The sequence below is a fragment of the Sceloporus occidentalis genome, unplaced genomic scaffold (assembly GCF_023333645.1).
Source record: "Sceloporus occidentalis isolate IW3139 unplaced genomic scaffold, rSceOcc1.0.p SCAF_42, whole genome shotgun sequence".
Taxonomy (NCBI): Eukaryota; Metazoa; Chordata; class Lepidosauria; order Squamata; family Phrynosomatidae; genus Sceloporus; species Sceloporus occidentalis.
In genome coordinates, this window is record NW_028317022.1 from 193,328 (window position 1) to 265,416 (window position 72,089).

At 42.3% G+C, this 72,089-nt stretch overlaps 2 protein-coding genes and 1 pseudogene across 2 annotated transcripts in view; 2 read left to right on the top strand and 1 right to left on the bottom strand.

Moving 5' to 3' along the window:
• Positions 1 to 5,927: 5,927 nt before the first annotated feature.
• LOC149289845 (consortin-like) lies at positions 5,928 to 33,609 on the bottom strand. Its single transcript, XM_089490125.1, has 6 exons — positions 33,219 to 33,609; positions 31,296 to 31,495; positions 22,264 to 22,354; positions 14,969 to 15,810; positions 9,338 to 9,456; positions 5,928 to 6,105 (listed from the first exon to the last, which is right to left on the bottom strand). Exons 1-6 carry the CDS (start codon positions 33,607 to 33,609, stop codon positions 5,928 to 5,930), a joined length of 1,821 nt encoding a protein of 606 aa, XP_089346251.1.
• Positions 33,610 to 65,371: 31,762 nt separating this feature from the next.
• Positions 65,372 to 65,552, top strand: LOC149289846 (U2 spliceosomal RNA; annotated as a pseudogene).
• A 6,511-nt stretch (positions 65,553 to 72,063) lies between these two features.
• The window catches only part of LOC149289847 (dimethyladenosine transferase 2, mitochondrial-like), a 5,781-nt gene continuing 5,755 nt past the window's right edge, over positions 72,064 to 72,089 (top strand). Inside the window, exon 1 of the mRNA XM_089490126.1 lies at positions 72,064 to 72,089. This exon is cut by the window's right edge and continues 332 nt beyond it. Coding sequence (XP_089346252.1) covers positions 72,064 to 72,089 — 26 coding nt within the window.

Below are 72,089 nucleotides of genomic sequence, written 5' to 3' on the forward strand. Positions count from 1 at the left end.
CAGGATTCAGGATAATTAAAAATGAAATAGTACTATTTATTCTAGGGATGCCCCAAAATGAAAATTCTGGACCAAAACTGAAGGGTTCACTTAGGGTTCACTTAGCCTAAACTGAAAATGACCCCCCCATCCCACATTTTTTATAAAAGTAAGTAACACACCACAATTGGACAAAACAATTCAGAAATATGACTTGGCATGATAGCATGATTGGCTGTTAGCAATCACACTCCTATCATGCCAAGTCAGCCAGTACATGCTGGTACAGGGTGGCTGTAAGTGATGTGCAGACCCCATACTGCTGGCAGCATCAATACACAAGGGGGGCAGCTAGCTAGGTTTCAGCATGTACTGGCTGACTTGGCATGATAGGAGTGTGATTGCCAACAGCAATCGCAGTCCCATCATGCCTAGGTTCCAGCACTTACACATCTATGCTATCACACACACTCATTCATATACTCATTCATTCACAGATTCATTCCCTCAATCACGCATACTCATGCAACCCCCCACCCCCTTACCTGCACTGCAGCTCTCTCGATGCCGTTCACAGACTTCAGCAGGGGGCGCGGCCTCCCTCTGTGTTCTCTAGTACTGCACAGAGGAAACACGACTGGAGCAGAGTCATGTGATGTCACGTACATTCACGTGACTCTGCTGAGTTCCGCTTCCTCTGTGCAGTACAAAAGACCCTCCCACAGGTAAGTAGCAGGGCTCTTGTGATCCCGGTTGCCCTGGCTGCCGATCTCACGCGGGCCGCACCTCAAGGTCTCGCGGGCCGCATTTGGCCCGCGGGCTGCATGTTGGACGCCCCTGATCTAGTGTGACACTGTCTAATGAAACTCTATAGGGGAACAGACTTCATTGACACGCCATAAAGAATCAGCTCAGTGTGGTGATTGTGCATGGAAAGTCATTAAAAATATCACAACTAACAATGGCAGTCCCAGGTCTGCAGACACAGGAAGATTTTTGGAGCAAAGTGAAATACAACCAACATTACGGGTATGGCACTGTATTTTATGCTTGAGGAGATTATAAAATGGGACTTAATGGGGTTATACATACATTAACCCTAGCTGTGAGGGGCATAAGAACTTAAATGCAATATCTTTTGGATATAAACCTGACCAGTTGTATTAGGTTTGTTAATATATTAAGTAGACATACAATTCAACCCTGGTATGTCTGGTGAAAGTACCTTGGTCTAAAACATCATCTGCTTCCTGGAAGCGTACTTTCCTCTTCGTCTGTTTTGCTGATGGTTGGCCAACCTTTTCCCCCTCTCTTTCATTACGCTTCTTCAGTATTGACACCAAACCAGAAGGAGGGTGTACCTGAAAATACATATGAAATGCAATATTATAAAAGACATTCATTTACAGTCATTGAAAACACTGGATGCAATATTTGAGAAAATACATATTTTTTTCAATATGGGACAAATGTTGGTGGCCCACAAGGTCAATGGAGAAGATGTGACAGGAAACACTGTTGAGAATCGTACCTTATTTTTTATCGTTCCGTAAAGCAAAACATTTTATTTTAAATAAAATTAGAGAAGCAAGTTTTCCTACGGCAGACTCCTGGTTCGGTGAATTACTCCCTGGTTCACCTGTTAGAATGGCCTATCCGCCCTCATTAAATAGAAAGGTTTATTACAAAATAAACAAATACATTTTCATAACATGACTGTTCAAGCTTTTAAAATAACTTTGGCTTGTCTGATAGAAGCCAACATTATTTCTCATTCGCCGCTGATTTTTTCGGGAAATGAGTATCTACTGAGCTACTACTCATTTTCTTTGGCTGTGTAAGAAGCAGAAGACGGACTGCAGACACACTGATGCTATTAATGAGTGTCTTAACCACTAAGGTGAGTTTGTAATCTAGTTAAGATACCCTCTATCAATCTATGTCAAAATATCACTCAGTGCAGGAATTGTGAGTGACTGCTAGACACTAGTTATAAAGAATACAAAATAAATCTGAGATACATTATGTGACCTGCAAAACCCTGGGTGCCATGGCGACCTGGCCCACGGGGTATTCCGACCCCTGCTCTAGGCACAAGAGAGCAAGAAGGTCCACATCCAGACTCACCTTTAGACTTGTAGAATTTCTGTCCTGGTCCACTGTAAAAAATTGAATCATTTAGGAGTAGCAACAGCTCAGCCACATAACACTAGACCACGTACACTCACAGAGTGGGGCTGCCCAGTGCTGAAGCAGGTAACAAAATTGCCTGTCCTCTGTAGCAACGCTTACTACATAGTAATGTTAGGAGCTATGTAGAAGTCTGATGGACAAATCTTATCTCATATAAGTGTGATCAAGTGTGTATGCATGTGTGTATTTTAGTTTTTCACATTAAAATGTGCAACTTAATCTTTAAAATATAGAAGACCTAACCAAACCTTAATTATATTATGGACACCTCACTGGGCTGGATAGAAAAAGGAAAAGGCTTATATATAAGAAAATCTGTGTAGAAGACCTCAAGTAGTTTACCACATTACATTTATTTATAGAGCAGATGCAATGTAAATATTACAGCGGCGGTGGCACGGGCAGGCTGCTTCAGGGGCAGCGGCGGAACGGGCAGGCTGCTTCAGAGCAGCTGCAGCACGGGCAAGCTGCTTCAGGGGCAGTGGTGGCACAGGTAAGCTGCTTCAGGGGCCGCTGGGACAAGGGCAGGCTGTTTTAAGGGCAGAGGCCAACCACATGAAACTCTGGCTTACCGTATAGTGATAGGGGTTATGCTGCACTACCGTCAATGTCTGGCTCAATATAGAGTAATAAGAGTTATGCTCTACCATACCTGTTCAGTAAATGTTATTTATTTATAAGGTAATAATTCATTTTTTCCAGTTTACATAAAGTTTAAATTTTTTTAAATGAATATTCTTGCCAACATTAATGTTTTTTTTGGGGGGGGGCACATACAGGATCCGCCCTGGGTGCCAAATACACAATCTGTTAGCTGCTTCAGACACCTTATGTATCAAATGAGATGGTTAGTGTTGTATAGCCACCTCGTTGTCTTCTGTAAACCAAACCCCGCCCCACCTAGCCATTTGCCACACACCCTAAATGGCTGACCCAATTTGGACACCTGAGATATATTTGGAGGTATGATGTCATGAATAATAATAATAAACATTTGCAGCATCATACCCACTAAGCTGTTGGCTCCATGATTATGTAGCATTCGCCTCTCCTGTTGCAGACACCTAATTCTGCTTGTATGTGCTGCCCTGTAATATTTTGATGTTTAAACAACTCCCTTCTGTGAGGTTATATAGCCCACTTAATGTTGTCTTGCACTTTACATGTGCTGGTCTATAACAAGTAAAATTTAAGTGTCCTGGTAAACTTGGGTGACGTGATGACCCTGCGTGCAACACAGCCCTCGTCCCGGAGATTTGCAGATAAAAACTTCCTAGACATGCATAATTAAGCAAATTTAGGTGTGGTAGTTTGCTTCCTTTAACACTGTTGCTGTCCAAGAGTAGGTGAGACAAGATAGCAAGCAGGATAGTGCATATACAGTGGCTATAAAAAGTCTACACACCACTAAAATGCCAGGTTTTTGTGATGTTAAAGAATGAGACAAAGAAATCATGCCTGAACTTTTTTCACCTTTAATGTGACCTATAACATGAACAATTCAATTGCAAAACAAGCTGAAATCTTTGAGGGGAAAAAAATAAATTAAAAAAAACTCACAATAACCTGGTTGCATACGTGTGCACACCCTCTTATAACTGTGGCTATGTTCAGAATTAACCAATTACATTCAAACTCATGTTAAATAGAAGTCACTACACACCTGCCATCATTTAAAGTGACTCTGGGCAAGAAAACTTAATTTATTACCAAGGGTCACCAAAGATCAACATGTATGTGCAATAAATTGTAAAAGGTGTATATGTTTTAGGTATTCTTGCATATTAATTGTTTCATTAGATTTTACAGTGGGGCAAAAATTTGTTGGCAATGACAGAGGTCAAACGTGGGAGAACTTGCACAATTGGTGGCTGACTAAATACTTTTTTGCCCCACTGTATATACCGGATGCCAAATACAGCTGCATTTCTAAGGCATCTCCTGTAGAGCACAGATGGAGTGGTTCTACCTGGTCTGCTGCTCAAAACAAGAAAAAAGAAAGAAAAAAAACCCAAAGATCAATATCCCTACACAAACTTCTGAGCCATCGGGAAGTCAAGAGACCATAAATAGCAATTTAACTAATAAGCAAGACTTGAAACATCTGTAATTAGATTTTTTTATTTCATATCTATTAAAGGAACATTGTCACGGATGTTGTTTTTTTATTTTTTCTCCAAGCATGATTTCCATCATATACAAATCCCTCGGCAGATAAAGAAGAAACCATGCATGTGTAATTTTAACAGCTGTGCATACCTCACTGACAAAGGGTTCATCATCAGGGCCCTCCTACCATGCTTTTAATGGAACCACCAGGTCCCACAGATTAGAAAAGGGCCACTGGGCTCAAATCCATGGGAAGGGCTCATCTGTGTCCTAAATCCTGCATCGGCCCGAACACAGGTAGTGGGCAACCAGGAACAATAAGGAGGCCCATGACAAATCAGGGAGGTCAAGCCTCCTCTGCCTCCCCAGGCCCAATACATGGGCACCGGTTGTAACCTTTGATGGTGGCTCTGCTCACTTAAGTGAAAAAAGCAGCTGAGGGGCAAATAGACTAGAAGCAATTCAGGGTTAACACATTTTGCTTTCCTGACCCTTGTGGAGGAAAAAAAAAAAAAAAGGTATCTGAGCAAGCCAAAAAGCACTCCTGCTTCAAGACATTTTAGCTGCTAAGCAGTCTTCAAATATTTAAACACGAACGATAACATTTAATTATTAACTTTCATCTCTGCTTTTCATGTTTCTACTCCCAAGTGTTTTTTTTTCTCTCCAAACTAGGATCCAAGGCAGTTAAATGTTCAAAAAAACAAGGCCTCAATGCGACAAATTTCCAATGTACTACCAGGTATAAGGTAGAAAAGCAGGGGTGCATAGCTTCAGTCCTTGGGGGCTGCAAAAATTGTGTAACCTTTCCTGAAAACAGTTTAATTTTATTTGAGATGCCTGGGCACCATCATGGACATCCAGAAACTGTGGTCTATTTGCGCACCCTTAGTGGAGAGCTTTGAGATGAATTTAATCAAATTCCAAACGTGCCTTGACTCCTCAGCTCTTAGAAAGTATGTTTAATAGCTTGACAAATAATGTCCACCTTATCATTGCCGTTTGGTTACTGTTGTTCTCTCTAACCATAACATCACTAGATATTACAACATCGTGTCAGCTAGAGTAATCCGATTCCATTGTGATGAAAATATCTTCAATTTATAATCTGATTTAACAAAATGATTTCTAGAAGCCTGTTAGCTATTGTCACAGTAACCCTTTTAGGCTCAGAACTCATAGGGGTATGTTTGAGTTGGGGAGGGGCCACTGGTGGATTCCTGGGGAGACTCCTTACCTGCCTGCCCAGTACCCTCTTATGTCTAAGTAACCCTGTGCTCATTGGGGGGCACAGGGTGACTGCAAAACCCCTGGTCTGCTGGAACCAGACTCCCATGAACTAGCTGGCTATGGTGGGGGCTCTACAAGCCAGGAAACACTCAATGCGCCTGAACGGGACCTAGCTGCAAATTTATGGAAATGTGCGGCGGCTAGGAACTGTGGCGATGCCCGCTGACAATTAGAACAGCGTCACTACGGACGCCACCACCACGTCAATCTTTTGATACGTTAAGCTTGTGGTGGGCAACACTCTGTGGTGGTTACAGAGAGAGAGCTTGTTTGGGAACCCTGGTTTTATTACCAATCTTTAGGACCGGGGTTTACCCAGTCACGGCTATGGAACTCTGGCCCGACTACCACACGGACTATTCTCGGGGAACTTTCCGACGCTGTCGCTCAGGTACCTGACGTCGGATCACGTCACTTTTTGGATCATAACATCTTCGGACCTCGAGCTCTCCATAGCTACCCGGGATTGAAGCCGCTCCCTCGGGATCACACCGCAATAGTGACTTTGTCGGGTGGCCATTGCTTACCATAGAACTGTATGGAGGGATAGGGTAGTTGATGGAATTAAACCCCTAATCCCGTCATGTTTGTGTATAAATATCTGTGCTGTCCTCAATAGAGAGAGTTTTGTTTCACCCCTACACTAAGTCTCAGCTAGTGCTTGGAGGAATACGAAGGGTTAATCCCTTGAGCAACTAAGATTTCAGCGGCAAAAGAGATCTCTACGGCGGAGAAACTCAGTCCGAGTACGGGTCTCGGTCACAGTTGTGTTACACTGCACGCCCCTGTGAAGCAATCTGAAACAATGCGATTCAAGAGACCCAAACTACATAGCGTGGACTTCTAAGGCCCAACAAGACACTAGGAAATACAAAACAGAAATCATCTCAGACTATTTCTACATCATTGCCATATATATAGTTCATATTTTATCACTTTGGCTGATGAACGCAGCTTTACTCTTTGCTTATATTTCAAGCATGTCCATGCAAATGACACATCTGGTCATAGATATAAAGAGTAGGATGCTTTGTAGAGGAATACTGAAGAAGGGCCTCTATTTTCTAGTCATGTCATCCATACCATGTTATATATTACATGGCAAGTATAGACACCGAATCCCTTTCTAACTTACACAATAGTTTTTAAAAGGAGCCACAAAAGCCAGCATGAACTGTCAAAATCTAATGTGGAGCCAAAGTTTAGGGCACACTGTCTTCTCCTTAAAATAGACTGGCTTTATTTAGCTAAATCGTCCATCACAGGTGCAGAGAGTATAATGGTATCAGTGAAAGGTTATGTATTCTTTGATGTCTTGGCTAGTTGGATGCTGGGAGTGTGACATTTAGAGTGGGCACAGATCCACAAAGCAGCAGAAGCCTGAAATATCAAGTAATATATGAGATTTCCATCCAGCGGTTGAGGCCGAGAGACAGAATGCAGAGAGACTGAATTTCCGGCTACAGTGCTCATCAATTAAATGCAACCTTGAAAGGGTTAAATTCTGGTCACCAAGTTCAATTTCAGCTGCAGGCCACATAAACGTCAATTAGCTACAAAGAAACAAGACACATGGGAGTCTGTTGTTCTTGCCAACACATGTCATTGCAGGTCACCTACATCCCTCGGTAGTTCTGGTAAATAACTTGATGCTGACCCATGTGCTTGTGTTGACCCCAAACAAGGCAGTTTTTTCACAGCTACGTCCACCCATCACAAAAGTTTTCTGAACGAGTAAAAACTGCAAAAATGAGCGAGTTTTCAAACGTCTGCTTAAATTAAAGAAAAGACCGCATCGATAACAGAGTTAAGAAACGTTTACATATTGGTGTTACTATCGGTCACGCTAAAGCACTATTCCTCTCCAATCAGACTTGATCTGGTCATATGGCCTCCGTACCGATCTACCAGCATTCTAGTTGCCTGCTTTGGTAAATAACCGGTCTAGTACAGGGGTGTCCAAGTTTTTTCTGCAGCGGGCCACTTCATCAGAATTGTATACGTGCACGGGCCGCACTCATTTTTCACTGAGAGAAAATATGGCCTTTAATAAAATATGCAGATTAAAATAAAGTAAATGACACAAAACCTTTACTTTTCCTCTCACTGATTTCTGGGATTTCTGGGCCTACAAATTCAGGATTCTGGATAAGTAAAAATAAAATAGTTCTATTTATTTTAGGGATGCACTAAAATGAAAATTCTGGACCAAAACCAAATATTCAGGGTTCACTTAGCCGAAACTGAAAGTGACCCCCCCCCCCCACACTTTTAATAAAAGTAAGTTACACACCAAAATTGTACAAAAAATGATATATTATGATTGTTAACAGCAATCTCAGGCATACCCAGATTCCAGCATGCACTGGTTGGCTGGGCATTGTATTTTTTGTCCAATTTTAGTGTGTAACCACACTTTTACTAAAAGTAACACACCACAATTGGACAAAGAAAAATCAACAATATGACTTGGCATGATAGGAGTGTGATTGCTAACAGCAAACACACTCTTTTTATACCCAGGCAACCAGTGAATGCTGGAACCTAGGCATGATGGGACTGTGATTGCTGTTAGCAGATTGCTATTAGCAATCATACTCCTATCATCCCAAGTCAGCCAATACATGCTGGTACAGGGTGGCTGTAAGTGCAGAGCCCATACTGCTGGCAGCACAATACACAAGGGGGGCAGCTGGCTGACTTGGCATGATAGGAGTGTGATTGCTAACAGCAATCATAGTCCCATCATGCCTAGGTTCCAGCACTTACACATCCATGCTATCACACACACACAAACTCATTCATTCACAGATTCATTCCCTCAATCAGACATACTCATTCACACAACCTCCCCCACCCCCTTACCTGCTCTACAGCTCTCGATGCCACTCACAGACTTCAGCAGGGGGCACGGCCTCCCTCTTTCTCCCCACAGGGGAGGCAGGACTGGAGCAGAGAATAGACCCTCCCACAAGTAAGCAGCAGGGCTCTTGTGATCCTGGCTGCTGAGGTTTCGCGGGCCGCATTTGGCCCGCGGGCCGCATGTTGGACGCCCTGGTCTAGTCTGCACTCTGTTGTGCATTTGCCAGTTGTTTGAAGTGTGATGAGATTAGTCCGGTGCAAATGTAATCCATTTCCACTGTGTTAATCCTTTCCTGTTTCCCGTGTATGCCAATTTCCCATCCCCTGGTAAACCAGCATCCTGACTTGCGTGTTGTGCCATCTCTCCGGCGGTTCGACTTTGTTCTGAGGGCCGGACTGGCTATCCATCTGTAGCCAGCCCCAGCGTGAAACCGTTGGCAGCGATGGCCAGGGACAAACCCCTAGTTCCCATTACACTATGCAATTGAAAATTATAACCAGCTGTTTTCTCCCTAAAGTAGGGCAATCAGGTAGAAACGTGTGAATGTACTATATACACAATCGCTGACACTTGATCTCCCTTTGAGGATTATCTGAAAGCTTATTGCGATGTTATTCAATCAACTGCATTTTGATGAAACTTCAAAAGATTTACACACCAAGACCACAGCAGGTGTAAGTCAGTTTATATAGTGGTTCTCGATTTGCTGAATTTGAGATTAAGCCACTACCGGTTTACAAAAATCAGCCACGTTCTCTCTATTAATATACATTCAAAGAGTTAGTCCTAAGCTAAATTGTGAGTATGAATGGGATCTTTTGCTGACACATAGCACCAGGAAGGTCACAAATAGATTGTGTGTCTTAAAAAACAGACACACACAGTCATAATAACACAACTTACTCTTTATAATCACCAAACCTGTCGGACTGCTGTGTGCTCATCAAAATGTTCATCCGGAAAAAAGCATGCATGAGCTTGTAAGCTATAAGTACCGAGTATTTATTGGCAGAGTGACAGAACTAGTGTTAAAGGGACATACTACACAGTCATCATACACACTAATGCATACGATAGCTGCTGGTCTCTTTAAATCTTTGTGGTCCCCCCTCTAGCAATTGCATTAGGGGAATTTGCCGTACTTTATTTCGATGGGTGCCAATCAGTGGCAAGAGTTGTCAGAGATCAGGTAAAAAAAAAAAAACATTAAACATACTTTAATAGCACTAGATTATAAATGTACCCTCCTTACCTGTAATGTAATGGTTGTATGTACAGTAAGAAGCGTCACATACATTGCTAGCACTATTTCAAAGGTAATAATATAACAGCCCCAGTAAAAAAGTGCATAATATTATTACCTTTTATACAGTGCTAACAAGATGTTACTGGGATGAACTGGTGGCAGGCAAGTGCAGCTGCTTTGGTTACCTGCGCAACAAACAATGTGTATTTATCGTTGGACAGCCTAGCTATTGTCTATAGTCGACAGCCATGTTTGCGATTGACAGATATGATCCAAGGCGACTTTGGCTCTGGCTTCACAATCACCAATACTGAATTTAAAAGGAAATAGCTTGCATCAAACTATTTGCCCGCTGTATGCAAACAGCAAAATTTTAAAAATTCTCATCAAAAGAAAAAGCCAATTTTTTTTTTATTTTATTTTTTTAGCAATAGTAATTCTTTTTTTAATTTACCTCAATCTAAAACACACACCCTTATTCCACCCTGCTAATATCTATAGTTTTTTTTGTGTCTACGTCTTATTTGTAAGCGTTCCAAGGCTTGTTCCCGATTTTACATCCTAAGGGATGCAACAACTGTATATGTTTTCTGGTTCGAGTATCTAAAACCACAATTTTGCTTGCTTCCTGTTCAACTGGCAAGAAAATGGTATACAGCCATTAGTCGTTTTATAATGTCTAATCTGTGATATATTATACGGTGATGATGCTACATTGACTATTTCTAATAGCCAAGTACTTTCTTAGCAGTGAAAAGGGACATTTCCCATAACTGTCTCTGGAAAGACTCCATTTAGAGCATCGCTAAAGGATAACTGTATTAGTTTCCAGATTTTATACTTTGTTTCCATAACCAAGGCGATGCTCAATAAACCTTGCTAATTTAGAAATTTCACTGGCGTGATATACGAGCTACACAAAAAATGTTAAAGTGCAGTTTGAATGTTCAGCTGTGGGTCCATGCAGAGCTATATAAAAAAAAAAACCCAGTACAAAACGTACAACAAGGCAAATGGCAGAAATAGCATTGGCGCAGCTTCTTATGGGTTCTTTCGGGTGCTATGATACCACAACAGCCTGAGAATACTAAATACCTTAAAAGCTTAAAAAGGATCAAGAAGACAGACGTCAAGTGGGAAGTGTCCTTTTTTTGAGATTTAACTGTTCTGTTATCTAAAACTTTACCAGGATACAAAAAAATAGCAACTTAGCCTAGTTACTACTCAAGACGGCTTCAAGAAAATGAAGTGGTTGCGTAACTTGCCTTTAAAGGAATCTCCTTAGAAACATTAATCAGTGGTATAACAGAATTTTCTAAACTTGTCTCGCAACTCATGTTACTAGTGCTGCCGGAGGCCAATTTCCCATTAAATGTCAAATGGCATCAGTGATAAACACATGTTCATACATATATCACAAATTAGGATCTTCGAGGAGCGCAAAACCATGCACTCAAGTCCTTTGTTAAATTAATGAATTATTAGGAATAGAGTAAAAACAAACTATGTCAACATATGTGCTTTTTGTTGGCGCTTAAAGGATTCAGGCACAGTTGATATTAATGAAAAGATCAACTGTAAAAAGCTGTGTGAATAGTCACTAGTAAGAGACTTTTGGGGATAAAAAAAGCCTACATTGTAATAAAGGGGCCTCACCGGTATGCCATGTAGATCCACCAACAAAGAATGTACTGCCACTGTCCAGTTTTGCACACCACTGGCGGTGGATTGAAGCTGTTATTAGCGGTAAGGAAGCAATTTAATTGAAGTCAATGGGACTTTCCGCTCATGTGCAAGGGGGCCAAACAGAAACTTAGAGGGCCACACAGCTATTGTACGCATTTAAATATCCCTTTAACATTTGTCATGTGTCCAGGATTCTAGGAGGACAGTGACACTTCTGTGTGCAGTGGGGGTGATGGGTCACTCAGGGATATCCTCAGATCCTCAGACCCAGGGAGCTATAACCCAATAAAGGTCTGTGCTATGGTAACAACTGCAGCTCCCATGCCTCATCATAGTGCTCTGTAGCCACGAGGTAGCTTTTTGGGTTAAGGAGGGTAGGTGGCCTCACCTCTGATCCCCCGTCCCTTCCTACCCCTTGTCACATCCCCCAACACAGTTGTCCTGATTTGGAGGGGTTATGGTATCAGTGTGCTTCATTAACTTGTCCAGTGCCAGGTAGATGAGCAACACATGAGTATACATCTTCTGGAAGGTAGATGGTGCTGTTCCACCCGCTCTGCTGCGTTTACCACCTACATAACTAAATGCAACATTAGAAACATAGTTCCTAGTACTGCTGAATGCCCCAACCTTTCCCAGAAATACGTTATTTAATCATGTAAAATGAGGTCTCGTCCATAATTTCGTCAGGGAATACATGTCACGTCATACAAAAATAAGTACCGACAGGTTCTTGGTATAGAAACCGTAGAAGACTTCTTAAAAGCATCTGTGTTGTTTAGATTATTTTAATAATCGATTAGTTGGCCGATTATTTTTTAGATTAATCGGATAAAAAAAAAAACAATATGCAAACTTTTCGTTTATTTAAAATTTAATGAACTGGATGTTAAAAAACAACTTAAAATTTACATTAACATTCTTATTTTGTTACGAGAATCCAAACACAATATTTATCAAACTAGTTTTAATACCTAAACCACTCACTTTGCCCCGGCACTTAGCACCCTGCACTTTGCACCCAGTCTCCCACTCTGGCCTGCACCCACACTCCCACTCTGCCCTCCACCCCCACTCACACCCTGCCCTGCACCCCCACTCACACCCTGCCCTGCACCCAGACTCCCACTCTGCTCTGCACCCTGCCCTGCACCCACACTCACGCCCTGCACCCACACCCTAGACCCAGTCTACCACTCTGCCCTGAACCCAGTCTCCCACTCTGCCCTGAACCCACACTCTGCCCTGCACCCCCACCCCCACTCTGCCCTGCATCCACACTCACACTCTGCCCTGCATCCCCACTCACACCCAGCCCTGCACCCAGTCTCCCACTCTGACACTCTCACACATAGGCATTCACACATAGAGAATCACTTACCTCAGCTATGGACTCGTTCCACTTCCAATCTTCAAGAAGTCGAAAACTTTATTCGAACGGCAGACCAACATTGAAGCGCGTCACGTAGCTCAAAGAAGGCGGAGACTGCAGCGCGCGTAGCAGAAGCCGGGAAACGCTCGCGGAGGAGGTAAAACAAGCCGAGTTCTCCAACAACTAATCGATCACTCGATTAATCGATAACGGAAATCGTTGACAACTATTTCCGTTATCGATTTTATCGATTCGTTGTTTCAGCCCTAGTGTTGTTGTTAGGAGCTGTAACCTTTTCAGCAAAGGCAGAGAGCTGCACATTCTCATGGACAAACATGATACACAGTTTACTTTATTACTTGCCATTATCTTAGTTAAACAGGCCGCACCCAAGAGCAAATTTAATAGGATCTACAGCCTCCAAACTGGATGAAAAGCTCCACAAAATCTGACCTGAACATGCTACACCAAGAGCCATCATATGACTTCCGATATTAGCACTTTTCTTCCTCATTGTTTCTATGATTTCAATTATTTGGGGCTACAATAGTAAGAATTCTGCTAACGACGTTCAGTTGAACCAAACTGAGTCATATCTTGTCTTGTTATGATCTCCAAGAGGCTTCCATGTCAAGAGAACTAGTTTTTCCGATATCAGGGGATCATCAGTAGGCGATTACTCATGTGAAACACAGAAATAAGTTACAGGGTTACCATTCATGCAACAAATATTACATATATATTCCTTGCAACCTTTGGACAATAACAAAAGTATATAAAAGTATGATGGGAACTCCACTTTAATGACCGATACAGTTAGAGGTTCTTGATCCATGCATCAGATGATTTACAGAAGCTAGTTTTATTCCTAAAAAGGCTGCCTGCACTCCTAAATCGGCTGGTGCCATCAGCCAGTAATTTGGCCACAGCATGCACAATGCCAGCATGGTATTACCCTTTTGCCCATACAGGAGGTATTAACCCTGCCTATTCTAGCACCACCTTTTCTTTTGTTACCAAAGTAGATCAACTTCATCAATTAGTATAGAAAATAAAATAGCAAAGTTTGTCAGTACACCTTAACCCTGGCCGCATAGTCTGCACAGGGCTGCTCCATGGATGCATCTGAATGCTGTACACCAACAGACATGGAGAAAGCGAAAAAAAAATACTCCATTGATTACCATGGTGACTGCCTAACACACATAATTTGGCCATTAAATGCCCTTTATTTGGATGGGCAATAAGGCAGGTATGTGCTTGCAAAGAAAAAGTATACTGTGATAGAGTTGACGTAAAGTATAACTAATATCAATTTCCATAACAGAGGATTTACGTGCAAAATGTGAAATCAGCGCAGATGCGAGCCATTGACAACGCAGCCAACAAATACTGTACTGCTTTGCGTGGCAAGAGGTATAGGTTTCAGTCTTTGTTCTTGAGTACCATAATCCTGCTAGATTTTCAAGTTTTTACTGTTTAAACAAACACCTGACACTGTGGGTCACCAAGCAAAATAGCAGCTTTTATGCTGAAAACCTGCCGCGTCTATAGAGTGCGCAAACACTGGACTTTGACACCCCTGCTCCAAAGTGAACCAGAAAATGATGGCAGGAATGAGCCAGCCAACCCACCCACCTGTATTATTATCATCATTCTTTACCCTTCGTTAACATCTCATAGAGAACCAAAGCTGTTTTATCTCTACCACTCCCACTGGGCAGCTATTCCAGGTACTCACCACTTCATAAATAATAGTGCTTATTCTTCTGAATGTCTTATTTATAAAGAGTCTTTTGTCAAAAAGACTGACACGGGACCAATACAGAAAAAGATGTGAAGCTCCTTAAGCTTTTGGGACATTAGAGGGGTTTTTCTTTATAGATTCTTCTTTTAATATAGGAATCCTTTACAAAACAGCTTAACCCTTTAAACCTCACATCAGTCGGCCAGTAAATCAAAACTTTAAAAGGCTTCTATTGTGGCATTTTCCTTTACTTTTTGGGTGTATCAAGGACTATTTGGTTATCTGCATTCACTGGTTTTGCTAAAATTTTGACATTGCTGAGCAGTTACATTTGTAAAAAAATATCAATCAACTGCTTAAAAAACACATATATTAAACTCTTCACACACATGCAATTTTTAATCTTTATAGTAGCACTATAGGTCAGTCACATTTCCTCCAAGTACTTATTGTCAGAATTAACAAAAAGAAATAAACACTTACCTCTTCCACTTCTATTCGCTTTGCAAGTTCGTCTAGTGAAAGAAGATTATCTCCTAAGATAGCGTCCCCTGGGCTTGGTGACATTTCTTCCTCGGAAAGAGTCTCCTCCTGGAAATCCAGGTGAGCCAGGAAATCTTCACTGCCTTTTAGATCTCCATTCAGGAGACTTGCAATAAACTCAACTGTTGCTTCCCTTTGGGCAGCTCTCCCGGTGTCCTGTGAGCATTTCTGTTGAGTGGCGCCGAGTGAAGAAACACAAGTACTCCCTTGTGTATTTTCTGCATGAACTGAATTCCTTACCAGCGATTCCTTAACATGCCCTGCATACGCGCAATGTTCTTCTGTACTGTCTGCTACCTGAGCATTCTGCTCGATGCTGCTGCCGCATCCAGTGGGACTTCTCTCTCCAGGAAGACCATCCTGGGCAACCGAACCAATATCTGCATAATCCGTGGCTGCTGAAATTAATTTGCCTTCCACCGGTGTCCCTGATTGTACTTGCCCGTAATCCTTGGGGAAAGCTTCTATTTCAGGCTCTTCTCGGCGGTGAGGTGTTGCATCTGGTTGCAAGAGCTTGTTATTTTTGACGGTATCTCCGGAGCAAAGGCTGACAGTATTAGCCCTGCCTTTTGTCCCAGTGGACTGGGCGTGAGCCTCAGACCTGTCATCGGAGCCAAGAAGCTGCTGCTCCTCCATGTGGCTCAGCCCGAGCACAGTTTGGTGGTCAGCTGTCTTGGTAATATCTCCCGTGGCCCCATCGTCAGGAAGAGAGTTCTCGGTCATAGCTGTTGATCCACGTTCCCTGTCTTTTGTTGATCTGCTGCCAGGTCGACTTTCTATCTCTAGACATTAAATAGGAAAAAGACGGTGTATTATTTCCCTTGAATGACACTCGTACAGCAGTTCTGATAAAAGCACAGTGGCAAGCAGCGACTTAACAATACCGTAGGTCTCACACTTTATAAGCATTTTGTATCTCTACTATGAATGACTAGACTGTAGCTAAATTTAGAAATGAAGCACTTCATAATTAATGAGTTGCTCTGCTTTCTCCTCCTTCCCTGGCCACACGTGTCATTTGCTTACACACAGATGCATGAGGTAACACGCAGCCAGCGATGACACACGGCAGAGAACAGAGTGTAACATTACGTGAACGTGTTTTCTCCACGTAACAACCGGTAAAAGGAATTTATTTTTTTTCACCCCACATGCAAAGAGCTGATCTGCTTTCAGAATGCGGTCCATCGGAACAGCTTTCTCATTACGTGATGAGTGTACAAAACCAATTGGAAATCAATACGGTTGACAAATGATGCAGATGGGGTCTAGAGCAAAGGTCAGATTTAATGGAACAAGAGAAACAATACCGGCTCGCTGGAAGATTAGAACAGCGTGCTCTATTTAAGTTGAGGCTGCTTCAATTACAAAAGGAAAAAAAAAAAAAAAAATACATTGAACTATATAACCAAATCACACGATAGCACAGTATGAAAAAAGTCTATTCCAAAATGCAATCATGTCACGTAAGCGCTGAGATAAGGTAAAAGGTTTAGAAGTAGTGTAAGGACACACGGCATTAAATACCTCTGTAGAAGGGCAGCAGGCACACAATGCACAGTAAAACGTTGAAATATAATATCGCCCCGGTTTGCCTACTGTTTGCAAATGTAATTTAGTAGAATAATTCCGAGCTGTCATTTCTAGAGCCGACGCTCCGTGTCCATCTCATATGCTAAGTTTATATACAGTGTGTGTCTTTACACCTTTTCGTGTATATCGTGAGAATACAGTACAGGTTGCACTGATCTGGAGCACAAACACATAATATTTAACATTAATAGCTGTATGACTTAGGCAAAACACTTAATAACACTCATTTAACTGCAGATCTGTCATTTTGGTTTTTCTTGTAAGGTTTATTCATACAAAAACAACAGAAACTTTTAAGTAGTCTTTTTAATGTCTGCTGCCTCGTCCTATGAGTGCATGCTTTTGTGTCACATGATACTTGATTCCCTGACAAATTTTCAAATGAGGCAAAACGATTCTGCATAATGTAAGAATTATTTCCTGAAATGATTTTGTCATTCAACAGTACTAGGCATGGTGTTTATCATGCTGCATTTAGCCCCCCAATGTTAATTTCAGCAGGTAGAACCCCACCTTTAACCTGTATAAGAGAACCGTATCTATTCTTCTTCAAAGAGGGACCACAAAACCTTATGTGGATTAATAATATATGCAATTTCTGTCTCTACTCGTGTCTTTTGTGTTCTTACAGGATACACACAGGATCAGAATAAACTCTGCCTAATAGCGATATAAACATCGAGATTGAAGACATATGGATTATAAACCCAGCCATAGCTTTATTGCCACTGTGATCAACAAGCCAAGCATGCTAATTGGTTCTGATGCGTTTTAATACACTACACAAGCATATACTGATTCATAAATATGATGGCATAAAATATGTCTCCATGTTTACCGATGAGTTAAAATCAGTCACACAATACATTAAACATCCCACCTCCTCCACCTTGTTTCAGTTTGGTATGTAAGCTGTAATAACAAGAATCATATTACTGAACTATAGCAATGAAGTACACAACAAAAATAGGCAAGCAAACCAGTAAGCAAAATGATTCCCCCACCAAGCAAAGTATACCTAGCCATGTTTATAAAAGATCTAATAAAGGCTGAAGTAATCAGAAGCTATATATACATAAATGGTTTCTGATTACTACATATATACATATATGGCTTCTGATTACTTCAGTCTTTATTACATCTTTTATAGTGTGTGTGTTTTATAGTTTCTTTGTATGTTTCTAGAATGCCTTCCATAAAATGTTGATTCTTGACTCCAGACCATTGTATGACATAATGTAGCCAAGCTGCTTTGATAATGTAGTTGTGATGAATGATGTAACTCGATTGTGCAAAGCATAAATTACTTCTTAAAGAAATCGTAAGGAGTCTAAGTGCAGCACTCAGTGTCCCCAAGCCATACCACCAATCACTTCTTAATCACATCCTTCTTAAGGGGTTATGACCCTATGACCCTATATGGCCACACCATATACAATGATACAAACCCCCGGGATTATACACACCCTCCCGTTGGGATATAGGCTACAAAAAATGTTCATTACACAATTTACATAAATCAATATATACTCACTATTTGTATAAAAATAATAAACATTCTAGGTGAAGCCGTATCCGAAAAAGGCAAGGAGATTTATAAACAAACAGTTACAAACGGCTCTAATGCCAAAATGTTAAAATAGTAACATCCTTGTCCCATAAAGCATTCTGTTCCATGCAGGGCCGACATTTAAATTCAATCCCTAAATTACTGTCCCCTGCTTGGCACGAATAAGGGCCACCAACATACACGGTGCTCGGTGCATGAAATCTGCGTGATTAATGTTGATCTTTTTTGGATTAGGAGGAAAACACCAGCTGCTGATCCTGAGTTCATATCAAGTGGCATTAGCAAAAGTAAACAGTTGCTGGGGAAACACTGTTCCAAACAAGCAGTGATTTTGTCGGGGCATCCCTAAATATAACGTAACATGTCAAAGTAAGGAATTAGAACTTTGCATGAGAAATGATCCGATGTAAAGGCTTTACTTTACTCCGTGCCCCTCTCCGTGTCACTCCGTGCATCTTATTAAGCAACATTTGAAGTATCCCATGAAGCCATCAGAAGAACCTCTAGAGATACACATCCCACAGCATGAGAAATGGTCTACGGTGCATGGAAACCAGAATATCACAGCAAGGTTCTTGACAAATGCCATAAATTGTTAGAAAATGTTTCAAAGAATGCAGTTTTTATATAAAAAAAAAAGAAAGAAAAAAAATTCAAAACGGCCATTAGAGACTTTGCATTAATAAGAGGCTGGTTAGACAGCACTGCGAAAGGTTACTGAAAGCCTCCCTCCCCATGATACAGTGGCATCGCATTATGGGCCAGTGGCTACTGCATACTGGAAGCAACCCAATCCTTTCTGTAACATGGAATAAATACACTTGTCTCAGATGCTTAAATAGGAGTTGATTAACTTTAGGAGTTAGAGTGTTAACATGATAATGGTATCTTTGTAGTGAAAGTTTTATAAAGAACGTTTTGCTCTTTTACTTTTACCAAAGTTGGGGGGCATCAAGAAACCAAGCAGATTTTGTATCCTGAGCATTTGTCAATCACTGTGTTAAAAAAAGAATTCTAATGCTAAAGTTGCTGTTCCACTAGCTCTTTTTTTTTTCTTTATCAATCGCAACTTTACAAATATAATTCCTATTACTATCGAACGGCTCGACCCTTCAAGAAAATAATTTCAAACGTCAGATTTTGCCTTATTCATATTTTTGCTGGGAACACTAAAATTGTCACGTGTCATACTATTTCTTAAAGTTTATGTTACATGATTAAACCATTATTGGAAAGAATATAAACTGCGGATCAGCCGAGATAGATTTGGTTAACATACTAGGGATTGTGATAAATGTTTTGTCTAAGTTGAACAGAATCTTTAAAAGCAATGTCGGAACTACAGGAAACAATTGTAATGTAATACTTTTGTCCTATCTGTTGTCACCTGGCTATTTTACAGTAAAAAAAAACAAAAAACCACACACTACTCAAATGTTTAGGGTGACTTAGAAACGTCCTTGTTTTTCAAAGAAAACCATATTCTGTCCATTAAAATAACATGAAATGCATAGACATAGGTAATGTTGGAAATGACTATTGTAGCTGGAAACGGCTGATTTTTAATGGAATATCTTCATAGGCTCTTTATCAGCAACCATCGCTGCTGTGTTCCAATGGCACATTGTGTTGGATAATGCAAGTTTGAGAGACTAATTAATCATTAGAAAACTTTTTAACAATTATGTTACAGTTAGAAATGTCCTTGTTTTCCATAAAAACAGCTAAGTGACCCCAAACTTTTGAACTTGGGCTAGTGTATGTAATCATAAACATACAGAGTAATGAATTGTGACTGTTCATAAAAGTGCTCATAAAAGTGTTTTTCCATCCCAAGTAAGGCCAGCCGGTAACCTCCCAGTAACTATATGGAAAGCAATAATTATGTTACAGAACAGGGGTACGAAAAACAGGGAAATAGTGAATATAAACAGAAACCACAGCAGTGTCTATCTGTAAAAGCAGGTTACAGTATTTGTTTAACAAACAAACAAATATAGTTGTGTTTGACACATTAAGGAAATGGCTGCGTGAAACCTCTGTCTGTACACAGCCTGATAAACTAAAGCCTACAGAAACATGATCATGCTGCGTACATTTGGCTAAACGTACTGGGTTTCAAACTGGAAGCATATTCATATGCACCAGTATTACCCTGCAGCTAAAGCGCAAATCGATAAAGTTTTACAGACTTTGAAGTTGGGCCTTAGTGTTTAATCTTGTCATGTTTCCACAGCCTAGGCCCACCTATGGACTGGTGTTTACCGGTTCATATAGGACACATGCATTCGATAGCAGCTTTATACGCAGGGAATGCATGCTTATTTTTCCTCAGAATATTTTCTCTTGGTTATTAAGCAGACTCAGGCTGCCTCTGTGTGGAATGGATACAGGGAGAAGGCCATGATAGGAAATACATTGATACACTGGCTCTTTTACCTGTAGCCACAAAGCTCTGGTTTGGATAGGGGAAACGTGTAACAAATTATCGACAAAATAATTATACTGCTTGACAAGCTACATATTTATAAAATGATTAACTTTATCAGGCATTATATATATATATATATATATATATATATATATTGTGACAGTGTAAACCCCAGGGAGATGCTTAGTGTGGCATTTGGGTACAGGTGCTATCCAGATGCCACACTAAGCATCTCCCTGGGGTTTACACTGTCACAATATACACACACACACACACACATATATATATACACACCTGGACCATAATGCTACCACCATACACTTCACTGTAGGGATGGTATGTGTGGATGTGTGGGCAGTGTCAGGTTGGTGTCACAGAAGTTTGGCCAAAAAGGTCTTTGTTGGTCTCATCTGACCACGAAACCCATTCCCTACATTTGAGTAAGGACATCTTCAATGAGACCCCCTCCATAAAAGCCATTATTACGTAGAGTGTTTGATATTTGTTGACTGGTGCACCATTAGTCCAGGTCCAGCCACTGTTCCTTCAAATAAATTATTGGCCTATGTAGTCTCTCTCAAGTCCTCCTTGTGAAAGCTCTTAGTTTTGAGAGACAGACTTTTCTTGGTCGTAGTTGATGCAGCCTCCAGTTCCTTAGTTTTTAAGATCCACTGAATGGTCAATAAACATTCAAGAGTAGGCTTTAATCCTAAAATTTCACAACTTTACTGGTTCATCAAGGCATTTTCATTTGTGAGTCAGTAATATTAGAAAATTGGCAAGGGTTCTGGATATTTTACAAGGCTCTGTATATAAGCTTTTATGTCACTTATTTGACCATACAGGATACCACCAAAGGTACAAGCAAGATACAATAGATATAGCCCATAGTTTCCACTCAATCAGGTTAATAAAGGATGTGACTTGTAAAAACACAGCCCATCGTCCGTTCTAAATTTTACCTTTTCAATGGTCTTTTTTTATTATACTGTAATATATATATATATATATATATATATATATATATATATATATATATACACATACATATACACACATGTATGCACTCCTAAGGTTGGCATGTCAATGCCAATAACATTATCCGAAAATAGCGCTGGACAGGAGTGCATGAAGACTGTGCTATAAAGTTTCCATGTGTGTGTTTTCAATCCAAAAAGGTGTTAACTGGGGGTACAAATAATCTCATGGGATATGTAGTTTGTGCTTTATAACTTTAACCTTTAAAACCAAAGATTATAGATATTTTGGTCACTCTGAAAACAGTAGGGACTCAGGGTAGTTGCCAGGCTTGCAAGAGACAAATGTTATTATTCTTAAGGTAGGAAATAAGACACTCCGTCCTTGGTAATTACGACACAAAGATTGTGAGTTTGAAAATGTAGGGGTCCACAGATTGGTGTACAGACAAGATGCAGGTGATCTGCTTCAGGGCTTGGCCAAAGTTGGTATTGTAGTAAAATAAGTCCCAATAAACTCTGAATTATATGCACATAAATGTGTTGGGGTAACCGATTTTAAAATGACATGCCAAAAGCCCTAAAATTTCAGCAAGTCGGTAACAAAACCACACAGCCACCTCTACAACTAAATACAAACCAACAATTAAACACATTATCATACCTGGAGTGGCGCAAATGACATCATGAACAGCATCCGATCCAATTAACTGAGTAAGACTTTGGATCTTCAACAATCTTTCGGAAGCGGAGAGCTAGAAACATAATAAGTTAACAAAAATCACTACAGATGAACTTATATAAGCACACTGCTATACACATACATTGCAAGCCACGCATTGGTCTATTCACTAGGAAGAGTTAGTTAGAGTTTCTGGAACTTGATTTTACTATACATTGTAAAATCAACCAACCTCAGTGAGCTACTGTTACACGAAGAGCCCTGTATAATACATAGCTCAATCAGTGAGGTTTCTTCAATCTCCTCACACATTTAATTATGCATTATACAGGGACAGCCTAGCCTTTTACTGGGGAGAAACCCACCAGCGTTGAATAGTGAATTGAGGGAGTTAAGACCACAGTGATCCTGCAAACTCTACTCTAGTGAATAAACCGCACAAAACGGGTAGGCTAGAAGTCATCAGGAAACTACAGAGGCATGATATTAAATGCAAAAAGGAAAAAGATAAACGGCCCAAAAAACAAAGGAAACAGACTGTTTTGGGATATTTTGTCAGAAATGACCATCCTGAATAGCATTAGGCAAGATGCATAATTTTTGCACTTTACTTTTAAAGTGTAATGCTCTCCTGTCACTAAAACAGCTTGCATTATATTTTTTCAACAGCATTCCATCTTACAAGAAATGTACACAATGGCCTCTGTTCGGTGCATAAACCAATATTCTAGTAATTTTATTGTCTAGATCTCTGTCTTATATTTGCAAGTTTAAGTAATGCCCTTTTGAACGTAGGTATTTCAGATATTTTTTGAACCGTGCCTTGTTCCCTCGGTTTTTAGTATTGACCGGCTGGGTCAGTCATCTATTTCCCAAACATTACTATGTTTAATTCAAAATCATACTTATACAGATTTAACAACCACCTATATTCTAAAAAAAATAAAAAATAAGGTTTACCTTGTGCTTGGATATCTTCGGGCTGTATGAAAGCACAGAAAAAGAGGGAGAGAAAAAAGGAGAATGAAACACAACTTGCAACCATATGCACTGAATGAACGTCACAGAAATTGGCGCTAGTATGAGAACCTCACTCCTCATGCTAATATTAGCATGGAGCCTGTCCAGGGCTGAAATACTATCATGGGTCCCCAGTGGTTGGAAGCTACATAATATGCATCTTTTATTTTATTTTTTTTAAACCATCCTTTTTTATTACAAAGGAAAAAATATGTTACACATAGTAATTATATGGATGGGGCACACTTAGACGATGATTTAAAGAGAAACTAGGTAATTTATCAGATTAACCCTTTAAGGACCAATCTGTTTTGTTTTTTCTGTTTAGTACTCTTTGTGACCGAGGCTGTTTTAACATCTTAAGGCGCTCTCTCATTAAATGTAACAACAAAAGTTATATATTTTTGTTTTTTCAGAACAAGAAGCGTTCATCAGATTTGTAATTTTTCATCATATCATCTAATTTCTGGTAAAAAAAATTAAATAATCAAATATGGTGAAAAATTTTAAAAACACCACAGATTTTAATTCAAAAAATATTTTACTCATCTGCAAAAACTAATGAAAAAACCTGCTAAATAGATTCTACTATTTGTCCTGAGTTTAGAAATACCCAATGCTTTATGTTTTTAAGTTATAGGGCAGCAAGCACAAGTAGCGTTCTGTTCAAAACCACCTGGTAATCCTGCTCCCGTGTCCTATTTGGGACATCTTTTTTTAACATTCATTTTGACATCAGGTCAGTCTGCACACATGGATTTTTGGGAAGATACAGCGCTAATTTGAATATTTTATAGATTTTGTTGGAACTGGATGTTTCCTCTGATGGTGACATCACTGGAGAATTATTTTAACATGTTACACGTTATTATATTTATTTTGTTAACTATTTCTCCACCGACTTGCAGTACCTCTCAGGAATATGTTTATTTCTATAGGGGGTGCAGCCATCTTGCAAGAGGCAACATCTCAGTTCATCCTGTGGTGGGTTTTGGTGTCACTGAATGCCTCGATATTGCCCCAGCTGGAAAATCAGGGTTCCTATGCAGGGGAACACTAACACCCCAACCTCAAGTGATATGAGATTCTGAACACAGTTTCAGATCCCTAGAGATAGTAGTGGGAGGTTTTCATTAAAAATATGATTGATATTTCTGGGAAAGAAGACACCTAAATACCTGAGGGACCCCTGAAAAGATCTAACTTTCTTCCATTTAGATACACTTACACATGAACACGTACACTTATACACATGCGTGGCCCAAGCTGGACAGCACTGATCTATGTTATCACAGTTTGTGGAATCACTGCTTAGGGATTTTTAGTATTTGTTGTAGATTTTAACAATACAGTAAACGTTTAGTTTTATATAACAAAAAAAAAACATAACTTTGTCTTTGGATACGTATATGATCTTTTAAATCTATCTTTTTTTATGTGAGTAAAGAATAACCCCAGACACAAATGGCTCTCTACCTTCAACAGGAGCAAATACTAAAAATAAATATTGTGGACCAGGTAAAACTGTGCTGAGCATTAAAGGAACCTGGTGTGGCCCTTTTGCAGCACCCATCTCCCAAGGTGTATGTGTCACAAACTAAAACATATATTAGAACCCACAGAGGTCATTACAGAAACTACAATGGTCGATAATTTCAAGGAAACATTTTTACTTTGGGCAACTAGCAATAAAAGGTATATTACCCTGCCCTTAAAAAAATGTCCAATTGCAGTAAACCTTTATGAGTACCTCAATCCTAAAGGTTACCCCCCCCCCCCAGTTATTAGCCCCACCAGTTATGGTATTGTTTAAATCTTCCATACAGAACTGAAAGCAAGAATTAAAGAGTTAATTGAAATTAAGCAGATTACATTAGAAGTGAATTCCCAACACTGAATTTAAATGAGAGAGTATGCTGTAGCAAGTTACATATTGTAATCCACATAAAAATGTTTAGCATCATTTATGCAGCACCTACAAATTCTACAGTGCTGGACAAAAACAAAAGTTTTTGTCCATTTGGTTGCATTTACAATTCCCAATTGTTACTCTCAGTATATATTCACAGTGTTGGTTCCTTTGGTAATAATAGTAAATATGGAACTCTCGTGCACAGGGCTACTAAACAAACCATATCAAAGGACATAAAATAAATAGTGCACTCATGTGACAACAGACATGTAATGTGTCTGTTATATCAACATATATTACCATATTTGTTCTTTTAACACTTACTCTTGATGAGATCCACATAGGTTAGAAAGCCTTTCCATCTCTTTGCTGCTGAGCTCTCTGTCTGATTTTTTGGGTGATGCTAAGGATGTGGAATCTGTATTCTTCCATTTTGTTTCTGTGACAGACAAATTAAAAATAACATACTGAGATATCAGATAATGGGGTGACAAGCAAACAAATATGCTTTCTCACAATACTATTAATATCACTAAGCAAACATGCAGTTGTCAAGAATATTGTACAGCCAGCACCACCTTTAGGCACTCACACTTTTGATGTGTTACAAAGTGGCCACTTAGAACAGGGGCGTCCAACATGCGGCTTGCCGGACCTTGAGGTGCGGCCCGCATGAGGTCTACAGACAGGGCAACCGGGATCGCAGCATCGCAAGGGCCCTGCTGCTTTCCTGTGGATTGCTCGCACAGCAGTTAGTGCCTTTTGTACCGCACAGCGGAAGCAGAACCCAGCGCAGTCACGTGAATTTATGCCACATCACATGAGTCCGCTCCATTCCTGCTTACACTGTTCGGCACAAGAGAAGTTGCTTGCGAGCTACACAGTGGGAAGCAGCAGCCCCTGAGAGTGAGAGATCTGCAGTGCAGGTAAGAGGGTGGGGTTGTATGCGTGATTGAGGGAATGAATTAGTATATGAATGACTATGTGTGATAGCACGGATGTGTAAGTGGGGGGCCATGGCACAGGGAGCCACGTTTCAGCATGTATTGGCTGACTTGGAATGATAGGAGTGCGGTTGCTAACAGCAATCACAGTCCTGTTATGCCCAGGTTCCAGCATTTACTGGTTGTCTGGGCATGACAGGAGTGTGATTGCCGTTAGAAATTATTATATATATTAATATTGTTATTGTATTTTATTGTCCAATTTTGGTGTGATAACACCACACTTTTATTAAAAGTAAGTAAACACCTATCATACCCAGGCAACCAGTACATGCTGGAATTTATGTGTGTTGTTAAAAATCATATATATATATATATATATATATATATAATATTGTTATTTAATTTGTACAATTTTGGTGTGTTACTTTTATTAAAAGTGTGTTTTTATTTTTAAAGATGGGGGGATAATTTTCTGTATCAGTTTCAATCCATAATTTTCATTTTGGGGCATCCCTAGAATATATAAAACTATTAAATTTTTACGTATCCAGAGATAAAATGCCCTCCTGAATTTGTAGTCACGTCAGAGGACAAAAAACTTTCTAGGCCCAGAAATTGTTATTGTAAAGGATTTTGTGTCATTTACTTCATTTCAAACCGCATGTCTTATTAAAGGCCGTTTTTTCTCTCAGTGAAAAATTAGTGCGGCCCCCGATCAAATACATTTGTGATGAAGAGGCCCTCTGCAGGAAAAACTTGGACACCCCTGAAAGCAACAGCACAGATCTCCATTGATTTTACATTTCCTTGGGGCTGGCCGGCAGGGATCCGATCTCCCCAATCAGCCCTTGATCCCCACTGGCCACAAAAGTAGGTCAACTACACAGGACAGTGAACAAAACCGGGTAATGGGTATCAATTCTGTAACAGAAATAAATATATATATGTAAAAAAGCAGGGTAGTTCTGTATATACATGAACTGACGAGCTGACCATGAGACTTATCAAATATTAACACTTTAATAGTCCGAAGGTTCTATACATTTACTTGCCACATGTGTTCACCAAATGGCTCTAATACCTGTCCCCAAGTAAACCTTTACTTGATTGTTTAAAGAAACGCTTGCATTCACTTGCATTCAAGCAGGGATGTCAGCTGTAGCATGCTGGTAGTAAAACCACCAACTTGGATATGCTCACAGCAGTGTATATTAACTGGACTGTATGAGCCTGAAAATGTGCCCCTTCATCCTGAGAGTTCCCAGGTATGGTGATAAGATGTGTACAGAGGACATCCACTCAGCCATTGGTAAATAATTTTCCTAAAAGGTCCCTTACGTTGAAGAACATAAAGTTAAAGAGGGACATCAATTATTGTAGTGCATGTTGCCAGATACTGAAGAAAACCTAATTAAAGACTTCCACATGGTTACAATACAAAGCAATCCCAGCTAGAACAAATCTAAGCAGGACTTGCAGAGAACAAAACATAATCGTCCCACTCACCCCACTGCTCCTGAATAGAAGACAGATTTGCGAGGAGTTGCTCATGGTATGTCCGTTCCAGATGGATGAACTGCATCGCATTCTCATCTGAATGAGCAGCTCAGGATTGTTTTACTGTTATGCAATGCCCAATTTCCTAAACGAGAGCTAGGTAAACCACCCACGCGTATGAAGCAGAACATAATGTGTACAACTGGTTATGCTGTCATCCACGTCAGAACACGGCCTGACTCACACAGGATATTTAAGTAGACATATAAACATGCATGGAAAACATTTATGACATGTATCACACTATTATAAATCAAACATTAAACATTCATCTAAAAAATATATAATGAGCTGTTGCCCTATCTAAATTTCCATGTATCCATGTACATAGCACACATTATGCTAATTATTTTTTTTTTGCAAAGGATACAATCTTCCTCTTGAAAATACGTTTCTGCAATCTATCGGAAATGAAAGGGGAAAAAAAAAGTGTTATCGTCAACATTTTACTCTGATGAGATCAAATATAAAAGGTCAGTCATTGGTTGGGGTTTACCCTCTTTGTTTAAAAATGCACAGAGCCTTGAATAAAGCAAACAGTTCAATGCTAAGAGCAGCAATCACACTGATTAGTAACCTTTCTAAAACTGATATTCGCCGGATGGAAAAGGAGATAATGCAGCCTGGACAGGAATATGGTATAGCTTCAGTTGGACGCACTCATTTGCTTTGTCGCCGTGATCTAAATGGTTAATGGAGACATCGACATAAGAAGCAAAGGGAAAATGATAGGAAGATTGGAAACTCTTTTTGTGGATCTGGGCCAGTTAAAGATTATTTTTCTTCTGGATGTAACTCAACACCCATAAAGTCAACAGAAATATTTGAGGCAGACATAATAAAGAAACGCCATGAGTAACTATCACACCACTGGAGACTGAAGTAGAACATATTACCTGTCTTATGGAAAAAAGCAGACTTCTTTAGAGACCAGTACATACATTTCTGCATTACCAGGACAATATGTACACATAAACAATTTGGGGTTGCTATACCCCAGTCCAGGGGGCTGAAATCAAAGCAGGCAAACAAAAAGAAACATCTGATGGCAAATAAGAACCATTCGACCCATCTCGTCTGCCCCTTTTTCCTGCTTTAAAAGTCTTAATCGCTTCATGGTCTCATCTTGTGTTCAGCCTTATGTGGTGTCTGTAGCTTAGAAGCGAAGGCAATCTGCATTTAGTAAAAGGGGGTTAAAGGGACAGTCTGACACTCTGTCGTTTAAAGTACTCTCAAAGCTTTTTTTTCTCTTAAAAGATACCTCCATCCATTTGAAAAATGAGAGCTGTGAAAATTTAAAGGGGCCATGCAGTCCTATTAAACTGCCATAAATGGGACTTTGGCCCAAAACAATGATTTCTGAAAAGTCCCTGGGTTGTCCACTTTCTTTTGAAGGGTGGAATAGGTTTCTATGGTTACAGTTCTAGAACGGCAAACCTGATACTTTTAAAGTAAAACGTGCACCTCCCTACAGTTGCTCTAGTTATGTGGACAATATACCCAAAAGTCTAATGAGGATTCTGCCATAAGCATAACCTTCTTATTCCCATACACCCTCGGCAGTTATGCAACCTGTGAGATCCTTGGTTTCATTTCATTCATTGCTTTTTTTATCTCACCTCCACTAGTGACCACTGCATTTTAACAGCAATTAAAGGGACACTCCATCCATGACATGCACTTTAATGCATATGATTGCTGAGAGGTCCTTCTAAATTTACAGATGCATCAAACTCATGGTCAACATTTTAAAAGCCTAAAGGGTGACACCCAGGTCAAGCTGCGTATATTACACACAGATTGACAGAGGCCATTGTTCCTTATGGGTACACATCCCTGCTGAACAAATAATGCCGAGTCCTCATGAAAAATGCATTCAGGAGGGCTGTGCTCACACGTCGGAATCCCAAAGTCAATCTGCAAATTTCCTATTCACTACATTGAAATATGAATACGATCAAGTTATTTTGCCTTGCATCGTCTTGCACAAGTGAGAATTGCAACTGTTTTCCCAACAATAAAAAAAACCCAGGTGATGGAAATACCAAACAACTATTTCATCATTTTTATTTATTATGTTTGGGCAGCGGGTATCCACTGTGTAATTACTCAGACAAGGTGCAGGAGAGGACAACTGGAAAAACAAAACCAGCAAACACTCAAAGCTGCAATAATAATCCATCATCAAGGAACATAGAAATGCCTATGCTTACTACTATCCGGCTCCATACATTAAAGCGGTACAGAAATATCTATGCTTACAATCTGGCTCTATTCATTAAAGCGGTAGTCTCAGGAGAGCTTCAACTCCCCCTACTCATTCTGTGCTCCAAGTGAGCTTCTCCAGCCCTGTATAATGCATACTTCAATCAGTAAGGAGGCTTGGGGTCAGGTGTTTACAATGCATAGTCATATCAGGGCGTTGAAATGTTCATCTCATTGGCAAACTGCCAGGCTAGTGAACTCATCTCATTATTTGATGCGGTCCACACAGAGAAAGTCTAGAAGAAACACAAAGTTTCTACTTATGTAGCTACTAAATCTTTTTCACAAGAGGGTCACCCTCAGAAGATGGAGGTCCTCATCACCAGAATACAGTGAGTGTTGTGACATTCGCATCGAACATTCTGCATATATTTTTTCCCTTAAGAGCGTTCGCACTGAAGAGCGATGCAAAGTAACTCCTGCATAAACATTTCTTTTTGTTACTTTTTCAGAGGTTTTCAACTCCGTTCTGTGCAAGTAACGGTGCAATAACTAGGCGATGGCGTTCAGTAAATCTCCCACATTTCACCATGCATTCTGCTGGGTGACTTTGCCGCTCAGATTCGCACTACATAATGCATAATTAAAGGGGCAGTCATGTGAAACTATTTTCCTACAGCAATTGTTGTTTTAATGAGATATGCCGCCTGTTTACTTTATCAGCACATGCGCAGACCCTAATGTGTGTATGCATAAAAGGTACGGGAAACGTGCCTCCCGTTCTCCCAATGCAATGACACCTTCTAGTTCTTCAACATTGGAACATGTTAAAGAACAGACCCGCAAACTCCCAGTCTAGTGAATAAAACCCATTATTCAAAGAAAATGTATTTTCACAATTCTGAAGGAATGTTTATTGCATTTCACGTATGCTCTGTGAAGTTATAAAATGTCCTGCACGTCATCAGAACGTTATTCATTCCGATGCTTGGATTAACTATGGAATATAAATGAGTAATTTAATGTAAAGTATTAATGCAGTTGTGACGCATTCTTCATGCATAATTGTCCTGCGGTATGCTACTGATTTGGGCAGGAGTGTGGTCACCAGGCTCAGAGACATACTTCGGAGACGGTCAGACAGCACCTTAATTGCACGAGCAGGGTTACCACCCAACATCATAAAATTCAGCAAAGAGTCACGAGGTGCTCAGCAACGTGAATAGATTAGTGTAGTTTCATTTCCACACGAGTGGTGACATTTCAACCCAATAGGGTTTTTCTCCATCCTATTGGGTTGAAACATTGCCACTGGCGTGGAAATAAAGCTACATGAATTTATTCACATTTCAGGCACACAGACAGTGTCATACCTGATGAAGGCACACGGGAAGCATCCTGGCATCATTTGTTTGCTCAAATCCTTCGCGGATGAGGGAGAACAGAGAGTCTCTGTGATGCTTTTGGTTTCCTTGCTCGACGCCGACGTTGGGATCCGACGGGCTGAGTTCACAAGTGGACTCCAAGGACGTACTTTCGAGTGAAGGCTCCACATCGTCCACTGATGCAAATCCTGTGTGTAAAGAGTTGCATGAGATAATTGTTCATGTGTGAAATAAATTAACTAGGGCTCCAACCAAAACCTATGGTGACTTGAAAGCAGCAGCTATTTCTTAGAAATATAAGACCAAATGTGTGGCTTTCACAGGAAATGTGCGTATACGAAAACAAACAATCGTTACAAGACGTGTTCTTAACACATAACACGTAATTAGTTGTCTGAAACATTTTTAGCCCATTTCCAATATATATATATATTGTACACACACCAAATTTTTTTAAACTTTTTTTTTTCTAAATACACCAGTCCCATTGTTTTTTTTCCCTCTTTCCATGCATGATATAGCCATATATCTAAATGATCACAGTGCCACTTACTGGTTGGGACACAACAATATACTGCCGTGATCTGCAATAGGAGCTTGGCTGAACGGTTTTGTTTTTCATGAAAATGTCACCTTATCTCCTAAAAACTATGCACTATGCCAGGTCAGATTAGTATTTTATGCTAGAATACCAAGTCTTTGATCTGCAATCTTAACTCCTGCAAACTCCCACTTTAGTGAATAAACCCCTTTATTTGTACTATTTACAGATCTATATACAATGTTAACCAAAGCAACCATAAATTAACAAATGATTAAACCATCTTTTCTGCTCAATTTAAAAAAAAAATATTTTGTCATATTGTCATAACATCTGTAATATACAAAAAACAGAAAATTTCCCAGTAGGACACCTGCCCCGGGGCCAGTCTTGAGGCCAGCCAAGAGAGAGATCTGTACTAACTGAGGCACAGACCTCTATCCAAACTCCCACTGCTCGGCTGGCAGTCAGCACTGCAAAAGGTATGACATCTGATCCGATGCAACGCTGACTTAGAGACACAGAGCATGGAGGGAAGAAGAATAATGTGTATGTATGAGTATGAAGGGGGCACACAAGGAACGGGTATATAGTCAGTGCTGAAATAAGGCTTGTTCGGGGGGTGTAGTTTGAAGGGGCAGGGGGGTGTAGTTTGAAGGGGCAGGGGGGGTAGTTTGAAGGGGTAGTTTGAGGGGGGTAGTTTGAAGGGGCAGAGAGGGGGGGTAGTGAGGGGGGGGGGGCTGCAGAGGAGTAGTCCGCACAGGGCGCCACAACGCCTAATGCCGGATCTGGTTATGATAATGGTCAAGGGCAACTCTAACACATATACTTACACCCCCACCAACTCTAATACCATACCCTTACACATACATACACACAGCCCCTCTTAAACATACACTTACATTGGCACACACCCACCCACTCTAAAACCATACCCTTACACATACATATACACATTTATTTATTTTAGGAGAGCTGAGAAAATAAAATAATAATTTTATTATCTATTGCGAGAGTGTTTTAAAGAACTTTGTTTTCAGTGATTTACATACAAAAACTTGAAAATTGCTCCTATCATATCATATGTTGCATTATTCAGACTATACTGTTGCTCCCTCTGTTGGTCTCAACATGTCATGGGCCACATGGGTATTAGAAACGATGTGTTTTATTTAGGACTAACATACTTCAAAAATGCATGGTTTGTCCCAATTGAAAAATAAATAAAATTCACGTGCACAATTATGGCATTATGAATTATTTAAACGGCTAGTTTTTATTAACATTTTTTTCGAACTATTAAAAAATATATTATTAATTGATTAAGATTCCCCAATTTGTCACAAAATAAACTCAATTATGGCCATTACCTGGGGATTTACCGTTGTAATTTTTTCTATTCCTGATGTTGCGCCTGCCAGATATCCGCTTTCCTTTAGCAGAGGCGGTATCTCTGTTCGGGGAGGCTGATAAAGAAGAAGCTGCCGCAGTCTGCTCACTGTCCTCACAGGTTCTCTTGCAACTGAGTTGACCGCACATTAGATTGCAGTTTTCGTTATTATTAATGCTATCCTGGGCCTCCCTGCTCTGAACCAGAATCCCTTCGTTCTTGGTCATGGTCTCGTCCTCTTCTCCATCTACCTTGTTTTCATTAACATCTGAGGTAGGCGGCCCATCCTCTTTGTTCACTTCATCAATACGAATCAGACCAGGGTCAGGTCGGTTATGTAGATTTTCCAGGGGTGTCTCTTTACTGTTCATTGTGTTGGCTCGTAGACTAACTATATTCGATATTCATCAAGTCTTAAGGAAATGGAAAAAAAAAACAAGAATAAGGAATAGGAAATTTGAGATCAAGCTTAAAAACCGTAGTAGTTTCATTGTACAACTTCATATCCAGAACTGAAAATAAACATTACTTTAACATCCCAAGTCTTAAGTGGAGTAACCAAAATTGCCATGTCTGGCTGGTACAAAAATAAATAAATAAATAATAATAAAAAAAAGATGTAAAGTTACACAAGCTTTCAAGAAAAAAAAACTCTCAGGTTCCAAAAGATTATGTAATTTTTACATCTCTTTGGGTAAAAGCTTCTACAACAGGCACAATAAACATAAAATCAGAAGCGTAACAAAAGAAAATGCTTCTGGCACTTGTTTTTAACACACACTATGTCAAGAAGCAGTAGGGGAAAGGGAACTTGGGTATTTTGTACCTATATAAAAGGTGGACAAGTCTACTAAGAGCATAGAATTATGAAATCTCATACACACATAGCACACAGAAGGCTAGAAAACCCTAATCAAGTCCTTGCAGGGAAGCCAAGTTTTACTCGGTAAAAATCTGAACAACTCTACATTGTAATTCCAAAAAGATACCAATGAGGAAAGAGCGAATTGGTTTTTTTCTTGGTTATTGTGAAACTAACAATCACTTTGATTTTCTAAAGCAATTTAGAAGCTTTACAAGAGCTGCCAGCCATTACAAAATAATTCCCAGCTTAGTACGAGACCATCCCAGTCATTACCGTACACTATTACATAACATGCATCTGTCAGGTTTTATACTTCACCGGCAGATCTGCTTCTTAGGCATGATGTGCTTCAAGGCACTGCGAATGAACTAGGAAAATGTATCTAGAACATGTTGAAGAAAGCCCTTGGATCCTGCAAACCAATGTTCTTCCAAATCAAAGAAACAACATGAAGACAAGCAATAAACTTGTAGAACATACCCTTTTTATGATCAACAAGATTACTATAGTGAGTCTGGTTGAGTTTGTTACTTTTTCCTCCTTATTTAAGTGTAGAGCAGGTTTAGCTATGATGCACATCAGAATGCAAAATTGCCTCTTGTTCAGTTCTGTACGACAGAGAACTTTGCCAAAATCTGGCATAAAAGCTATTTTTGGCTGCAGACTCTGGCAGATGTCCCAGTTGATAGATTTTTCTAGGTGTGGACATGCATTGCCTAGTAGTTAACAAGAAGCTGCTTTACAAGTCCATGGGTGTTACATGAATGTCACTGATAGGGAACATTTCCCTTAAACGTGTGCAACATGCGAAGCAACATGTACCTCATTTAAAATTTAGGGTATGCATAGAAGATGCACTATTTACATGCTGACATTGCGTTAAGATATACTTCTGCCCCTTATATGCACTTTAATGCATACCATAGATAAGCGTTAGCGTGTGACGTTCTCTTTCACGTGCAGGTGCATAGAGAGAGAGCTCAGAAACCTCTCTATACATTTTGGATGTTGCCACCTGCATCAAACAAAATAGCCAGAACAGCTCTTGCGTGCGTACAAGATTTTATGGTTATTAAGGATGTAAGAAAATGAAAAGCTTTAAGTCTTTGTACTTAGCAATTTTCAAATTATAAACTGGATGATAAATACAGCTGAAATTAATGGGATTTATTGCGTGACGATGCTGCCATAAACAATTTTGAAGCACACGTGAATGAACACAAATGTTCATTTTTCATGGGGGGGATTCTGCATTCATTGATTTCCACATCCTCTGCCAAACACATCCCCCTCCGCGCGATATACGCCCCTCCGCGCGATATACGCCCCTCCTGTGAGGTCCAGCACCGGCTCAGGGAATGCTGGGGACGGGGAGCTGTTCACACCCCAAATGTGCATGTTTGGAAATTACTGCCGTTGCTTTCAAAGGAAGAGGAAGTGCTTTAGTGTTATAATTTATTTTTCATTTGGAAGGGATATTAAAGTACTCGCATAGTGTTTTAATATGCACACTCCTTTAAAGGGGTTGTGAGTGACATCAGACTATCCCTTTAAGTTTAAACTCACATAATTCACAGCTAGCTAACTCTGTAACAGGCAGACAAAGATTGCAATCAAAATGAGTATGCAAACCACATTATGAGAAAAGCAAGGGATCCTGCAATGTAATCAAGTTCTTGGATCATTTGAGTAGTTAGCATGATGAAATCACAGCTTAGCAATAACGCAACTAGAAATCTCCAGAGTACAGGACACATACTAACATTTGCGAAGTGAATTTACTGGGTGAAATAAAAAGAAGAGAACAAAGAATGAGACCTTTCAGTGTTCTGTTTATATACAGGAAACGTCCTCTGTAAATTACCAAATAAATTGTTGTCTTGTTGCCATCAGCTGAAATCTATAACTTGTAAAGACGTTTCAGCATTTATAAAGCGACCATTTACTCCTGACATCCCCACCAAGGAAGATTGTTTTCAACAAAGCTGAAAAAATACTTTTGCCACTGCTTAAAGCAGTCACTCGGTGACAGGAAAGCACTCCCGCGGAAATCAACGTGTCTACAAACAGCGTCTACGTTGATTTCGTCAAAATGCAGGTACCAGATCTTGCTCTATAAAACTGATAACGTCAAAAATGGAGTCACGCGGATGTTTTTTTTTTTGTAAAAGAAAGCAATAAAAAGTAACAACTTTGTTGTCCCCCACTAGGATGAAGGAAAATATTAAGATTACAAAGTAACTATTAAGCAAATCAGAGCACATTAATCTATGGAGATCAATTCTACACGTGGCCCTAAACATAAAAAGTACCATGCCATGGATTTTGATTATATAACAAGGGTACAAGAACATCATTATATTACTGAATAACGCTCTGTTCTGTTTCTGTAAAAAAACAACTTTGTGGCAGGGATTCAGACAAAATTTATAATTTTTTATTTTCTAAACCATTGTGGTTCACAGAAGACCTTTAATATTAAATCAAAACTCATTTTGTTACAAAAAATAAATGTTATTGCTACCGTTTTGGATTGTTCTCAGCCATACCCCATCAAAGAACTAATATCCACTACCTTGATTGCTTCAGGCCCAATCGGCTAAACAGAGCGGGCTTCCTGAAGCCCAGTATTAAAACGAATAACTCCAATTTCTTTCAGTACATAGTTGAGTTAATTTTTCATGAACTCCAGAATTTGTTACGGCCCCAACTTGGAACATTTTCCAAATCAAGCCATTTGAGTCATTTAATTCCTCCCCTGCTGCCTGTACTGAAACCAGGAGGCATAGCTCCTGCACATGCTCAGTAACACTCCCGATGGGGTCAATGCGAGCCAGAGTGGGAGCTGCCGCAAATTGCATGTTCAGCCACAACAGGGCACATGTAACGCGTGTTCCTACAAATGAAGAGTTAAACAAGGCAGAAGCCATATCTTCTGTAACATGTGGTCCTTTAAATAGATCTACCGTTTCATTGTTTCAACAGATGGAAGCAGCGTAGAAACACATTCAACAAGTGACTTCTATAGCAACAAATTATTTTAATAAATTCATTTTGGAGCAGAAGTATTTTGCTCTTAATGCTATATGAAAAAGGGATAAAAGTGGGATAGAAGCACCTCCATAAATATATACACACAGACCAGTGATAACATTATGACCACCAGCCTAATATTGTGTAGGTCTGCCTTTTGCCGCCAAAACAGCAGATCATTTAAGTTCTGTAAGTTGCGAGGTGGGACCTCCATGAATCAAACCAGGCCACCGTCTTCAATTGCTCCGTGGTTCAGTTCTTAGGCTCACGTTACCCTTCTCAGCAGTGGACAGGGGTCAGCATGGTCACCCTGACTGGTCTGCGGCTGCACAGCCCCATATGCAACAAACTGCAAGTGTTTTTAAGCAATTTGAGCTACAGTATCTCATCTATTAGATTTGACCACATGGGCCAGCCTTTGCCCCCACTGGCATTAATGAGCTTTGGTAGTTCATGACTCTGTTCCTGGTTCACCACGTTTCCTTCCTTGGACCACTTTTGATAGGTACTGACCACTGCAGACCAGGAACATTCCACAAGAGCTGCAGTTTTAGAGATGCTCTGTCCCAGTCATCTAGCCATCACAAATTGGCCCTTCCTGCTTCTAACACATCAAATCTGAGGACGAAATGCTCCCTATGCTGCCTAATATATCCCCATCCATTGAGGGGTGCCATGTTAACAAGATATGTTATCAGTGTTCACTTCACCAGTCAATGGTCATAGTGTGTGTGTATATGTATGTATATATTATATTATATATTACACACACACACACACACACACACACGGAGTGCATGGGGGGTATGTGTTGTGCTGAAGGAGGTATCATTTTGCAATCATTAAACACACAGAGAAGAAGCTCTCTGAATATGCTCCAAGGGAATCTTGGCAGGAGGTTACTCCATTGCAGTAGGCTCCATGTAACAATGCCAGACCCCTCCCCATATAGTTATTACAACTGACAGACATTGCTCGTCCCAGAAAAACACTCCATCTCTGCTACAGAGCAACAAGGTTTCCATCACTGGACTGCAGGCTCTGCCTAATGTTCTGGCCTGGACGGCAACTTCCAGGCCTTTTTTTATTTTTAGGGTAGATCACTTTTTATTGGAGTTTTTCAAATATGTGGGATACAGAAAAGAAAAGGGAGGGGAGTTGCTACACATCAAAGCAATGCCACCCTGACAACCCTCCCTCCGACAAACGCCCGCACAGCGACAAAATAACAACAGGAGATCCTTTGACAGACACATGGCCTGAGTAGCACGCCAAATAAAGGGAGCAAGGTGCCTCAAAGGTTGCTCACTTCAGCGCTGCAACGAAGGGCGCGAGAGAACGGCCGGAGAGTGGCATTAAGTGCTAAATGAGCGCAACTACCGGAGTAAAGGCGCCAGTAACGGAGCAGCCCGACAAGGGGGATCCCTGCACGGGCACTCGGCCCACATAACAGCAGAGAAGAGAACGGGGGTCAAGCGGGCAGAGTCGTGAGTGGCGTGTGATGGAAGGCAGGCCATGGGGGAAGAGAAAGAGAGGGAGAAACACAAGGAAAAGAAAAAAAAAAGGGGGGGGTGTTGGGGCCAGAGGAAGGGAGAGGACTGGGGGTGTGGACCAGGGCGCTACATCATGGTCGGGCAGGGGTACAGGACGTAAGAGCTGTAAGTTAGTCCGCAGACGCCTGGGACAGTAGTGAACGGGCGTGGGGGCCAGAGGCATAGGCCAGCCACTGGTACCAGGTGTGTTGATATCTCTCAACCGCATTTGAAGCCGACAGGGCCACTTCCTCCAATGAGCGCTTGTTGTCCACCCGGATGAACCATTCCCTAAAGGAGGGGGGGGAAGGGGTCACCCCAGTGTAGAGGTATGAGGGCCTTAGCGGCCGTGATCAAGTGCCTAACAACCGTCTTTTTGTACCAGGAGAAGGAGAATGTCATGTGTTGTAGGAGGTAGAACTCCGGGGTGAAGGGGAGGACCTTGTCAGTGAGCACAGGCGTGCACGGCGGACCAGAAGGGAGCAATACGGGGGCAGTTCCACCAGAGATGGAGGAGAGAGCCCGGGGACTCACCGCACCTCCAGCACTCGTCCGTCAACCCAGGCCGGTAGCGTGACAACCCCGAAGACATCTCCTGGTCTTTAGCGCTGAGGGAGCATCGATGTGTGAAGATACACATCTTGCTCCACTGTTCCTCAGTAAGGACGACCTGCAGCGCCGTCTCCCACTTCCCTATGAACGCAGCGGGTGAAGGGGTCAGGGCGGACAGGAGAAGGCTGTATAGTTTGGAGAAACCGTGGGATAGAGGGGCATCCATCGCACACAGGGACTCGAAAGGAGAGAGGTCTCGCAGCACGTTATGCTTCCGCGGTAAAGGTGATCCAAGGGCTTGAGCCCCGTAGGGGTTACAAAAGATCGGAATCTCGGAATACCCTCCGGAGTCGCAGCGGGAAAAAGATTGAGTCCCAACCCAGGCGGAAAGGCGGGCTTATCTCTGAGCGGGGTGAGTGGGGAAGGGACAGAAGAAAGCCGTGTAGTGCGGAGCAGGGAGTGCCAGACCCGTAGCGTAGTGCACAGAAAGGGGTGAGGGGAGGCAAGAGGACGCGCTGTAGCCACAGCTAGCCAAGGTAGGAAGGAGATCGGGAGGCCCAGCAGCGCGTGGAGAGTCCGCCAAGTAGCCGCCTTGCAGATCTGGTCGGGCGAAAGACAACATCTTTCAGCCCAGGAAGTGGAGACTGCCCTAGTAGAGTGGGCACGGATCCCCACAGGAGCAGGTTGGCCGGCTGCAGCATATGCCAAGTTGATGGCTGCAACAATCCACTTAGCGATGGAAGACTTGGAGATACTGATGCCCCTGTTGGGCCCTGAAGAGGCCACGAATAAACGAGAGGACTTACGCAGGGGCAGAGCCCGTTCCAAATAGATGGTGAGGCATCTCTTCAGATCCAGAGTGTGAAGAACGTCTTCTTCAGCCGAGCCAGGAGCAGGAAAAAAGGTAGGCAACACGATCTCCTGGTTTTTGTGGAAAGCCGACTGAACCTTGGGTGCGAACTCTGGCGGCAGAGAGAGAGAACCACCTTATCCGGGAAAAAATGGAGAAACGGTTCCTTCATAGACAAAGCCTGGAGTTCACAAATCCGACGAGCGGAAGTAATCGCTACTAAGAAGGCTGTCTTCAGCGATAATAGATATAGAGAAACCGACTGAAGAGGCTCAAAAGGAGGTAATGTGAGTCTTCGAAGGACGAGATTCAGGTCCCATGGAACCATCCTGGTGACCGAACGAGGACGTATCCTGACGATGGCCTGCATAATTTGCGGAGACCATCTTGCCCAGCAGGGACATACATAACCGTAAGGAGCTGCGGTGCGCAGAGCGAATCCTGTGTACTAGGAATCGAATCCCCTCTTTTCTGGCAGTCGGAAGGAAAGCTTTCCCGGAGCAGGAATCCAGACGAAGACCCAGGAACACTAGATGTTGAGAGGGAACGGTGCAGGATTTGTCCCAGTTCAGAATCCAGCCGAGATCTTGTAATGTGTTGACCACCGTGGAAAGATGAACTCGAAGAATCTGCGCCGACCGGGCATGGATAAGCCAATCGTCCAGATAAGGAATGACTGAAATTCCCTGGACACGGAGATGGGCTGCCACGAGTTTTGTGAAGACTCTTGGTGCTGCCGACAATCCGAATGGAAGGGCTTGAAACTGGAAATGCTGGACAGTTGAACCCCGAGGAATCGCCACTCTCAGGAAACGTTGATGAGACGGATGGATGGGAACTTGGAAATATGCATCCTTTAGGTCAAATGAAGCCATAAAGTCGTTGAGGCATAAGGTGTCGAGGGTGGATCTTACGGTTTCCATCCTGAACCTGATGAACTGGAGATGACTGTTCAAAAAACGCAAGTCTATGATTAAGCGAAGACCACCCGGTCTCTTGGGGACCAGAAAAACCGGAGAATAAACCCCTTGGCCCAATTCTGGCCAGGGGACAGGAACCAGGACTCTGAGGTCTGACAACTGCTGAATGGTGGATAACAGGACCGACCGCCTTGCCTGGTCTGGAGGAAGGTGGGAGATCAAAAAACAGTCTGAAGGTCTGGTCCAGAATTGAAGTTGATAGCCGTGCGATACAATGGCTCTCACCCAGGGGTCTCGGGTGAGTGAGAACCAACTGTCGGTGAAAAAACGGAGCCTTCCTCCCACCGGAATGGAGGAGGCGTCATGCAGCGTTCTTGGGGTCTTGAAACGCTTTGGGGAAGGCGATCCTGTCAAATCTCCCCCTTCCACGAGGGAATCTGCCTCGAAAGTTTTGTTCTCTAGACGAGGGGTTGAATCTAGAACTATGGGCTCTAGATTGTCCCGGGAAAAAAGGCCGAAAGGACTGCCGTCTTTTCGAAGGAGGCTTTCGTTGAGGCATCCAATGCTTGTCCCCTGTGGTCTTCCCCAAAAGGGACTCCAGCTCTTCCCCAAATAAAGTCTTGCCCTTAAAAGGGATATTAAGAAGCTTGTTCTTAGAGGCATTATCCGCCGCCCAGGCCTTAAGCCACAAGGCTCTTCTAGCTGCCACCGAAAGCGCCGAAGCTCTGGCCGTCATTCTGATGTTTTCAATTAAGGCATCACAGAGAAAATCCACGGCCAATCTCACGGCAGCAACATTCTTGAGGATAGTCTCCCTGGGGGTTTTGGCAGCAATATCCTCCTCGATCTGGGAGAGCCAATTTTTGACAGCTCTGGAAACTGAGGCAGAAGCAATTCCAGGTTTAAAGGTCGCAGCTGAAGCCTCGAAAGATTTCTTAACTGCAGCTTCGGCTTTCTTTTCCATATGGTCAGAAAAATGAGAGCCATCCTCAAGCGGCAGAGTAGTCTTCCTGGAGACCTTCATAACAGCAGTATCCACCAGCGGGGTAGCACAAAAATCAGCAAAGTTCTCATCAAAGGGAAACATGCGTTTAACCCGTCTGGACAGGCTAACCCTCCTTTCCGGGTGGTTCCATTCCTGCTTGATAATGTCAGAAAGCGCAGGATGAACAGGAAACGAGGCAGACTGCTTGGAGAAGCTGGCACCAAAGAAAGAGTCATTTTTCTGGGTGGAGGCCTCCTCCAAATGCATAGCTGACCTCACAGCAGAAATGAAAGTCTCAATTTCCTCCACCGGGAATAAAAAAGAACTTTCCTCCCGGATCTCTCCTTCCTCTGAGGAACCTTCCTCTACCTCAGGATAATCAAACTCAGAGTCTGAGAACAAGGGCTGACGCCCCAGGAGAGCAGGGTCTTGTACCGCGGGAAGGTGATGATAGACAGGAACAGGAACCGTCTGACGGAAGGCAGAGAAGGTAGACTGCATCTCCTCTTTAAGCCAGACCAAAAATTCCCTACCCCCAGACGGCTCAGAAGCCGCTACAGACCTCAGGCAAGCGGAGCAGAGTTTCTTCCTTGAATCCTGCAAAGCCTTGTGACACCCAGAGCATTGGGCATGTTTAGACTTCATAACAGCTTTCTTAGGCTTGTCCTCAACAGAGGGCGGCTCAGAATTATCAGGGGCCGACATGATGAAAGATGCAACAGCACCTGACCAAAAGAAAACAGCAGGAACACACACACAGCATTCAAATCACTTACCTTCTATATATATATATATATATATATATATATATATATATATATATATATATATACAGTGAAAGGAGCTGAAATTAGGCTGGAATCTGCAACAGCAGAGAGTTTGGCGCCAAAATTTTGACCAAAACGAGGCTTGGAACGCACAACCAGAAGTGCAGAAGTCCAAAACCGGAAGACATCAGACGCCATATTGGCCGAAGCCAGTAAGCCACAACAGCGGCATCTGGACGCTGAACAGCCAGACCGGCAGGCGTCCCCGGCTATAGGAGGTGCCGGCAACCCGCCGGTATCACCGTAAACACGGCCGGAGGAGTTGCCGCGCTAACCGCCAGGACGGCGGCCACGATCACCGTCAGGACGACGGTGCCGCCGCGATCACCGCCGGGACTACGGTGCTACCGCAGCCGCGAACACCGCCACGACCAGGACAAGCGTTTGGCGACGCAGCACCAGCCATCAGGCTGAGGTGCAAGGTATCCCCCAGGAATGGGGGCTTAGCCCGGGGAAACAGCTCAACCTAGAGCCTAGAAAAATAATAAAAGGTAGACGAGTCCCCTACCTGGTAGGGAAGGAAAAAAACACTGGTGTTAGTAGGAGGGGAGGGCCCTTTTAAAGTTTTGAGTCCTGCCCTATCAGGTACGGAGGAGGAGTCTATCCTTAGTGTCACCTGGGATGGCAGGGAAAGAGGGCGTGACGGAGATCGGCAAGGTTTGAAGCAGGTAGAGAAGGCGAGGCATGACATTCATTTTGATGGTATTAACCCTACCCAACCAGGAGACCTTAAGTCTCGACCACTTGAGCAGGTCAGATTGAATCGATGTCAAGAGGGGAGGGAAGTTAAGGCTAAAGAGGCGAGAGAAGTCATCCGTCAGCCAAACACCCAGATATCTCAGCTTGGAAGGGCACCACGTAAAAGGGAAGGAAGCAGCCAGGGAGTCCCTGTCCGCTGGGGGTAAGTTGACATTGAGAATCTCCGACTTTTTATGTTTATTTTAAAATTAGAACGTTTCCCGTAATCAGAAAGCTCCTTCAGGACGACAGGCAAGGACAGACGAGGCCGGGTGATGGTGAACAGAAGGTCGTCGGCATAACCCAAGACCTTGTGGCTTGACCCCCCTGCCGTCAGACCCTGTATGTCCGGGTTTAACCGAACGGCCTGGAGCAGGGGTTCCAAGGAGAGCACAAACAGCAGGGGCGACAGGGGGGCACACCCCTGCCTCGTGCCGTTAGATATAGGAAAGGGGTCCGAGAGAGATCCGTTGATACAAAGGTAGGAGATGCGTAGAGTGACTGGATCCAAGTCAACAGGCCGGGGCCAAAGCCCATGCGCCGGAGGGAAGCTAACATAAAGGTCCAGTCGACCCTATCAAAGGCCTTCTCGGCGTCCGTGGAGAGGAGGATAGTGGGTAGGTTTGAACGCTTGGCAAAATGGAGGAGGTTGACAGCACGAATGGTGCTGTCCCTAGCCTCACGACCCGGGACGAACCCCGTCTGGTCAGGGTGCACAGCTTCGGCATATAAAGTTTGAGTCGGTTGGCTAGAATTTTGGCAAAAAGCTTGAGGTCCGAGTTGAGGAGGGAAATCGTCCGGTAGCTGCCACAGTTCTCGGGGTCCTTACCGGCTTTGGGGATAAGAGTGACAGGGGCGGATAGGGTGTGGGCATGGATGCGACCACCCCGTAGTAGAGAGTTAAAGGTCTCAACATACCGTGGGCCCAGTTGGTCGCGGAACCGCGAATAATATTTAAGGGGAAACCCATCAGGGCCAGGGCATTTCCCGGTCGGAGACGACTGGATGGCTAAAAGTAACTCCGGGGGGGTGATAGGGGCGTCAAGCCCCGCCGCGTCCTCAGCAGAGATGCGCACACAGATCGTGTGTTGCAAATAGTCCGCGATTTGCGATTCCCGGTCCCCAGTGGAGTGGGGGCTTACCGGAGGAGCGATGTTATACAGTTTTGCGAAGAACCGAACAAAACTGGCAGAGTGAAGAAGACACACCCTGCCGGCGTCGGAGCGGATTTTAGGGATGTAGGTCAGAGTATGAGAGGCCCGGAGGGCCCTCGCCAAATATTTCCCTGGCTTATCTCCATGTTCATGGAACAACGCCCTGGAGCGTTGGTAGGCCCGTTGGTGTTTGGCGTTCAAGATCGAAGCCAGTTCACCCCGCAAAGACACAAGCAGCTGCAGGTCGTCCCCCGAGAGAGAGTCCTTGTGGGCCCTCTCCGTGTCCGCAATGCGCAGGCAGAGAGAGGCTATCTTCTCCGCGTCGAGTTTCTTGCGCTGCGAGCAAATGCGGATAAAGTGACCCCGAAGCACACTCTTGTGGGCCTCCCATACCGTAAGGCTGGGAACGTCACCCGTGAGGTCCGACCAAGTGGTGATGCCGATGCGGGCACGACGGACGAGCGCTGTATAGCGGTAGGGGAGGAAAAAGTAGTCGATACGGGAGTAGGAGCCGTGCGGCGTCGAGAAAAATGTGCAGTCTCTAGTCGTGGGGTAGAAGGCTCGCCAGCAGTCTACCAGGCGGTGCGAGGACAGCAAGGAAGAGATTTTTCCCAGTATATGTCGAGGGATACGGGAAAGTCCCGTAGAGGTGTCGAGAGCAGGGTGTAGAGGAACGTTAAAGTCCCCGCCTAGGACCAGGATGCCCCCCTGAAAGTCTTGTAGTTTAGAAAGCACCTGTCGGAGGAGAACGTGTTGTCGTCTGTTGGGGAGGTATAGGTTAGCAAAAGTGTATTTTTGATTGGCGATGACCCCTTTTAACAGAAGGTAACGCCCCTCGGGGTCGGAACAGACGTCAACCTCCGAGAAGGGAAGGTATTTGGAGAGGAGAATAGCCACGCCCCTAGTTTTGGTGGAGGGATTACTACTGAAATAGCCGGTAGGGTAGAAGCGATCTGAGAGCCTGGGGGGCCTGCCGGAGAGGAACTGGGTCTCCTGAAGGAACGCTATGTCAACTCGCGATGTAGGTCTCGGAGCAGGTGAGAATCCTTCTCAGGGATATTAAGTCCACGGGCGTTAAGGGACAGGAAGGTGAGGGGGGAAGCGTGTGAGGAAGAGAGAGGGAGAGAGGGAGAGAGAAAAAAAAAAAAAAAAAAGGGGGGGGGACAGACAGAGGGGAGGAGGAGACTGGGAGAAGTACGAGGGAGGGGAAACCTGAAGGGTAAGAGGGCCGGGAACAAAACGGGCAGTAAAGACCGCGAGATGCACTGGACACGCCAGCCAGTAGGGCAACACTAGGTTGCCCGAAACGACCCTAACGGACAGGGAGGTCGATGGCAGAACGAAGGCGTGAGCGTGAGGGAGCCGAGGCAACCAAACAAGGAAGAACAGTGAAGTGACAACAAATAGAACAAGGTATTAGCGATCAGAAATATGGTGGTAAGAACAGCAAGAACAACTGCGCGCCGCCGTCCGCAGCAAGAGCATTAATAGAGTAACATAAACTAGACGGCGAAACTAGATCGAAGGAGAGGGAGGGACGGCATGAGGCATCAACAGGCCTCAACCACCAGCCCAAACAGGGCACATTAGCACGTATCCGGTATCCGCCCCGAAAAAAAACAAACAAAAAAAAATAAAATGTGTCGCCGCGTGAACAGATGTATGGTATGGAACGTATATAGAGGGCAGAGGCCCTCGGCACCGTACACTCAGAGCGGGGGGGGGGGGGGCAGGTAACTCCTGGTCGCGTAACAAAGGCAAAGATAGCAACAATGCAACCTAGAACAAAATCACCAGGAAGGGCGAATGGATTACAGAGACATTGCAATAGAGAAGGTAAACAGTATATAGATCTATAGACACACACAAAAAAAAAAAAAATTGTTAAAAACAAACCAAACCCCGGGCCCAGGTACCGTAGCGTCGCGTGAACAGATGTATGGTATGGAACACATATAGAGGGAAGATACCCCCGGTACCGCAGGTCCAAAGCGGGGAGGAGCAGGTAGCCCCTGGTCGCACAACAAAGGCAAAGTTAGCACCAATGCAACCTAGGACAGAATCACCGGGGAGGGCGAATGGGTTACAGAGATATTGCAATAGATAAGGCAAACAAAATATAGATCTATAGACACAAAGGAAAGTTGGCAGCAATGAAGCCTAGTGCAAGAGACCAGGGAGAGCGAATGGAGTGCAAAGACATTGCAATAGAATGTCAATATATAATGAACAATATACAGGCATAGGGACATATAGATATACAATTAGACCTGCAGACGTGGAGTCCATGGAGGCATATGGCGATGGATGGAGCCCCGCAGGGGTGATTAAAAAAAAAAAAATATATATATATATATATATATATATATATATATATATATATATATATATATATATATATATGTGTGATTTGAGAGGTCGCATATGCAGGATGTAGCGTGGGGGTGCCGGGAACCGCTGGCACAGAGCCAGAAGGAGCTGCGACGGAGGCACACCCAAGGCCTACAGGTGGAGGCAGGTTAAGGGGCGTGGCGGCGGAGCAGAGTCACACAGTCAGGCATGCGGCATGGGACATCAGTAGTCGGTGGAGCGGAGCCAGAGAGCTTCGATGGTAGACGTGTGCGGGGCATTTTTTAAACATGCGTGCACTAATACAATTCAAACCATATGTTAAAATATTGAAATAAGGTATTTCGAAAGATTAGTGTGTGATCTGCAACTATTTTTAGAGCTTGAGGCAATGGTGTCTTTTCTCAACAGGATTAAGATACAGATTTATGGGTACATGCAGAAATCTGCATTTATTAGCCAAACACCACAGCAAAAAAAGACAACAAGGCAACATGAATTGCAGCATGTCACATACAATACCTTCATTAGCAATACAAATGTATAAAATTACTCTTTAAAAAAGGGGCATCATACAGTAACTGAACTGCGGTAATAAAAATCGTCTTGGTGTGTGCAGGGTATCTGTAAATGCTAGATATGCATCTCTTGGACAACGTCGCAAAAGAAACTCGATATTTCTTTCCGGGACATGAATTACAGAGGGTTCTGTCAAATCCCATAGAGAATAAAGGCTTTTGGGAGTGGTACATTTGTTGCATGATTTAGAGCTGTTGGCATGTCCTAACATCTTAGCCTTCCTCTAGTAGGCATTCAACAGTCAACTCAACCTGCCACTGGACTCCGGATCACCATGAGACATCTCTGCCAGAGATAAAAAGGTTAAGATTTATAATCCACGTAACACCAAAAAAAAATAAATGACTATTCAATGACATTCACTGTAAAGAACACACAAAGGAGGACACAATGAAAGGTGTGGAATATACATTATACATAATAGATGTGCCAACTTCCACAAAGAGCGAAAGGTTCAAGTGTCCAATTCCATTACATCCTCTTGGAGTGTAAGAGATAAGCCTGACAAATAAGGTTGACCATAAACCGGGTTAACATTGTGATAAGTGTTCCATAATTTCATCTGTCAACAGCAGAAGTGCTGTTAATGAAAGATGGAGACCAGGCATTACAATCACATATCAGTAATATACAGTAGCACATAAAAACTATATACAAGAAAGGGATCAACAGTAGGTGTGCTACAATGTTAACAATATTTAAACCTACGCTGGGGTTTACTTTATAAAACATCAATGTGCCAAATGTAACAACCCAATGTTTTTGGTTTTTTAGAAGAAAGAAGGAAAGAGAGCGAGAGATATTTTAATTTGAAAACATCATAGCACAGGTATCTTTTAGTGTATTGAACTAAAAAGTTTAGGATCTGGGACAGACAAATACATTAAAGACAAATGTTTGACAGGAGTTTTCTCTGTGCTGCGACAGGGAAAACCACAACAGTGGACATTCAGCAGTAAGTATACGGTTAGCTGTTCGTTACGGCCATACAGCTCCTCGAATCCAGCAATCGAATACAAAGGACTAGCCTTCATGGGTAACTGTCACTCTAAAGATGTGCCTCTTGCTCTCATCCGCCAGGATTTTTATCATCTGTCTTTGACTGCATGTAAGTTAAAAGCCAGAGTTGTGCTTCACTACATCTGAGAAGGGCGATTGTTCTGCTATTAGGCCACAGAGGAATACTAGAGCCCTGATCTTATTATTTTGGGGCCAAACTTCCCGAAAGAGAGATTTGTAGTCGCTTCCTTCCCTACCTATTAAAACCAAGGAGGGAACTTCAGTGGTTGTATACTGGGAGGTAGACCAAGAAGTCTTCACGGGGATTTGGGGTCAACTCATATCCCCCATCAAAAGCCAAGTCTTCCGGGGCTCGGCTCCACTGTGGCCATAGGCCAGGCCAGTGTGGCAAAGTAAAATGCGCCAAGGAAGAGGCTATGTGCTTATGGTGTGCTAACTGGCCCAATCAACCTGTGTGTGATCAGGTGTACCAAATGAGCGTGTCAGGTGGATCTAACCTGGGGACTCTATAAAGACGTGCCAGTCTTCGTTGCGTCTTCAGACTTAGGAACAGAGGATCGAGCTTTCCTCCTCTCACAGGTAATCACTTGATATCATCCATAAGGCAGAGTAGCGATGAGGATGAACACTCCTTTAAAATACAGTTAACATATTCTAGCCTACTTACTTTCCGTAATAATATTGATAAACCACTTCACAATACGCACACAACACAAACAATAAATGAAATTTTGAATAATAACAGGTTATGCATGTGACATTCATTTCTTAGCTATAATTAGAGAGCCAGTAAAGATCTTTAGGCAACCGCACCTATTAAAACGTGCTTTGAACAGCACAAAATAACAATGACATTTAGTGCGCTGCAAATGACACATCAGGTGTTGAGACATTATTTTGAACATATATTTATAAAAGCAGCTGTAAAATTTGTACTACTTTGTTAGCGGCAGGTAAGAAAGCCATTTTCCCCCGCAGTAAGCCAGCCCAATTTTCTTTGTGCTATAGTTACACTTAGGTGGTAAGCTAAGCGTAGCAGCTGATGGGCAGCCCCAGTATACAACAAGAAAGTCATCTGAGCAATCCTTTTCAACGATCACTCAGTAGAGGACTCAGAGTGCCGCCAAGTAGCTAGTTGTCTGAGTCTACTTTGCCAACTACATATCTGTACTCTAGGGGTCAAAGGTGTGACAAGAGAGCATGGCATTACATATAGTTAATACCAAGTATGAACAAAAAGTCTCATCTGTACCAGTTGAACTAAAAATTCCCATTATCCTCTGCTAGCTGGGTGGCAGAAGCTGAACTCTAAGAATACTGATGTGCCTGAAGGGATCACTTCTTATGTGAGTGTACAATTTCACTTCCAGAGTACTCCAAACTGCTACTTTTCACTTTTTTGGAGCTGCCACATATAAATTGTAAGGTAATAAATGTAAAGTAAGATAAAACTTTTTAAATTAAGTAAATCTCTGATGCTACTTGGATGAGCTGACCATGGTGGTGCATTTCCCAACCCCGAGCCAGTCCAAACTCAGAAAGATATACAATGTAAGGGGAGGGGGCATTTTAACCCATTCAGCTCCTCCTGACAAGCCAAGCCTGGATCTACTCAACATGCATAGCTCTTATCAGCAACCCTCAGGATCAAACTGCTAAGTATAAATTCAATGGTTTTATTGTGTATATCAAGGCAAATTGTAAAACAGGCTGTGCAAAAATCTATGTATGTCTGGATCTCAAAATCATTAAAAACTCACCATGTTTTCAGACCAAAAGTACCGTCAGCATTTTGTAAAGTGAGAGGCTACCAGTGTTTGAGATAGCAGGGTTCATTCTGCAAGAGAAACATAAGGAGTTACTCATAGTGAAAAAGCAAAAAAAACAAACAGTTCAACAAAAAAACATGCAACAGTGTAAACAGGTAAACAGGTAAAAAAAAAAAAGCGATATAGCTCTGCAAATCTTATACATCGGTGACCAATGTCCACCTCCTTGAGAAATGTGCAAAAAAAACTTGCCACCAATGTCCATATAAGGGATAATATATAAAATATATATCATATATTCCTCCATAAGGAACGTTCCAACACCTGGTTAAGCACAGCGCCAGCAGCAAAGTAAAAAAGGAGAGTTCTCACCTCGGGCTTTTTAGTTTCAGTCGAGCATGCTGTCAAAGAGGGGGGGGGTTCAGGAACTCCTGTGTACCCTAGATGGGAGTGTTTCTATGCAAGCGGAGTAGTCCAGCAAAGCCAGATACACCTCCTGGAACTATGGGGGCTTCTTTAGCTACCCTGGGATGCTTGACACATGGCTGGAACCAAACATAATGCATTACATGTCCCTGCGTTTAGACTCGGCTGTGTTTGCAATTTCTCAGAACCACCATATAAGGACCATCAGACGCAAGACCTGTCAGATGAATTGAACATGAATATTCATGGAAGATTCATATCCGACTTGAAAAAATCGAAGTTTACAGGGTCCTAGACTATACCAGTAAGTCCTCCCTCCTCTTGTTGGCTTAATCATTATTGTTGACTAGCTCAGGCTGCTTTTTTTTAGAAAACGTAATTAATATGCAGGTTTTGTCAACGAGATCAGCTTTGCCAAGATTAAAAAGCAGCTCACTTATAAACCAAATACACCTACAAAACTATTACACCGGTCACATATTTATATGTGACTGCGACCCGTACTCGGACCGAGTTTCTCCGCCCGAGTTTCTCCGCCGTAGAGATCTTCCTTGCCGCTGAAAGCTTAATTGCACAAGGGATTAACCCTTCGTATTCCCCCAAGCACTAGCCGAGACTTAGTGTAGGGGTAAATAAAACAGAACTGACTTTATTGAGGACAGCACACACACATATATATATATATATATATATATATATATATATATATATATATATATATATATATATATATATATATATATATACACACACACAGCAAGCATGATGGGATTATACCGTTAATCCTATCAACCACCAGACAGCCCGGCGCCGCCATATAGTTCTATGGCCAGCAAGGCCCACCCTACAAAGAGTCACTATTTCGGGGTGATCCTGAGGGAGCGGTGTAACCACCACCGAGTGTCGCCCACCACGTGCTTAACGTAACCTCAAAAGAGCGACGTGGTGGGTCAAAGGATGTCCGTAGCGACAGAGTTTCAATTGTCGGCGGCCATCGCCATGGTTCACAGCCGCCGCACAGTTCCATGAATTTGCAGCTAGGTCCCGGTCAGGCACATAGAGCATTTCCTGGCTTTTAGAGCCCCCATAGTCGGCTAGTCCATGGAAGTCTGGTTCTGGCAGACCAGACGGGTCACCCTGTGCCCCCCCCCAATGAGAACAGGGTTACTTAGACATAAGAAGGGACTGGGCAGGCCTCCCCAGGAATGCAACAGTGCCCCTCTCCCCAACTCAAACATACCCTCATGAGTCCTCAGACTTAATGGGTTAACGTGACATTATACAAATGATTTTGGAAGCCTTTTATGAATATTCATGCACATATCACATCCAAAGCTAGAAGAAAGTGTACATCTTAGAAGACAAACTAGGAATGAAAGGCACTGTACTATTTTATTATTTAAATGAAAACAGTTTACACTGCAGAATCCCCCCTATATGCATCTGCCCCATTCTCTGCCCCCAGCTATTCTGAGCAGAAGAAAAGTGTTCAGGCAAACACATCTCCCTCCATGTGATATACTTATTGACGGTCAGCTGAACGCTGGCTTGTCAAACGCTGAGGACGAGGCCTACTGAGACCCCCAATGAATGGCTGCTTGAAGCAAGAATCATGGGACCGCAAAAGGGAGGAGCGCAGCTGGAGCTTCTAGTTCAGGTGCCTTATTTTTTCATTTTGAAGAAAGCATATTGAGGTACTCACAGCGTACTAGTTTTAGTGCCGGGGCCATTAAATTCCCACTGTAACCTATACAGATAAAATCAGCAGATATCACTGTATGTAATGTATATATAACAGTTCAGGAACCCTTACACACAAATAACACTAGTTTAATCTGACAGGGAGAGCAACAAATGAATAATCCCGGGATTGGAAACGACTGTAACATCAGGATTATTCATTTGTTGCAATCTATGTAGGATTAAACTAGTATTTCTTAGAAGTCCTGGTGTGCTCATTGCTCATATAATATATACACACCAGCACACGCACAGGCTCATATATAAGTACCAGTCTCCCTTTAAAGAGCAGGATATGTCCCTAGGTTAGTAAATAATATGTAAAATTAGCATGTATATTTATTTTTTTATTGACGACCAATTTATTACATGTCATCATGTTCTGATGTCTTTTACAAGATGCCAATTAAAGAAGAAACAATAGTGGATGTAATGGTTACCTGTGGAGGCATCACACACTGTGTAAGGAATATCCGAGGTTTGACATCTGACACTAGACGGCCTGAGCAGTCTCTGGGATACGCAGTAATTCCCAGCAGATTACCGATGCAGCCCAGGTAATGCCTGTGATCCCCTGAGCCTCGGCTTCCAACAAAGTGTAGGAGCATGAATGATCAGTCATCATCTGAACGCAAGCTGCCTGCCATTTAAAAGCTTTAAAACGGTACTGCTCGTTCGTTTTACGATTAAATAATTTATTGCGCAATTAGAAGACAAAAAACATTTGCCAACTGCTTACCGTTTTGAAGAAAACAACTCTTTGCAGAGGATGAGGAAATGTTGCGTGTAGGCAAAAAACTCATACGATGTTATTAAAGAAACTAGTCTGCATGTAACTGAAGTGCTTTAGAAGCAGACTATTCCAAATAGATGAAGAAGTAGCCTCATTTGGATTTACTATTAAAATGCTGTGTCCAGTTCATTCTTCTTCTATCTGGCTGCTTCTCCTCGCCGCTGAAATGTAGAGCTTGGCCTTGTTTTATGGCTTGCTTGCTCACTGCTTACACAGATCTATGAATCAAAGGGGGCAAGGGACATTTGTTTCCATCAAGGAGGACATGCATCTTTAATCAGGCCCCAGATCAAAGAAACAAGTGAATAAACAAAAAACATGGAAGAAGCAGCAGACCATAGAGAGACAGGTGGCATATGAGGCTCTGACTACCTTCACATCTATTATTCATTCTTATAGAGAGCTATCACTACCAGGGCACTCACACGGAGAAGAGAGACCAGTATGAAGTTATAGCGGCATGGCAATGCTACTTGGCATATATGAAAATTATGAGTTTAGATCATTCCCATCTACTGGTGGTTACTACGACTGCATGCTGATCGAGCAATGGATTAATATTCAGCACAATTCCACAGAGTCAGTACAATATAATATTTCATGCCTGGGCTTCTCTGACATTCTCCACTACTCTTCTATTACGTCGGTTCAGTTATACGGAGTGATTAAGTATTAACATTGATTTTGGTTGCTGAGCTTATAATTTGGCTGTGCCTTCATTATGCTCCTGGAATCTCTGTGGCCTCTCCCGGGGAACGAGTCCAGACGCTTTTCGAATTAGCGAATGTGAAAACAACTTGTGCTGGTGGAAAATCCTAGGAGCCATTCTAGGTCACCAAACCGTGCCCTAACTTAAATAGCATAATGATCTGCGCTTTCAGATCTGGAAAACAGAATACCACTATACGGCACTACGTGCAGGGAATAGAACCGTTTAAAAATGATGTCCTTTGATCTCCTAGAACATCAAGGAAAAGACAAGATGGGCCAATGCATCTCAAGAAAAATTAGTATATTCACTGATCTGCAACCAGCTGATAAAATTAAAATAACAGTCGCGGGGCAGTCCATATTTGAACATAATATTTCATAAACATTCAAGATGTGGTTATCATTTTATTAGCAGTTTTAGTGATTATAGCCAACATAATAGTGTACAAATGGCAGCCACCAAACCCTATCACAAACAGCTTTTTGTTGAGAGCAATCTAATAAAGACTAACAGAAATTAGAATTTATATTACGTGTCTTGATGGGTATATTAACTATTAACACCCACATGAACACACACCAGGACATTTTTCCTCAACCTGGCACTTTAAAGTCAAAGACTATCAACTGATGTATGGGCGGCTGCCGGCTGCATACCATGGCAGCATCTTAGGTTTTTATGCTCTCGTAGGATGCAGCCGCACGATACAGGACCTGATCAGACCCTAATCAGCTACCAGACCATGGAGAATTTGCCTGGCGTTACCTGTGGCCAGTCCTGGTTTCTTCAAGAACTATGGACATTTGTGAAACAATATTCTTTAAAAATTAAGGAGAAAATAATGCGCAGAAATTGTAAGATCATAGCGATGCTGATGCAACCATTGCGTGTTTGTGTGCAAAGACAAAAGTAAAGCAATTGCCATGGAAACCAGCGAACCGTTTCTGCCGATAGCGCCCTCTTTACAGCTGCTCCGAAATAGCTTTTTGCAATTATGGCGCTTGATATAATACATATAAAGTCCCATGTAAAAAAATACAGTACTGCGTACAGTGTGGTTAGCATTGACTGAACTGTGGTACTATTTTCCTGCTGCTCAAATACCCACACGAAGCTGCTTCTCTTTATGGCAATGCTGACAAAGTCTGTTCCACCATAGTCTTTCATTAGAGTGATTAGGATTGAGCCATTCTACTGTTTCTCACACGCCTCTACGAAAAAGGAAATTGAGCTCACACAAACGGCAAACATGCAGCGGTCTAAAAACATTATACAATAAAGATCTTTTTAAAAAAAAATTAAAAAAAACGCACACTGAATTTGATACTAAGTAATAAAACTGGTGGTGGGAGATCCCATTTATAATAAAGTAAAACTTTAAACACAAATCTGCAAACTGTAATAAACCCCATATTACTAAGAATGACTATTAACATCGACACTTTAACTACCAGCATCTGCTTTTTAACTGGACAGAACAAGCTTCTGGTAGACAGCGCTAGCCGAAGCCTATGAACCATAACGACAAATGCTAATTTTATCAATAACGTAATACTTAATAACATATAATCTCCTGCTCCATAACCAAGAGGTTTCACAGTCAACCATTAGATTATGTATATACGGTATATCTATATTGGCTGTGTAACCTCTTGTGTGTGCATATCTATACATACATACATACATACATATACCGGTCCCATATATTATATACATACACACACGCATACATATACACACAAATACATACATACATTTACGAATATATACATATATATCCCATTTACACACATATATATGTATGTATGTATGTATTATTATGCACTCACACGTGTATATAGTGTATCTTGTGTTGATCCATAAATAGACATATCATGGCACCCCATCTGTGGTTAGATTCTAGCTGACTGAACGAATTTCGTGTCTATGTACATTCTCTGATCCATGCCTGCTGTCACTTCAGTGCTCCTGCTTGTCGTCTCCTTCGCCCCCTCCCCCCACCTTAATATAATGACCCCAGTCTCCGTATATCAGAACTCACCTGCTCCGGTGCTCTCTCTGCAGCCGTAGATCCCTGAAGACAGCAGAAGAGAACGAGATTTCACGTAACCCACCACAGCGATACGTCACTCGGAATAGGCGGTAACCAAGGCGTGGACGGTTGTCAAGGGACGGGGAATCCGATCTGCCTGAGGAATCATAGGCTGTAACGTGTGGAACGCACCCGTTGCAGTATGGGTACACCGCGTGGAACGCACGTATAGGCTTATGGGGAAAAACCTAAACGCAAACCAATGGTTAAGTGAAGGGAATTCATTAAGAGCGTTTGTCTTGGTAATAATTGTGTGCGGAATATACCCAATTTAAATGTATTTTTTTCACATCCAAACAACTGACATTTTTTTTGTAATACCTTTTCTTCTTAATCGAATCCTTAAATATACCGGTATATTAGAATCATGACTCCATATGCGTAAGAGTAATACTGTGGCTGAATTAAAGGAACATTATTATATTATTTTTAATATTAAGATTAATAAACAATACCCCATAATTTATCTAAGAACAACTGCTCATTGTGTGTATATATATATATATATATATATATATATATACAGGCCCGGACTGGGACAAAAAATAGGCCCGGGCATTTAAGCCTGAGCAGCCCATATTTATTTATTTATTTATTGTTAAAGCCCACCCTTCATGTACCATCTTTGCATTTAATCATTCACACAAATCATTAACACATTCATTAATGCAGTCTCACAAATCATTCAAGCAATTCATCCACACATGAATTCATTAATTGTCATACGCATTCACACAATTCATCCACACATTTATTCATTCATTCTCATACGCATTCACACTACCCCCCTCTCATCATCTTATCTGCCCCTTCTCACTATGTTCCCCCTTTTCACTATGTAACCCCCTTCCCCACTTCTCAATATGTACCGCCTCTATCTATCCCCTCTCCCCCTTTCTCACTACCTAACCCCCCTCTGCCCCTTCTCACTGCAGCCCCTTCCCTTCCCTCACCCTATTTACCTTGTTGCCAGAGCAAGCAGCAACTGCGCCTGTGGCAGGGCAGGATTGACTTAGGGGCTGATGGAGCTGCAGCTCCAGGCTCCTACCTTAAAATAGGCCCAGTCAGGACCGGACTGACTGGGCCTATATGGCCGCATTAAGGCAGAGCCCCTTAAGCCCGCCGCAACTGCAACCGGATCCGCCACTCTAAGGCAGAGCCGGCCTTAGGTGTTCTGGCGCCCTGTGCGGACTACTCCTCTGGTGCCCCCCCATCCCAAAAAAAGAAAGGAATAAAAACTTGTAACAAAACTCCCCTTTCTCACTATCTATCCCCCTGTATCACTATCTACCAACTCTGCCTCTTCTCACTGTTATCATTATATACTGAGGCAGACATTGACGGTGGTACAGCATAATACTTATCACTGTATACCGAGGCAGAAATTGACGGTGGTACAGCATAACACCTACCACTATATACTGAGGCAGACAATGACGGTGGTACAGCACAACACCTATCACTATATACTGAGGCACACATTGACCGTGGTACAGCGTAATCCCTATCACTATACATTGAGCCAGACATTGACAATAGTGCAGCATAACCCCAATCACTATATACTACGCCAAACATTGTTGTGGTGTAGGCCTACCACTTCATTGTCTGGCTTAGTAGTAGGGATGCACCGAAACGAATTCTGGACTGAAACCGAAAATGCAGCATTTACCTGTCTGAAACCGAATATGACCTCCCCACACCATAAAAAAACCCCTTTTATTTAAAGTAAGTAACACACCAAAATAGGACAAAACAATTAAAAAACAATATTATATGTATATATATATGATTGTTAACAGCAATCACATTCCTATCATGCCCAGGCATACCTAGATTCCAGGATGTACTCGCAGACTTGGCATGATAGGAGTATGATTGCCCTATCTACCCCTTCTCACTCCCTTCTGCCCCATCTACCCCTTCTCACTCCCTTCTCCCCTATCTATCTACCCCCTTTCCCCCGTCTCACGCCCTTCTCCCTATCTACCCCCTCCTAACTATCTACCCTCTCCCTCTTTGAAGTTCACTTACCTTTCAGGAGTCCTGCGGTGAGGGTGCAAGGCCTCTGCCTCCCAGCTCTGCCACTGTATGGAACAGTATAGAGTGATGGGAGTTATGATGTACTTTTAGAGCATAATTAGATCATGAAAAAGACATTGGAAATGGTACAGCATAACACCCATCACTCTCACACACTTACCAATCCACACATATATACCAATCCACACATATATACCAATCCACACCTATACCAATCCACACCTATATACCAATCCACACGTATATACCAATCCACACGTATATACCAATCCATACGTATATACCAATCCACACGTATATACCAATCCACACATACACCAATCCACACATATATACCAATCCACACGTATATACCAATCCACACGTATATACCAATCCACACGTATATACCAAGCCACACATACACCAATCCACACATATATACCAATCCACACATATATACCAATCCACACATATATACCAATCCACACACATATACCAATCCACACACATATATACCAATCCACACATATATACCAATCCACACATATATACCAATCCACACATATATACCAATCCACACGTATATACCAATCCACACATATATACCAATCCACACATACACCAATCCACACATATATACCAATCCACACGTATATACCAATCCACACGTATATACCAATCCACACATACACCAATCCACACATATATACCAATCCACACATATATACCAATCCACACATATATACCAATCCACACATATATACCAATCCACACATATATACCAATCCACACATATATACCAATCCACACATATATACCAATCCACACACATATACCAATCCACACACATATACCAATCCACACACATATATACCAATCCACACACATATATACCAATCCACACATATATACTAATCCACTCTCACTGAATATTTTCCTACCTTTCCTCTTTTCTCCTTACAGCTCCTTTTCCTCCTCTTCGCTCCTCTTCTTCAGTTCTTCTGTCTTCTCTGTCTTCTTCCGGGTCAGAGGGCACGGACAGCGGTGGGCGAGGCTTCAGTGTTGTGCGCCGGGATCTAACAACAAACCCAGCACAGCAGCTGTTGCCGCGCGGATCACAAGGGAGCGGTATCGGAGGTCTTTAGCAGACCTCCGTCTCCCTTGAGTGATTTTAAGCCGGGTTGAACCCAGCTTAAAATCACTCAAGGGAACCGGAGGTCTGCCGCAAGTTGGCACCGCCTGATGAGCGGCACCCGGTGCGGACCGCCCCCTAGAGTGTGACGCCCTGTGCGGTCGCACACCCCAAAGGCCGGTCCTGCTCTAAGGGGCCGGGAAGCCCCCACCAGGGCCGGCCTTAGGGGTTTGCGGCCGCACAGGGTTTAAATTAAAACATCGGGGTTTTTTTTCAACTTTATTTAACATCCTCCATGTTAAATAAAGTTAAAAAAAACTTTATTTAACATGGAGGATGTTAAATAAAGTTAAAAAACCCCCGATGTTTTAATTTAAACCCTGTGCGGCCGCAGACCCGTAAGGTCGGCCTTGGTGGGGACTTCCCGGCCCCTTAGAGTGGCGGACCCGGTCGCAGTTGTGGCGGGCTTAAGGGGCAGGTGCCCCTTATGCCCTGTGTTAATGCGGCCGTAGGTAGGGTAGGGGCCTGGAGCTGCAGCTCCATCAGCCCCTAAGTCAATGCGGCCCTGCCGTGGCCCGGCCCACCGGGCAAACGCCCGGTGTGCCCGATGGCCAGTCCGGGCCTGTATATATATATATATATATACCGTATTGGCCCGAATATAGGCCGCACTTTTTCCCCCCACTTTAAGTCTTTAAAGTGGGGGTGCGGCCTATATTCGGGGTCTAGCGCCCGACGCCCGGGACATGCAGTTCCGGGCGCCGGGCAGGCAGCAGGGTTAGGATACAGATCCCCCGCAGCGGTGCAGGGGACCTGCATCCTACTCTCTGATACGCTCAGACAGCCTCCCCTGCCGGCACTTTCAATGGGGGGAGTGCCAGCACGGGAGATTGTCTAAGCGCATCGTGCAGACGTTCACCGGCTTGTTAAACGGTGGGGTGATATTTTGTGCTATTAAATACAGTTTTACTAATTTCTAAATGATACAGTGCTGTGAAGCAAAACTTCTTTCAGAAATATTCACCCCACCGTTGTTATGTGTATTTCCCGCAACGCTCCAAACCTTACACAGTAGGCTGGTATCAGAACCTAAAACTGATATAAAGGACCAAAGGACCAAACAGCAGTCTATGAATGGTGATCCGTCTTCTGCGCCACTGTCCTTAGCTCTGTTTTAAGACTGTCTAGAACAGCGGATATTTGCTCCAAGGGGTCCATGTATAAAGTGGATCCTTGTTAACTTAATTTGCACACACCTATCCAGGACCCCTACAAGATTTCTAAAGGGAAGAACAAGTTGTCTGGTTGGTATAGACTAATGGCTCTGCTACCATCCTAATTTTAAGTGGAGGAGTTTTCCATCACCATAACTTTTTTTTTTAAATAGACATGTTAATAGTTTTTGGGTTTTTTTATCATTTAACAAACAGAAGAAAATTCTAAATCAAATCAATATTTGGTGTGATCAATTACTTGATGTGTGAAAACAACTCGGAGAACAAACCACTGGATTTAGACAGTCTCAGTTTCTTCTCTCTTCATGTAATCCCAGACAGACTTGATGATGTTGAGATCAGGGCCCTGTGGGGGCCATACATCCATTCCAGGACTCCTTGTTGTTCTTTTCACGGAAGATAGTTCTTAATGACTTTGGCTGTATGTTTATGGTCACCATCATGGTGCAGATTTCGTTTGGGGTTAATCAGTTGCCTCCCTGATGGTAATGCATGATGGATAAGTATCTGTATTTGTGCAAGTGCGCCTAGACAAATTGATGCGGTTTCGAAGGCAATGGGTAATCACACCAAGTACTGTTTTGATTTAGATTTTTCTTGTTCACTCACTGCATTTTTTCCTACCTGCCTAAAGTGTTTGCACAGTTCTGCACATTTCAGATCATTTTGTCCAATTTAGTAACATTTTTTTTGATACATTTCATCTGTAAGCTTTTAAAGGGGTTCAGTGGACACATCCCAAAACAAACCTATTCCTGTTAGTGAGAATTTGTGGCCACCTCACCCTTTCATAAAGCCTCATTTGGAAGTATATCCTTTTTACTACTCACATATACTATTAAGGAGGGTAAATATCCATTGGCTTATTTTGACAAACCTTGAAGTTCCTGTAGGGCAATAAGGCTTAGGAACACCAATTTGTTGCAAAGCATGTGATTTATTTGCAAGTGCATAAATCAAAGTCATCGGGGAAAAAAATCCTAGCTCCCAATTGGAGCCATCTCTGCCTATACTTTGTTTGCCCAGACTGACCATCCTAACTACTTACTTCACTTCCCTGCCAGACCCAGGTAAGCCGAGACCTGGAAACCTCCCCAGACAGTACACTTGGCTCGGGGATCTTCTTCAGGGCCTCTCCTTGCCCTGGGAGCACAGGGGAAACTTCCTCTTCCCCCAACAGTCTCTCTGATTATCAGGCTCCAGGGGTTTTTAATACCCAGCACCTGGCTTGATGTAGGCTTCACCATAGTCCTGGATAGATCCTGGAAACACAACTTGGGCATCCAGTCTGCTACAATACTTCAAACGCTTAACACCACACTTGCTTACCGAAAAGGATCTGTAGAAACCGAATGAACTTTGTCCTGCGTTTTCCTTTTTATGGCTTCTAGGTCTTTTGGCTGAGATCAAGTGAGTACTTGTGAGAGAAGGAAACTTCTGGCCTTAAGCTCTGTCATAACCAGTTTGAAAAGCGTATAACTGTTGTGAATATTTTCTCCAATTTGGGAAATGTTGCTTATAAAAAGCATATTCCGCTTACAAGATAGTACCTGACCATTACGGCCTATATCCAGCACATCCCAGAGACTTGAGAACTGAGCTTTCATCATGGCTGTTGTTTCGTAGTTAGTGCTTGAGCAACTTTGAAGGAAGGAATCTGGGTAGCAATAAAGATAAAAGTTAGGGTTATGATTTAACAATAATCAAATCACTAGCAAATGCCCATATATTCATATCTTTATGTTCTTCTGGCTTAAGGGCAGGGCCGAGCCTAGGGTCACTGATGCCTGGGTGCAAAACTTTTTTGCCCCCCCCCCAGGTGTGTGCCCTCACATATATAAATTATTTTTTGTGGCTAAAGGTACATGTTTTAAATGATAAGAAATAGTCAGCTAACCTGCCAAAAATCCAGAGTGTGTACTATTAGTATTTCATCTCAGGTCACAATAATTAGTCGTAAGCTATGTGAACTAAGCCTTTAGTTTTATGGGGCTTCCTTATGTGCTTAACATATATAAGAAAGACATAGATCACTCACTCATTTCTGAGTAGCTGTCTGCGCATTCCCAGAGGCAAAGCATAGCAGCGTCGCGATTCAGTTCCTTTAGATCACTGCCAGATAATCTTTCAGTCTGGATTGCAGATCCACGTCTTCATTCACCTAAAGAAACCACCTGAGGATACATAAATAAGTTGAGGGTTTTTTTGTACTCTTTCCTCGATTATAAGAAAGAAGTCAAAACTGGGGGATACAGTCAGAAACACGAAATAACTCTATTTTTGTTAATATTTAAGAGATAAATAGAAAATAATTGAGTCCTAGCAAGGCTGAGAAGTAGAAGAAAGGAAGAATGGTATTAACCAAATAGCATGGGAATAGCTATGTTATGCTTTTAACATTATTTGAACAATTTCAGATAATACGGGATAAGTTATTTTTTTTTTAAAAAACTGCATTCATGTTAGTAGATGTAAAAGAATTAAAAGCTATCAAGCAGATAAAAAATTTGCAAAACACATCCTATGATGGCTCAGTATTCAGGCAAAGTCATGCCCGCTACATTCATTTTAGTCCTGTTTGACTGATCCATCACTATCAACGATCAAGTTTTTTCTCTCCTCCAAACCGTGTTGCATAGTAAAAAAAATAATCTTAAAAGCAACTCTTTAGTGTGCTGCCAAACTAGAGCTGGTATTTCTTATATGGTACATTTAATAGCTGAGATTATTCAGAACATGTATATACATCAGGTTCACATATTGATTTCCTGCGCATTATACAATTTTGCTACATACTGAATGGTCGACGTGGAATCTGGCTGGCATCCTTCCAATTATAGCTGCATCCATATCCTATGGTCTGTTTGTGGCACCCGTGGAGACAGCCTGTATAAATATGTAAAGAATAAGAAAATGAGGAATGCAATATGGTAGAAGGTTGTTATATGTATGACATTGGAACTGGAATGGATAAAGTATTAATAAAAATGTACCTCTGAGTTAGTACAGGATATATAGGATATATAATCTCTCATAATCAGTTTGAAAATATTCACTGTTGTGAATATTCTCTACAATTCGGGAAATTTTGCTTACAAGTACCTGACAATCGTGGCCTGTTTCCAGCCCATCCCAGAGGCTCGAGAACTGAGCTTTCATCATGGTTGTTGTTATGTGGTCAGTGCACAAGCAGCTTTGAAGGAAGGAATTGGGTAGCAAGAAAGGTAAGAATTAGCGTGACAAATTAACAGCAATCAAAACGTTAGCAAATGCCCATAGATTCATGGGTGATCATCTCACAGGGATCAAAAAGAACTATACACCAATCAACCATAACAATATGAGCACCTGCTTTATACTGTGTAGATCCTCCCTTTGCCGCCAAAACAGCCCTGACCCATCGAGGCATGGACTCCACTAGACCTCTGAAGGTGTCCTGTGGTATCTGAACCAAGACGTTAGCAGCAGATCATTTAAGTCCTTTTTCATCTCTGTAGCTGCTCTTTGTATAAGTAACAGTAGTGGATAATGCAAAACAGTGGTTTATTCTTTATAGGAGCGAACAAGTTGCTTTCAATCCCTTTGATCACATCATCGAGACCAGCATTATCGCTCCAGGTCACCTACAGGGAACAAATATAATAGAAAAACTGCTTTTTTAGTGACACACAAAGTTTTCTTCACTGTCCCAGTACCTCCTCGGTTTACTTAATCATCATGTTCAGAGCTACAGCTTCCTATTAAAATTATTTAAATAAAAGAAAAACAAATATTTAAAAAGGAATAAAACCCAATGGGGTTCAAAGACAAGAGGGGCTGATCGGTCCCTACATAAAGCATTAATTGTTAACGCAATGCCCAACTACTAGTTATGTATTCTAAACTGTCGCAGGTCATGTTGCTTCTTCAATTAGTAGTAATCACCTCATACAAGTTTTGCTTTTCCTGCATTTTGAGAGGATCCACAAGATGAGCCGCAACGTTCATCTCATATTCTATAAGCTTTATGTTCTTCACGCCAAACTGATGCATGAGTTTTTACCAAATCATAAGTTAAACAGACATTTGGATTTTGTTTGATATATACACAGGTATACTAACGAAAAGGACTCGGCAATATTACCATCAGGGCAACTTTTTTGTCTACATATCTAAAGATGCCAACGAAGATGAGGACTCAACGTACAACAATAATTTATATTTTGTACAACTTGGGAAAGACCTGGAAATTTACAGCAAACCGTAAGAATATTGTAGTGTCTGTTGCAATAAAACGTCTTTGTTTCCGTTTACACTGCAGCTTACACAGCTCGAAGGTGATTACTGGATATCAAACATAAAACAGCGTTTTCAAATATTGTGACTGTCCCATAAAAACACTGACACGTTGGGAGGTATTGGTGTATTAAAAGGTATTGGAAAATACTTGTGTCCACTATTCTATTTTCTGGTAGGATCGACAAAGGCTACCATCTATTTTATGGTGTAATATGTGACTGCTCCAAATATAGTCAGTTAAAATATATATCACTGATGACATCATTGCGAGTCAGAGCCCCTAAGATTATAACAAACAGGTAATCAACTCATGGCTGCAGTCGGGTTTAAGGAAGGCAGTGGGATGAAAAAGGGTGGATCAATGTGAATTAATCAAATATAAAAAATTAGCATAGCTGGTCACCATGGATGGGTCAAACACCAACTAGAGTAATTCATTATGCCAGAGACCTGTGAGAATCCTGCTTCAACCTTAGATATTCCACGGTTTATATAGCTCCATCATGTACAGCAGAAATTATTTTTGAATCGCTTCTCGGCCTTTTGGCTAAGATCAAGTGTAGTTCCTCTTTGGGAAGGGGGGACTATGCTGATCCTCTGGCCTTAGGGTTCGGGATAGCAAATGGAGCCCGAGGTGGAATTGCCCTGGCAGAAATGCTGGAGTCACCGTGTGTGGTATTGCACGCCACTGCACACGGTGAGCGCACGTTCCCACTGGCGGCCTACCAGCACTACCTTTTCCCCAGGTACCTTCTGGTCCTGGGGTTAAGTTCTTATTTTTGAATCTGGCAGGCCAGCAATGGTCTGCCCCTAAATTATTTTTCATTATTTATATAATACACTTCGTTTTCACGAGTGCCAATTCATTTGCCCCCCTTTTGAATTCACGGTTTCCAAATTCACGGCTTGGCCCTCACAACTCTTGGCACACGATTTTGTACCCACGTTTTCGGACACTGTTTTTCTTTTTAAGAGGCAGTGAAGCCTGGACTTTGCTGGAGGAGGATTGGGAGCCTTCTGGCCCCTTCCTCTCTCTACAAAACCAGCAAGGAGTCTCACTCTTCGGGGTGAGACTCAAGATCCGACCCTCCCATGGGGGGGGGTTGGAATTTGTCCGAGTTCTCCGTGAGGGAACTCGGTATCGTAGTCTGGCTTCTGCTGCCTTGTGCACAGAATGCGGCACCCAATGGAGCACGCACCTCGGGCTTCCTAAAAAAAAAGAAAAAAAAAAAAAAGAAATTATTTTTGAATCTGGTTTGGCCAGAAATGGCCGCCCTTAAATTATTTTTATTAATTTATTCATCACTTTCGTGATTCACGAGTGCCTATTAATTTTCCCTTATTTGATTACACGGCTTTGAAATTCACGGCGAGGCCCCCACTTTGAGTTGGCACACGTTTTTGGCACCTTGTTTTCGACACTGTTTTCTTTTAGAGGCAATGAAGCTGGATTTGGCTGGAGGAGGATTGGGTGCCTATCGCCCCTTTCCTCTCTTCAAATAAGCCCAGCTGAGTCTTCCTTCGGGTTGACTCAAGATCCGACCCTCCCATGGGGGGGGGGGGGGGATTTGTCTGGGTTCTCCGTGTGGGAACCCAGAATCGTATCTGGCTTCTGCTGCCTTAGGGCACAGAGTGCAGCACCCAGAGCACGCACCTCGGGCTCTTAAAAAAAAAAAAAAAAGCGGTGTACACAGGTATTACCAATAATTGTCCTGTGGGCTTTGTAGGAGAATGTCAGGCAGCCTCTTGTTTGAATCACTATCAGTATTCGCCGATGAGTAGATCTCATAACAGAGAAGCGTGTTTTAAGAAGAAAAAAAGAAGAATTTGGAAGTAAAGAAATGTTTTTTGCATTTGACCACATCATGATGATGATATGCAAACTGCTTTAAGCTAGGTATCTGGGATGATCTTGTTAATATTTGTAACAGTGTTATAATGGAAATTCTTGAATGAAGAATGAATGGCTCGAATGAAGACAAATAAGAAAATTGTCCCAGCCTGGCACTCAAAGAGCTAAAGCCACTACCCTGCCTAGGAACTTTCTTATTGAGCTTGAGACTCTTGAAGTATTAACCCATTAAGTCTATTGTTACTATACGTGTTAACCAAAGGGCTCTAATACCTTTCCTCATGGAAAACGTTCCTTGCCATTATTCAGAGATATACTAAATTGAGTCACCTACATTCAAGCAGGGTTTCAACCATAGCAAAAGCCATGATCACAGCTGTGCAGAATAGGAAAGAGTCAGTTCCAGACTGAGTGAGAATTTGCACCTTCACCTGAAAATTGGACAAAAACCTCGAGACTCAGGGTCAGATCCTAAGAGTTTCCATTCATGGTCACTACACCAAATACGAAGAACTGCTAGGAAAAAAACACATTAGGGTAAGCAAAAAGGGAGCCGATAGAGTCCGAAGACTGACCGCATGTGTAACTAGAGCAAAGCCTTAGGCGATGTTTTGACTACTTTATGAGATATTTACCGTATATGATTGAAAGGAATCACATAAAAGTCAAAATACTTTACATGAAATAATTAATACTGCCAATTATGAAGTTTTACTGCTGTAGCGTATTAGATTATTCTAAGCATTCAAGTACTGGGATCAAGAGAAATTTAATAAGAGCAACTGCGACCGGGTCCGCCACTCTAAGGGGCCGGGAAGTCCCCACCAAGGCCGGCCTTACGGGTCTGCGGCCGCACAGGGTTTAAATTAAAACATCGGGGTTTTTTTTAACTTTATTTAACATCCTCCATGTTAAATAAAGTTTTTTTTAACTTTATTTAACATGGAGGATGTTAAATAAAGTTGAGAAAAAACCCCGATGTTTTAATTTAAACCCTGTGCGGCCGCAAACCCCTAAGGCCGGCCCTGGTGGGGGCTTCCCGGCCCCTTAGAGCAGGACCGGCCTTTGGGGTGTGCGACCGCACAGGGCGTCACACTCTAGGGGGCGGTCCGCACCGGGTGCCGCTCATCAGCGGGTGCCAACTTGCGGCACCCGGCACCCCTCCAGAGACGGACAGTAATGTCCGCCGCTGGAGGAGCAGGCTCGCAAGGGAGCGGTATCGGAGGTCTTTAACAGACCTCCGGTTCCCTTGAGTGATTTTAAGCCGGGTTCAACCCGGCTTAAAATCACTCAAGGGAGCCGGAGGTCTGCTAAAGACCTCCGATACCGCTCCCTTGTGATCCGCGCGGCAACAGCTGCTGTGCGCCGGGGTTTGTTGTTAGATCCCGGCGCACAACACTGAAGCCGCGCCCACCGCTGTCCGTGCCCTCTGACCCGGAAGAAGACAGAGAAGACAGAAGAACTGAAGAAGAGGAGCGAAGAGGAGGAAAAGGAGCTGTAAGGAGAAAAGAGTAAAGGTAGGAAAATATTCAGTGAGAGTGGATTAGTATATATGTGTGGATTGGTATATATGTGTGGATTGGTATATATGTGTGGATTGGTGTATGTGTGGATTGGTATATATGTGTGGATTGGTATATATGTGTGGATTAGTGTATATGTGTGGATTGGTATATACGTGTGGATTGGTATATACGTGTGGATTGGTATATACGTGTGGATTGGTGTATGTGTGGATTGTTATATACGTGTGGATTGGTGTATGTGTGGATTGGTATATATGTGTGGATTGGTATATATGTGTGGATTAGTGTATATGTGCGGATTGGTATATGTGTGGATTGGTATATACGTGTGGATTGGTGTATGTGTGGATTGGTATATACGTGTGGATTGGTGTATGTGTGGATTGGTATATGTGTGGATTGGTATATATGTGTGGATTGGTAAGTGTGTGAGAGTGATGGGTGTTATGCTGTACCATTTCCAATGTCTTTTTCATGATCTAATGATGCTCTAAAAGTACATCATAACTCCCATCACTCTATACTGTTCCATACAGTGGCAGAGCTGGGAGGCAGAGGCCTTGCACCCTCACCGCAGGACTCCTGAAAGGTAAGTGAACTTCAAAGAGGGAGAGGGTAGATAGTTAGGAGGGGGTAGATAGGGAGAAGGGCGTGAGACGGGGGAAAGGGGGTAGATAGGGGGAAAGGGGGTAGATAGGGGAGAAGGGAGTGAGAAGGGGTAGATGGGGCAGAAGGGAGTTAGAAGGGGTAGATAGGGCAATCATACTCCTATCATGCCAAGTCTGTGAGTACATCCTGGAATCTGGGTATGCCTGGGCATGATAGGAATGTGATTGCTGTTAACAATCATATATATATATACATATAATATTGTTTTTTAATTGTTTTGTCCTATTTTGGTGTGTTACTTACTTTAAATAAAAGGGTTTTTTTTTATGGTGTGGGGAGGTCATATTCGGTTCCGGACAGGTAAATGCTGCATTTTCGGTTTCAGTCCAGAATTCGTTTCGGTGCATCCCTACTACTAAGCCAGACAATGAAGTGGTAGGCCTACACCACAACAATGTTTGGCGTAGTATATAGTGATTGGGGTTATGCTGCACTATTGTCAATGTCTGGCTCAATGTATAGTGATAGGGATTACGCTGTACCACTGTCAATGTGTGCCTCAGTATATAGTGATAGGTGTTATGCTGTACCACCGTCATTGTCTGCCTCAGTATATAGTGGTAGGTGTTATGCTGTACCACCGTCAATTTCTGCCTCAGTATATAGTGATAAGTATTATGCTGTACCACCGTCAATGTCTGCCTCAGTATATAATAACAGTGAGAAGAGGCAGAGGTGGTAGATAGTGATACAGGGGGATAGATAGTGAGAAAGGGGAGTTTTGTTACAAGTTTTTATTCCTTTCTTTTTTTGGGATGGGGGGGCACCAGAGGAGTAGTCCGCACAGGGCGCCAGAACACCTAAGGCCGGCTCTGCCTTAGAGTGGCGGACCCGGTTGCAGTTGCGGCGGGCTTAAGGGGCTCTGCCTTAATGCGGCCATATAGGCCCAGTCAGTCCGGTCCTGACTGGGCCTATTTTAAGGTAGGAGCCTGGAGCTGCAGCTCCATCAGCCCCTAAGTCAATCCTGCCCTGCCACAGGCGCGGTCGCAGTTGCTGCTTGCTCTGGCAACAAGGTAAATAGGGTGAGGGAAGGGGCTGCAGTGAGAAGGGGCAGAGGGGGGTTAGGTAGTGAGAAAGGGGGAGAGGGGATAGATAGAGGCGGTACATATTGAGAAGTGGGGAAGGGGGTTACATAGTGAAAAGGGGGAACATAGTGAGAAGGGGCAGATAAGATGATGAGAGGGGGTAGTGTGAATGCGTATGAGAATGAATGAATAAATGTGTGGATGAATTGTGTGAATGCGTATGACAATTAATGAATTCATGTGTGGATGAATTGCTTGAATGATTTGTGAGACTGCATTAATGAATGTGTTAATGATTTGTGTGAATGATTAAATGCAAAGATGGTACATGAAGGGTGGGCTTTAACAATAAATAAATAAATATGGGCTGCTCAGGCTTAAATGCCCGGGCCTATTTTTTGTCCCAGTCCGGGCCTGATTATATATATATATATATACACATATATTATATAAATACGGTATATGGCCCAAACGTGAAATAGGTTACATTATATTTTTATATTATATAAATATATGGCCCAGATGTTATATATGTTATATACTATAAATATATGGCCCAGACGTTATATAGGTAATATTATATAATATAAATATATGGCCCAGACGTTATATAGGTAATATTATATAATATAAATATATAGCCCAGGCACACATCTTGCTTACGCCCAGCATATCACCCGATACAGTATTGTTCACAAAGCCAATGTCTGAATTCACTCCTATAACGCGAGCCACAGGGGCTCAGTTACAAACAAGCGGGGCTAGCGGTGTTACCGTGTCAGGATCCCCGCCCCCGGAAGCGGAAGTGGCAGCACTGGGCCTGTGATGCTACGCAGTATTGCCATGCTGCTGTCCCCGGCACCTGGGACAAGGTCACCCGCATGCGAGCGCCGGAACATCTAAATAATTCGCCGCCTCACGGGTGACAGGTAAGTGCTGAACGCGAATAGGCGGTTTGCAGAGACACTTTCTGGCTGTACTCTCAGTAAATGCTGCCGCGGCCGCAGACTGCGTGCTATGATATATCACGCGGACAGAAGTATATTATACAAGCTGCTGCAATTTGGTAAAATGGAGGGTTTTTTTTTTAAAAGAAATATTAATTCTACTTTAAGAGAGAAATCGGGCCCAACAAATTATAATAATGACACTTTAATAATATGCTTCAGAAAACTGCAGGAAGAAAGTAAAACATGTGACACTGACCGCTCCTGACAGTAGGGTTCTTGCAGGCATGAAGCTGGCTGGAACAGTAAAAAGGAACTGATGGGATGGATGTTTTGAAAAACCTTACATTTGGATGCCTCAAGTGAAAGGGTTAAATAAAAATAAAGGCTTTTAATTTTTTTATTTTATTTAAGATGAGATTATGTAAGTTAAAAGAACACTCCATCCATGGGTTGCACTTTAATGCATATAATAGCTGAGGTCCATATAACTTTTGGTTGTTTCCCCCACTTCCCCGGCTACTTCCCGTCCATAACCTGCATCTGATCTACTTACCTGCAGTCTGCTCCCGCACTAGCTCCTCCAGGGCTAACCCGATTGAACATGTGCAGAAAGAAAATGAAAAAATAAATGAATACAGAAACGTATAAAAAGTTTAAAACTTTGCACCAAAATCAATTTTTGTACATAACTTTTGGAACTAAGTCTTTCTTCTACTTTTTATCAAGCATAATCAGATGTCTCGTTAATGTATAACGTGTGTATGTATATAACAAGAGTGATATATATATATATATATATATATATATATATATATATATATATATATATATATATATATATATATATATATATATATATAATATGTATATAATTATTCCAGTTTCTTTATGTTAAGCCTTTAAACAAAACTATTGTTTTCAAACACAATTAAAATGTTTATTCTCCTTCTATTTTGTTTGCCTGTCATATGTAACTCTAATAACACACTGGATCCTATAAACACATTAAAGTGATATACTTTAAGAACAGTGTTTCCATTCCTTTTCATTACAATTATCTTTTTTTTTTGGCTTATTAATCATAACCCTTAGTATGAAGTCCCCAGTAAATATATATTTCCCGTTAATTGATTTTTTTGTTTCTTCTTAAAGCAGTCTTCATTCCTTCTGAAGAAGCCATCTCCCGGTGCCGACAAGATGTCTTCCCTTGGTGGGGCTCGCTT

Coding starts and splice junctions, on each gene's coding strand:
- LOC149289845 (XM_089490125.1), bottom strand. CDS start 33,609: ATGAACAGTAAAGAGACACCCCTGGAAAATCTACATAACCGACCTGAC. Junction 31,496..33,218: donor TTACAACGGTAAATCCCCAG/GTAATGGCCATA, acceptor CTTTACACACAG/GATTTGCATCAGTGGACGAT. Junction 15,811..22,263: donor TGTCATTTGCGCCACTCCAG/GTATGATAATGT, acceptor TTTAATGTCTAG/AGATAGAAAGTCGACCTGGC.